This window comes from Beta vulgaris, chromosome 4 (assembly GCF_026745355.1).
Source record: "Beta vulgaris subsp. vulgaris cultivar EL10 chromosome 4, EL10.2, whole genome shotgun sequence".
Taxonomy (NCBI): domain Eukaryota; kingdom Viridiplantae; phylum Streptophyta; class Magnoliopsida; order Caryophyllales; family Amaranthaceae; genus Beta; species Beta vulgaris.
In genome coordinates, this window is record NC_079205.1 from 14609434 (window position 1) to 14675649 (window position 66216).

Consider the following 66216-nt stretch of genomic DNA (forward strand, 5'->3'; position numbering starts at 1 on the left):
AGTGGCATAGTTCATGGGTAAGAAGTATATTATCTTCCATATGTCTTCCAGGACTAAATGCATTTTGGAAATCCGCAATTAGTCAAGGAAGTAGGATCTTCATTCTGTTCACCATACACTTAGCAATGCATTTATATAACACATTACAGAGACTAATAGGACGAAGATGATTTACCTCTTGGGGCGGAGAGACTTTTGGAATAAGCACTATGAGTGTAGTATTCCATTCTTTTAGTAAAAAACCAGTAGAAAAGAAACGTTGTATTGCCGCAGTGACACTAGGACCGACCACTGGCCAATAATTCTGGAAAAATTCAACATTATACCCATCCAGGCCCGGAGACTTGTTATGAGCAAGAGAAAAAAAGGAGTCTCGAATTTCCTGAGGCGAGCAGGGCCTTAGAAGCATGTCACATTCATTTGCTGAGACGGTTGGTAAATGAAGTTCATGGAGAACGAGATCAATACAATCGGGAGTAATAGCCGACGACGGAATATGCGTTAGAAGAGCTTTGAAGTGAAGTTCAATAATATCCTCGACCTCATGCGAATTATTTACCCAGGCACTGTCACCATTTTTCATCATATGGAAGAAGTTATTTCGTTGTTTTTGACGAAGTCGGCTAAATAAAACTTTGGATGGGAGGTCCCCTACCTGAATGAAATTATCTCTCATTCTTTGACGCCAATACGAAAAAGCTAAAGCAACTTAATTAATTATGGAGTACTACGTGCAGATGTAATTCAAGCCATGTTCCATCGTTGAAATCTGAGTGCCTTGAAAGAGCAGCTGTTCAAATTTTTTTTTTCCAATTGACACCCCAGAATAATTATTATCTAAACACCAAAGTTTTGAGGAGCTCACGAAGCATGGATAAACGTCGCGAGTTACATAAGCGGGAGAACCCATTATGCGAATTTGCCAAATGTCTTGTACCAACACCTGAACTTCAGCCTCATGTAAGCACCAATTTTATACCTGATATGGCCGTCTAGGCTTGCGAGTGGGAATGGTGAGTTGTAGTAATATTGGCCCATGATCAGAATGAATGATAGGCATGTCCCGAATATGTGTTTCCGGAAAGCCGATCATCCAATCCGAAGAAGCATAACCACAGTCCAGCCTTTCCATAATAAAATCCTCAGACTCCCTGTTATTTGTCCAAGTAGACCGCGACCCTGAAAAAGGAATATCTTGAAGGTGTAGATTAAATTTCCATGAACGGAAATCGTCCCATCCTCGAATAATATGACTACCCCCTAATTTATCTGCATAGTTGTCCACTTGGTTAATATCTCTGATAATGAGATATCTGCTTAAAGGCTGGAGAAGGTGGTATATTTTTTCCCATAAAGGTAAATAATGACTAAAGTGAGGCGCTCCATACAAGAAAAGGCAGTGCCATTCATTACCATTTATTGCTGATATCTTACAAAACAAGAAGTTACTAGAACTTTCTACAACGTCCACGGAATAAGGATCCCAACAAAAAAGAACCAATTCTCCCCGTGTTTCAACTGCATCTACCCCAAAATAACTTTTAGGACTAGTAGACCGTAACAAACTTTGGACATATTCTACATTGGATTTTGTTTCTTGCAAAAATAAAAAAGAAGGTTTGAACTGGGACAACAACCAAAACAGGTACGGAACTGTCGGACTATTACTGTCATTTAGCCCTCGACAGTTCCAAGAGAGTATACTCATGGCATTGTTGGTGACTGAGTTGGGTCAGTCACTTCCCTATTGTTACCAGATTCCCGCTCTGAATTTGATAGTGAAAGAGTAGGATTTCTTGTATCATGTGCCACTTATCCCATGACCTGACAACCAGCCTACAGCGAAGAACTTGCTGCCTTGTTTCATTTCAAACTCCAAACGCCCGTAGGCTCCATTGGTGAGGTCGCATCATTTCGTTTCTTTGTATCAGCACCCATCTCAAAATCAGGTACAACCCCCATATATAATGTCATAGCCACATCAGAGACTGCCTTTGAATGGACTCTATTCGGCCCAGCTGAAACCCGAACATTGAAACCCCCTTTGGCGTCCCATTCCTCATATTTCTTTTTCCTCCTTTTGCGCTTGACAGTAGCATAATTACCTGCAAAAATAAAAAACTTTCCATGGATTGGCTTCTATCGAGCATGGCTTCATGTCGCCTCTTACCACTAAATTCCCTTGCTTGGCAAGGTAAACTCAGCACAATATCTCTATGATTCTGCATATCTTCTCGTAATTATTGACCTCATCTGATTCTGTTGACGTAAACGTGAGGTTTAGAGGTGTGGTAGGCGAGTAAAGATCTCCTGCATTCTCTGGTTCTGTATCTGGCACATTATGTTCTTGCAAAAACGGATTAAACACATCTGCGAAAATAGGTGGTGAGATACGAAATCTATTGTTCATTAAATTCGAAAACGAACGAAGCACAGGAGGAGAATGGGGTGAGTTTTCCATCCCTTCATTGTTTGTATTAAGCTGCAAATCTCTCATATTTCTTTCCACCCAATTACTAGGATCGACCTCCTCTGACCCCGGTGGTTGCATGGACCATCCTTGTTCAAAAAGGCTTGCTAGAGTCCCTTTTTCAGCCTGAATAACACTCTCAGAAGGAGGGGATGGTTCAGACCGCTCTCTGTTTAAAGGCTCAATTGGAACACAGAAATTATTTGATATGTAGAGAACCTTGAGCCCAGTTACTCAGACGAAGACGCTCAAGCAGTTCAAAGCGGGTTTTCTGGGGATCCGAGGGAGGTGTAGCTTGGGCTGTGGGATTAAGGCCAGGTAAAATATTATTTGGATTAGGCTGGATATGATTAGGGCTAGTGTTTCGTGGTGGAAAATTTAGGTCCAAATCCGTATTAGGTATCCTTTCTAGAGGAGTAAAGAAAGCACAAGTGTCAGAAGAAAGCACAAGTGTCAGAAGAAAGCCCAAAGTGACGACCTAGGGATAGACTTACTAGGTGTCTGTTAGGCCAATAGTTTTGATAATTTGTTGGATAATTCGCTGAGTCATGTGGGTGATTGGAATAATTTTGAACGTGTTCATCAGAGATATAATTGTACGAATTAGGGTTTTGTTGTGATGGTAATTCAGGGGAAGTATCATAGAATTCATCGGATGAAGACTCCGAAATTGTTTGATGTGGTACGTATAGATGAGGGAATAAATACGGGTCCTGGATAGGGGGATCCACATGAGGGAGGATGTGGAATAAGTTTACTCTAAGGTTTCTATGAATAAACTTATCAACTAGACCACGAATCATATTTGTGTACATTGGAATATCTTCGTGATTTTGGATAATTAACATACCATTATCTTCGAATTCTTGAACACGATGAAGGATTATTCGTTGTGCTTCATAAGCAGATGACGGGCATTGTCCAGTATTATGGCCAACACAACCACATTCTTTGCAAAATTTAAAAACACCTTCATATCGAAAGTATATCCAAACCACCTTATCCCCACCATGCATGGGCAAAAGCCAAAAAGCAGCCAGGAATTAAAGGCTTTGTTATATCGAGGACTAACCTGGCTCTTAGGAATGGTTGATGAGGCAAACCTGAATTTTCATTGTTAATAGCTTCGACAAGGCCAACGTGACTCGGGATTCGAATCGTCCATTCTGTATTGAAAAACCCCCAAGGCAGATCCTGAACGCGCACCCATATCCGTGCCATGTTGAAATTAACTGACGTTGGGACTTGGTCCTCTGTGCTTGGACGAAAAGTGATAATCTTCCCATCGATGAAAGTGGTGTTAAGAGTGATAAGAGCATCTCTATCCAGAAGATTTCGACACACAAACACAAAGTACGGCTCCATATGATAAACACGAATTTGTTCGCGAGTTTCCCAGTGATTATTGATTATATTGGAGACAAAACTCGTGTTTGGAGGGGAATGATCAAAAAGTGCAAACTACTGCATGTGATCAGTTAATAGAGGATCTAAGAGATTAAGTGGGAGTTGCTGTATGAGGATGCCCATTCGTTGAGTAAAATCCGTTGAGAGTATCTTAATTCAGTGATTTAGCTTCATTATACGAAGGTGGTTGTTGTAATTCATTGCTTATGAAGAAATAAAGAGGGTTTGATTTTTTTTTTCCCGGAAAAGGCGATAAAGACATAAAGATAAAGGGATGAAGGAAAGGATGATCCTAAAGACTAAGTTTTTGTGAATTTATCATTGAAAAAAGTTACCTAGATCAGTTGCATGAAAGACATCTGTGCAGGCAGAAGGAATTACATGCACATTTGCAGCTGTTTTTGGGGATCAGAAACGATGGAAAAGACTATGGCGGCGAGTCGCAGAAGATGTCGGCTGTGAATGATATCTCTCAGTGAGAGGTTTTTCTCTCCCTAGCTTTTAGGGTTTTATAATAGCCCATGTTTTTAAAGCATGTTTTAGGCAAAGTTAATTATGTTTGCTAGTCTAATTAAGCTTTAATATTAATAAGAGATCATTTGAGAATTATATTATTATATTCTTATTTGTGTTGTGGAAATTTTTGAAATTAGAAATGTTTTGAAAATTTGATATTCTAAGATTAAAAAGAAAAAAAAAATGAAATGAAGGAACCAAAATTTAGTCAAAGTCCTCTTTATCTTCTCCTGCTTCGTGTCACTTAAATGAATTGCCACCACAATAAATTGTTGTAAATTTTCAAAGCAATAGTTAAAAGTTCCTAAAGGCAACCTGCAGTAGAATGATCTAAGCTTCTCAATTCATCAAACAACTTCAAAAGAAATAGAAAGGACCCAGTAAAGATGAAACCCTCACCCCCCTAAAAACCTATTTTCCTTCTCTCTTATTTCATCTTCTATGTTTTCGTCAATTTGTTTCTGCAATTTTCTCCAACATGCAATCCAAATTTGCTCCTTGTTTCCTCATAAAAGTTGTAGATCTCTTCGAGTTATTGAATTTAGGCACAAAAATAGTCCAATTAGGAGTTCGGAGCTATGAGTTATGCTCTTTACAAGCTTGTTGTTGCTGCTGAACTTTTTGACGCGTTGCTGCTGTGTGTTCTTTCGTGCTACGGTGCTGCTGCGTGTGTGTGAGATTCATGCATAGTTGTTGTTGGTGCTTGCAACCATCATCTCCTTCATCTCTTTTATGGGGGTATAAGTATAATCTCTCTTCCTCCTCTTTTCAATTCCAAGAATTCAAATCCCTCTTGAAATGAGTTTTATTTCAATTTTATGATTTCACAAATAAATTGAGTTCTTAATCTTGCTTTTGATATACAAAAAAATCAGTTTGTGGTATAGTTAGTCAAACTTAAAGATTGAATCTTCCCTTTTTATTTAATGGATTGGAGCTTATAGTATGAATTGATCCTTCTTAATTAAGTAAGATTATAAAATCTGATTTATATAAATTATGTTGTTTGATTATATTCTCTATACATTAGAATGGGAAATTAGAGTTATCATGTGAGATAGAAAATGTGAGTTAATTAGTGAAATAGTTTGTATATAAACGTTTGTGATCAATTAGTTCATGAAAGAATTTAGAAAGTATAAGAAGTTAGATTTTCTTATCTGAAATGTAGTGAGAAAGGTTGCTAATTGTTGCTATTGGTGTTTGAGGTGAATTATTGTGGAGTTCAAGTCAGAGTTGGTGATCGAGTATCTATGATCTTGGAGGTTATTAATTGAGAATTAGTTTGCGGTTGAGGTAACATTTATGTTCAGCAAAAATGTATTTATATGCCTGTATGTGTTATATTATATTTTTGATATTATATATCGTTTATAGTCATGGCCATGGTTATAGATATGTTTATATAAGATAGTTGTGAATTGGTATTGGATGATTATAAAATAACACTCTTGTTTTGTTATTGGAATTGTTCGGATGTGGTTATATTTAAGAAATATGATTTGAGTATGATAATGTAGAAAATGATTTCGAAATTGTTTTAGCTGGCTTAGTTTATGAACTGAGATGAATAGTAGGCAAGGTACAGGTGGAGGAAAATGATTCGTATATGAGTTAAGACCAGATCAGGTCAAATATTATGTTATAAGCCTGTACTTGCTAGCGATTTCTGTTACGTGATTAAGCTATGCCAGCGATATATTTTTAATAATGACTTATTTTCTGAACAATTACCAAGTTTGTTTCTTATATGAAATATGTTTACGAACCAAAACCGTTTTGACGGGCTGAAGTAAAGTTACTGAGTTTTTCGCTCATTTTAGTTTTGTTTTTGTTTGTATTTTCTTCTGTAATTTGCAGGTTTGTGTTGGGAGCTCATAGTGGATCAAAAGTAAAGAGTTGGTTATTAAATTGTAGATGCCCTAGTGATTCAAAGGTTGTATTTGCAAGTATTCAAGTTCTTAGTAAAGAATTTAATATTCTATTGTTTTGGGAATCGAGTAAGGTATTATGTAATCTGTTATTGGGTTTTGAAGTTATTATGTTGTGGGCCCTGACCCACAGGTCCAGGATCGCTTCATAGGTTTGTTCCGCTGCAAGATAATGAATGTAATTCGAGGTTATTAAGTGTTAATTGAGTTTTATGAATGTTAAGTGTATTTAGCTAGCAGCTCGGAAGTGCGGGCTATTATAGGTTTTTTACTAGATATCTTTTTTCTAGATACACACTGCTTTTCTGCATTATACTGTACAGAAACTTTATCTTTATACATCTATATGCATATTTTGAGCACTCTCAAATGGTCATGAATAATAATGTTTTGAATTATGTTCGCAAAAGTTATATTATTCAATTTACATAATACAATAATTTAGGTTGTTTATCTAAAACGAAAATCTTATTTTCTCGTTAAGCAAAACTCTTTTTATGCATTTAAATATCTGTAGAACTCTACTTTTTAGAATATCTAAAACAAAAATTAATGACATGACAGTCCTACTTGGCACGCTCTATTTCATAAGTTGTAGAACTATATCGTAAATGGATCTTATTTTGGAGCATATTTCGAGCACTATCCAATGAAAAAAATTATAATATTCTAAATTACGTAGCAAAACTTATTCACAATTTACGTAATATAATAATTTAGGTTGTTCATTTAAAATCAAATTCTAATTTTAGCTTATCTAGGACTCCTTTTTTGTATATGTAAATAAATGTCTATCCTCTTCGTGGAATAGATGTAAACTTTTAAAATTTTCACACACCCTGTTCGAACATATTTTGTCCGACATACAACGACAAAATTTATAATGTAATAACTTGGATTATTCTAATTCTAACATAAATGGGTTTGTAGAAAAAACCTGATTCAAATTTAATTTCTAATTCTACTTGTAGTTTATTACGTTAGTATAGTCGATATTTCTCTTTATACATTATTTAGATATAAAATTTAAATATTATGAATGAATCTTAATCAGTGTGACATTTGACGTCCAATTAAGACACCAAATGTCGACATGTGACATGAAGTACAATGAAGACGCCAAATTTGGCAACCTCGTGAGTTGATATTTCTTTTTATACGTTAGTTTAATATAAAATTAAAATATAATATAAATGAATCTTTTTTTGAAGTATTCTTTAATAATTTCTAACAATACAAAACTTATAATTTTCGGAACTATATATTAAAAGCTATAATTGATTTACTACACTTAAGTATTTTAGTATGAACCCAACTCTATTTCTTCTTATCCTAAACTTTATATATGTATTTTTATCAATTTGGGACTCTGTTTCTTTTTAAAGACAATGACACGACACCAAATAAGTATGACAAATGACTTCTATTGAGGACGCAAAATGTCGAGACCTCGTGAGCTGGCTTTTGTACTATGTTCTATATATATATATATATATATATATATATAATATATATATATTAATATTATATTATAATATATAGATATATAAAATAATATGAGGTGATATGATATAATGTGCTATGATATGATAGTGCATTCACTAAATTATGTTATTAACTCGCGGAAAGACTCATAATCAAGGTATTAGTACTAGAGTCCGTCTTTGGAGAGACGGTCTCACGTTAGTGTTAACGTGAGACCGCTGATGTCATGCTGACATCACACACGTGCATCAAACCAACAGTAAAATTAGTTAAGCGCTTGCACCTATTAGTTATGCTAGCCTTAGATTGCTTCCGGATGAATTAGTTAAGCGCTGAAGTATATTAGTTAAGCGTTGGAGTATATTGGTTAAGCACTGGAGTATATTAGTTATATCATATATTCCAAATTATAATGCATTTTATTGACCCTAACTTCAGTATACATAAACATTATCTCTTTCTTCTCTAATCCATCGAGACGCCCTAAAACCTATATTGTTTTCCTCCTCCATTCTCTGCATACAACATGCATTGGATGTTTAATTTGGATGTAAGTAAAATATTTGAGCACGACTTTGCAATGATAATGTCCACAAACACTTACTTTATTTTTTCACCTGATTATATGTTTATCATGTTGAAGTAGTGAAAGAAGAGTTTGATACATATTCATCAAAAAGGGTAATATATACTGCCCATTGTTATATTATAACTTGCACTTGCAAAAACTTCGAATAAACAGATCAGATCACTTTTGGTACCGAAAACTGAACTTTTGCATTTGAAAGTTTAACTTTTTATTTGAAAAACATAACTAATACCTAAATGTTATTAGTTATTAATTTATTCGTAATAGTTATGCTGCTAGGATTGTTGTATTTTCATGCTTAGAAATCATGCACATGCGTTCAATCACAAAAATCGTCCTACATGGGTATATATGCAAAAGGTGGATTAGATTTGTAAAGAGGAAAGTGTGGAATCGAGAAATGAATAGATAAACCAATGTGACCACATGGCGATATGAAACCGCGAGAAATTTAGTTTTACAATCTCATTCTCAAAAGTCAAGATAATGAAAATGCAAGAAAGGTACTCCAAGAAGCCTATGAAGATACTCTTGCAATCATAAATAAAGTCTTAACAACAAAACCAATCGTAGAAGAACGATGCTCATCAAGTACAACTACATTGGTTATTTTATACCTGTATGGTTCATAAACAAAGAGAGGAAGTGCAAGAAAGAAAAGTCATTTTGAGAAGACTAAAAAAATAAATTTCAAGAACCAAATTGAAATTGGTACCATAATTACTCAAAATTCTAGGTTGTTTTAAGTTATTTTTTCAGGTTGTCTTTTGTATTTGACATTTTAGATCAGTAAAAAAGTTGTTACTTCATTTATATTAGAAACCAAAATAATGCTCAATCAATCTTAACTAATTATAGAACAACGCTAGGTAATTTATTGAATATGTTAACTAAAAAACAATGGAAGTCTGCATAAAGATTACCAGCTGTAAATTATTGTGCTAAAATACTTAACTAATTCGCCAAAAATATTAACTAATTCGCCAAAATATTATCGTGAGAATTTGTGAGATGCGGTCCGTATTTTAAAAATATATCTCTTGGTCTGGTCAGGTCTCACGTTAAGACTAACGTGAGATCGTCTTTCTTAAGACTTTGTGTTAGCACAATTCAACAAGATAAGAGAAAAAGATCAAGGATAGCTCACAAAAAGTTTGAGGTAGACAAGTATACTTCCTTCGTATGAAGATAAAACAACCGAGTTAATCTATTTTGATAAAGTAGGAATGAAAAGTGAATAAATTGGCGGACATATTATTTAATTGTGAAATATTTTATTAATTAGTAAATGTGATACGAGTTTATGGAGTATCATTCTACCAGAGGAGAGAGAAAGTTGAACATTTATATTGAAAGAGATAAAGTAAGAGATCCATGTACTTTTGTTTATATATATAAGTAAAGAAGAAAGTTAATTATATTATTGCTAGGGCTGACCTCAAGAAATTAGTAATTACTCCAACTTAATTACCCTCAACGTAGCAAATTAATCAAGTCATTAAAAAAATATCAAATTCAACCATGCAAGAACCCTGCCTACGAAATCTCGTTCAATATTCTTACCTTTTAACACTTTCAAAATACGTAATTATCATCTGGTTAAGGTTCATTATAGATGAGAAATAGACAATTTTTATTTGAAGAGACAAATTAGGGAAAGAGTGTGGAGAAAGGGCAGTAATTCAAAAATTCGGCAGATGTGTCCTAATTGGTCAAAAAGTTTATCCAAGAGTGAATTAAGCGGGTGATTTTTAACGAGTCAGTTGATTTAAGAAGGTATAATTTAAAAAAATTGTAATAATAATGTGTAAAACATGGTAAAAAAAAAAAGGACATGCAATTATTAAATCCACATTAGAATCATATTTCGCTAACTTTTTAGAAAAAGCATATACTAAATGATCATTAATTAATAAAAAAAAATCCCTTTACAATAAGCATGAGTTCCCGCAAAAATAAATAGAAGTCCTAAGCTTCATTAACTTCCTAACACTAAAGATATCGCCTAATATGAAATATCTATCTCTATCTAATAAAATTCTCTTTAGATAAGGAAACATCTTTTTTTTTTACATATCTTTAACAACCCTAATATAAGGGCTCCTATATCTCCGCTTTCTTTCTTTCTTTATTTCTTCACCTTCATTCATAAAATCTTTCAAGTTTAATTATTTCTTCCAGTAGTGCAATTTTCCCTTCAATTTCTGTGATTCTGCCGCCATGGAAAGATGCAAAGGAAATGATGAATGGACGGAGAAAGAAAAAGAAGCAGCAGAAGCTCTTCTACTGTTGAGCGTCACCACACCTGCTGTTCCTACAGACAACCACAACAATAATCATCTTCTCCCACCGAACAATCTGTCCGAGCATTCGAGTATTGGTGACAATGAGATTAAGCCTGAAAACACATGTTATAATGATCAGTCTTCTAGTAGTGATGATGATGATGATGATGAGATGGTTGATCCTAAACTTGTGATTGTGAAAACACTCAATCTGACCGACATGAGCAGGACTCACAATCGTCTTTCGATGCCGGCAAGTCAGACAAAGAAGTTTTTAACTGATGCAGAGGAACAAGCCCTGAAAAACCAGGCCAAGATACAAGTTAAAATGACATGTGGTATATCTGATAAAGAATATGACATGTTTTTAGGTATATGGTATTACTACCGTAAGAAGGGATTTGGCTATGCATTGAACGGGTTTTGGAGTGAATTCCGAGAAGATAATGGCTTGAAGGAAGGAGACACCATTCGAGTCGTCTCGTGTCGATCAAAGGGTCATCTTTGCATCCACATTGATAAGGTGCCATCTTTTCCTGGTTCTTGGAAGAAGAAGAATATTAGAGGTTCCAATAGTGATGACCTGAAAAAAATCAAGAAACCCAAGACTTGCTAATTAGTTCAATTTGTTCATGGTAGGTCCGTAGGTATATTTTTTTTTTTTTTTTTTTTTTAAGGTATATTTTAATTTGTTGTTAACTGTTAAATTGAAAGTTTAATTTTTGTCCTGAATTTAGGAAAGTTTTGGAAGAAAAAACAAGGAACTTTATGAAGTTGATAGGAGAGGATTATTAGTTGATTTATTGTAATTAGTACAAAAATTATACCTGATGATATCCAAGAATTATTTGTTATAATTATTTCTATGTTGCTTGTCAATGTGTTGGTGTTTCCTACAGGCTAGTAACCTTGTAGGGGTTAGCTCTTGTGCTAACTTAATTTCCTAATAAAAAAAAATAAAAATAAAGCGCGTCACGTATCATTCTCATGGCATCAAATTTTATTATAATTTTTTACAAAATAAAGCGCGCCACAAATTTGGACCTCTAGGCCTCGCACTTTTCCTTCCACCCATGTTTTCTGGCCATGGCAACGGTTTTTGAAAAACCGAGAGAAAACTTAGAGAGAGAAAAAGCAGGAGAAAACTAAAACATATTATGCTAATTCAAAATATTCTGTTATGTTATTATTGAGACTATGATAAGATCATTAGATGTAAATGTACATTCAATATTCTGTTAATGCATGATAATTTCTAATAATTGTATATTCAAAAGATGACAATAAAAAAATTTATTTTATGACGCTTAAATAAGGTTTTAAACTTATATATCCATATATGTCGAAATTGAATGATAGACATCTCCAAGATTCGTTTTTGCGTCAGAAATAAATTTATGAATTGCTATAGAAATGGTGAAGCTATAGAAATGGAAAAATATAAGTTGAATTGCTGCAATATATAAATATATTAAGAGATAATGAACGCTATAGAATTAATTTAAATTTTAATTTGTTGATAATTTTTGTCTAGATTATAAATTGTTTTTTTGTCTAGATTATAATTTTTTTGGCTACACCTACTAATAGATATTTTAGATTATAAATTATTTGTTTGGCTACATCAAATCCTAGTAATAATTTTCGATGATAAGATATTTTTTAGGATTTTTCTATTGGATACCCTTGATATTTTACTTATTATTTTTTGTTCTGCATAGTTTCCTTCAACTTTTTAGATTATACTATACCGCTAGCGCTGAAGTATGAAAAAGATACTCGCTCTGTTTTCTTTTGTTGTTCCTATTTGGAATCGGGGAAGATGCAAATTCAACTGAATAGTGGGCAAGATTCCAATATTTTAAATAAAATTAAAATTAACTAAAAATAAAGTTTTAGCCTTTCGAGTTATTGGATGTTAAGCAACCAATGATACAAAATAGGAGCAACATATTAAAATCTAATGATAAATTTCATTCATAAATTATACTACATATGGAAAGATTTAAAATAGGAACAACATAGTGAAATTTTCCAATGGAAAATTCAGGAACAACAAAAGAAAACAGAGGAATTATGTCGTTTTAGCCTCATAATTATTGTTCAAAATATTGTCTATAAATCAGAGCTACAACTTTAAATTGAAAACGATGGAACTCTACCACTATAAAACATTGAAAATAAAATCTAATAAAGGCCCGAAAAACTATGGCCTTGGGCGTTTAGCTCCATAGCTTACACTTAATATTTTTTTCACAATTAGCAACTAAATATACATACAGAAAACATATCACAACTCCTGTGATTACAATTGTAATTTTAAGTTCGGATAGGTACTCAAGTAAAAGTCTGTTAGAATTTTATGCTTATCCAGGTTGCAGTTTTAATAGTACAAAGCAAAGACTAGATTATTTATCTAGAAAAATGAAATTTATCCTCAATTGAGGAGAGAGAATGTAGTAGTTTATCCTATGTCTTCATCTTCTTTTCATTAAAGTCATCAACAAATCTACTATCAGTGCGCAAAAGGGAAGCCAGAGAGAAATATGGACAACTGGAGACGAGGTAGTTGCATGATTGAGTCCCAGTAGGGTGAATTGTAATTTTAATTTATCTGATTCTCAAAGTAAAGCAATGGGTAGAGTAAAGACTTTCTAAATAACTTTTTTAAAAAATGGTTAGTCAATTTTGCACTATAACTAGGCATAAAAAATCAAAATATGATTTTTGGAATATGATATTATATGACTATACTCAATATTGTTTATTTGCAAAACTTGCAGCTACGAGTTAAGCAAATTTGTCACTACACTTTTTTTAAAAAAAAATTATCGTGAGCAGACGAAAATCATAATTGTACAACGTGCAAGTCATAAGCCCATTCTAATTTTTCTCAAAACAAGGTCATAACATCTAAACCACAAGTTATTAGTTTTGAAATTTAGATAGAATTGTTCTCATGAAGTTCTCAAAGTATAAAAACATTGACTATAGTTAATCATATTGATGGTAATATGTAAAAAGTATTTTCATATTGCCAATTCAAAAGTATTAAATTAAAATTTCATATATCAAGTCCAATTTACGAAAATCATAGTTGTACAACGTATAGGTCATAAGCCAGACCTAATTATTCTTAATATAAGATAATAAAATATAAGTCACAAGCTATAGTTTTCAAATTTAGATATAGTTGTTCTCATAGAGTTGTCAAGTCCAAAAGCATTGACTATAGTTAATGACATTGATGGTAATATGTAAAAACTATTTTACTTCTCTACAATGTCTATTCACTTTTATTTCAAGGTCTAGAATTTGAAACTTTAATATGATTTTATCTTAATACTCCGTATGTGTTAAAAATATCGTATAAGATAAGCCTAAATCAATTAAATTTGTTAATGATATATTACAAAAAATTGATAATCAAATGTGTGCACCCAAGATTCTGAATAAGCAAAGATAAGAACATTAAAGAATAGAGTGCGTCATTTTTTCTTTAAATAAGTAAAGAATCATGAATCCAACCATTGATGATCTGTAACTAACAACTCATGCTTTAGAAAACATGTATATGGTTAATAGCAAATCAAAATTTACTTTAACAAACTTTTATGTATATATTATTTCTTTTATTCTTAACTTTTATATATTATTACTTTTATAGATCAATGGGTTGAATATTTAAATCCCGATTTTAGGAAAAATAACATAAAGTAATCTTAAATTTATAAAATAATAAATTTCCTGTGCAATTTGCACGGGTCTAAAATCAAAAGCATGGCTAGAACAGTGGCCAACCAAATATGGTGCAGGGACGGTGCAAGAAGGGAAGAGAGATGATAAACGGGACTGTCAAAAGCGGGAGCGAAAGTGGATGTATGGCTTAGTGTAATTTAATTTTGACTCTAAGGAAAGCAATATATAGAGCAAGGGCTATTTCAATCAACTCTTTTTGGAAAAGAAAGGTGTGACACGTGATCCGCCATGACATTAACTACATCAACCACTAACCACACGGGTTATAAGTCAATTTTAAAATATTCTAAATACATGATTATAATATTTTAAATCAAAATTAATATTTATCACCATGATTTTAGCAGAAGCTTCTTAAAGTCTTCCATTCATATAACAGAAAACTTGCAGCTCAAACGAAGGAAAACAGAGAGAATCATCATCTTTGACTAAGAGTTTTTTGTAGGGATATACTAGGGTAATAGGGCATTTTATGGAGATATACCTTACTAAAGTTTTTTTGTGGGGATATACCAACCTAAATTTAAGTTTTGTTAAAAGTGCCAAAAACACTATTTCCGGCGAGAAAGTCAAATTTTCGGCCTTTGACTTGGTAGGAACTCGCGAGTGAGCCACAAAGTGATAGTCATGAAGTTGGAAAAAAATGAATATAATAGAAGCAACTGAATATCACAAACTATACAAAGAGTAATTAAGCAAGTCAGAGGCCGAAAATTTGACTTTCTTGCCGAAAATAGTATTTCTGTTACCTTTTAACAAAATTAAATTTAGGTTGGTATACCCCAAAATTTTTTTTTGGTGAGGTATATCCCTACAAAATGTCCTATTACCTTGGTATATCCCCATAAAAAAACTCAGAAAGTAAAGATAAAATTTAGGGGTGATCATGAGAGAGGAGTGTGATAATAGTTTGCAGAGTATGAGATGGAGAGAGTGATTGTGGTTGTTAAAATTCAATTACCAAATAATAATGTTAACACTTAGAATTAGATCAAATCATAGTACTCAAAACTATTGTTCGGGCCTTAGTGTACAAATCGCAATTACGAGTGTACAAACGAAAATTTCAACTTTATATATAGGAGTAATAAAATAATGTGGGTAATGGGTAGTGAGTGTACTCTCAAATCTATTACTCCTATTATTATTTGGGTAATGGGAGTAACGGGTAATCTCAATCGTACTTAAATTGCAATTCGCGAGTGTATAATAAGAGTAATTCGCAAATTTATAATAGAAGTAACTCGCAAGCGTATCATACTCAATTAGAAGTATACATTTTTTTATAGAATGTACAAATGGAGATGTGTATGAAACTGCTAGTGTTGGTACATAAAACTCCATCATCTTACATAACTAAGTAGCTTGCTTTTGGATCCGTGCAAAATGAACGAAAAAGTTTTATTTTATTAATATGAAGTATTATTATGTGTTAAAATTCCAATTTATATGATGGCAAGTGCTAAGTGTAGACCAATTAGTATTACTAATATTAAGTTGTATGGGTTAAAAATACTAAGTCGTGATTTTCCTTATTATAACAATTTTTAACAAAATAAATTAAATTTACGATTTAATATTTGACATACACAACTTAACATGAGTAGCATGTAATCTATGATATAACTATTTCATATAAATACTTTTCGATAAGTTTGATATTTTAAAATATAAAAAAATCATACAAGTACTTTACAAGAAATTTCATATAAATTTAAGATTTTATAATACGTTCCTTGAAATACAAGTACTTTACGAGAAATTTCATATAGATTTAATATTATGTAGATAAAGTAGGAGAGACATAAGATATCGTTTGGGTAATATTATATGTATTATATATAACTCATAATAATTATATTGAAGTCATGATAGAATAATGTATAAACAATCAAGTATAATTAAATTGGTAAATTCTATACGATATTTTAGTATATTTATCATATTTTCAGTAATAAAATGTAATAATATTTAAAAATTAGGAGCAAAATTGACAATAAATTGGCCTTAATTCATGTTAGGCATTAGGAAATAAAATGGCATTTAATTTCTGATTCTACTTGAAGTTTATTAGTTTATTAGTATATATATATATATATATATATATATATATATATATATATATATATAAACCTAGAAAAATTAGCCTATGTGTCACTCATATAATCACTCTCGCCATGTGGCAACAAAATGCTTCTCCCCACACTTAGTCTTGCCATTTGTCAATTTTAAGACAGCCAATGCACACCTGTCATTCAAAAATGTAATCTTTGATTGTGCAATCTAATTAAGCGATTGATGATATCGTAATGACGTAATCAATTGCAATCTCCTATATTAGGTAACAAATTAAGCAATCCATAAATTAGTTTCTAAAATTACGCAGGATTGAGTTTGTATAAAAGGAATAATATCTTCAACTTCCCTTTCAATTTGCCATAATTACGAATTGGATGATTATAGCTAACAGTGACTTGCATAGATTAAAAAAGGCAAAATTATAGGATTTTATGGAGTTATAAGTATCTAAGGCATATATTATGATGCGTTTTGTAAACCACCAATCCACATAAAATGGTTTGCACTCTATTGTTTATAACGTATGTCTGCACTCTCCACTTATATCCATCATCTTCTGTACATCTCCTACTCTCACTACATCATGGTATGAAAATATTCTTCTCTATATATAAATAAAACCCCATATATAGTATATCATACCATATGTTACAATATATGATGTGACAAAAAACTCATGATTGAACCCACTTGAACTACTTGACAATCTTTGTGCCTGAATGATCTGCAATAGTAGTGTTAGGAAATAGGGGGTTGTAGTTTGATTAATGCGGAACAGAAAATCAATGAAATAATAAGGGTGAGAAAATAATAAAGATGAAACAAATAACACAAGAATTTACGTGGTTCAGTCAAATTTGACTTACATCCACAGGAGAGAATAATACAAGGAGTCCTAGATCTAGAGGCTAAAAGTGTGTCATAAGTTGTGTTGATAATAATGAACACTAGGAATCCCTTTTATAACATAAGGAACCCCGTACAAACCCTAAAAGATAACTCAAAAACGAAAAAAATATCGAAAAACGCGTTCAACGAACTAAACCGCGCACCGCCAGACCGGGTTGGGCGAAATCCGCCCTGTCGGGCCCAGGACGAAACAGTTTCGTCAGTTCTTCGTAAAACAGTCATAACTTTCTCGTTTCTCATCAAAATTGGGCATATGACCTATAGTTGGAAAGCTCTTGAAACAAGCTATCACCTCCAATTTGAATCACATCAAAATCATTTATAGATTGAGAGATATGTGCATTCAAAGTTAGCCTTACGCCATTCACAAGATTTCAAGTCATAATTAACAAGTAGTAGATTGCATATGAATGACAATCTAAACAAAACATATTGCATTGGCTTCACGCCGCGTCTCTATGGATTTTACAAATGTGAAAAAATGTAGTGCCTAACAATGGCTCTAACCAAGGAGGGGCAACCATTTTTATGGATTGGAATATTTTTCTAATAATATATAATGTAATATAAATGCAAATGAAGATATAATAAATAGACAATAGGTTGTATCACATTAGAATTTCCAAATTACAACCTTTTCCCCTCAAAAATAAAAAATACAACTCTATTTAAATTATGTAAAAATTTCATTAAATACAAAAAATATAGTTTTTAGGATTAATTTTACAAATTAATTTCAACTGTTGTGCCTTTTTTTTACTTTTGATCATATTTTTCATTATATACCAATAATAGTCCCAAAAATCCATAAATATCGAATTAAAAATTACTACCTCCGTTTTTTAAATTGTAACACTTTTCTTTTTTGGCCTTTTTTATATAATTGTTACACTTTCACTTTTTACTTATATGGTAACGTATCACATCCACATTTTACCCTTTTCTATATACTCCACCAAAACCTTCCCACCTACCTTATTTTTCTCTCTCTCCTACAATTTTTTAATGCTTCTTTTACATTTTTCAAAATTCTTTCTTGCTTTTTGCAAAATTTCCTTGGTTCTCCCAAAGAGTGAAGTGTAACAATAAAAAAGGTGGAGGGAGTATATATATTAATACTATCTCAATATATATAATCAAGATAAAATTATATCAATTAAATCCACATGCAAACATATAATTGTTTAACCATAGCTGATTGAAATGCATTTCTTAAGAAAACAATAAAACTTGCCAAATAGGGTCCTCCATTATTGACCCATATACATACTTTTTTTTTTGTAAAATATATATGAATTGTGTGACTCATATTATCAATCAGTATTAAAAAAAAAATTAGACGGATAAAACCAACATGCAAACAAATTATTAAAAGAAAAAAAAACCAATATGCAAACTTAGAATTGGGCCAAAATAATAAGCATGCCTATTAAATCTTTTTTGACAATATGCTTATTTAATTGGTATTGAAGTTTTATGTTTTAGGAAAAAAACTTAACAATTAAGATATTCCAATATCAACGGCCATATGTTTCAATGGATGTGTGGCAGTGGTGTAAGACAACAAGAGAAAAGGGTTGAGCGAGACTGCCGAAATGGAAGTGGTGTATGATTGAGCCAGTAATGCTGCGAATTGTGATTTTGTATGAGCCTCTGAATGAAGTGATAGGCAGAGCAACAACTTTTTCAGTGATTGTTTTTTTTAAAAAAAATGGTCACATGTTGCACAATAACATTAGGTACATCAGTTTTTAACCTCACGGGTCATAAGTCAGTTTTAAAATATATTCTTAATACATGGAGACAATTACTCCCTCCGTTTCCTAAAGATCTTCCCTCTTTCCGTTTAAGGGTGTTTCCAAAAGATCTTCCCTCTTTTGCTTTATTTCTTATTTGGCAAAACAAATTTCCCTATTTACCCTCTCATGTCACTATCATATGGTCAACCATTACATTATTAATTCAATTTTACTCCCTTTCTCTTTCCTACTTTAACCCCTTTTTATTTGTTTATTTATCTTAACCCCTTTCTCTCTCCTACTTTACTCACACCATGCCCCACACAACTTGATTTTCCTTGGTATCTGTAGGAACAGTAAGTGGGAAGATCTTTAGGAAACGGAGGGAGTATAAAAGTTTTAGACCACGGTCTAATATTCAAACCATGATTTTAGGAGAAACATCCTAAAATCTTAAATAAAAAACTTTTCATGCATTTTGGCGTGTATTTTTTTCCTGTTTCATTTAAGTATTTATAAAAATATATATCAAAATTATAAGATTTAACCTTTAAAATGTTGTAACACATGATTCTTATATATCATAAAATATAATTTTACATTTTATATTTTTTCAACTTTAAATGGATGTGTTGTAATAATTATGGATCTGATAAATTTGGAATAAAAACAACTAATTAATAAAAAAAAATCCTTTTTATTATGCAGGAGTCCAAATTATATCTTCATAAAACCTCCCGTGCATTTTTGCACGAGTAAAAAACTAGTAGTCGATATTTCTTTTTTTCGTCCAATGAAGACACTAAATGTCGACATCTGGTATACAATGAAGACGCCAAATGTAGCAACCTCGTGAGTTGATATTTCTTTTTATACGTTAGTTTTATATAAAATTTAAATATAATATAAACTGGCCTTTTTTAAAGTAATTTTAAAATAATTTCCAACGGTGCAAAAATTATAATTTTTGGAATTATATATTAAAAGTTATAATTGATTTACTACACTTAAGTATTCAGTGTGAACCCAACTCTAATTTTTCTTATTCTAAACTTTATATATGTATTTTTATCAATTTGGGATTTTGTTTCTATGTAAATATAATGACACGTCACCTAATAAGCGCAACAAATGGCTTCCAATGAGGATACCAAATATCGAGACATCGTGAGCTGACTTTTGTACTCAGCTTTATATATATATGTGTGTGTGTGGGGGGGGAGATATGATATGATATGATATGATATTGCAATCACTAAATTATGTTATTAGCTCACACAAAGACTCATGATCAACGTATTAGTACTATTCATCAAGATAAAAGAAATAGACAAGAATACTTCCTTCGTATGATTATGAAGGAGTCTTTGACTTTACTATAGTCTAATCCATATAGGATTAGGAAAAAGATACTACAATAATATGTAGCTCTAAACAGTCATGTGATTAATGTAAACACTATGAATTTTATTTTCAATCTCTTACATCCTCCACGTATTTCTAGCATGATAGAAGAAAGAAGAGTTATTTGTAGCTAGCATGATGAAAGAAAAAAGAGTCATAGAGTTTACTTTAGTGATTTCAAATAAGCTGTTAAGAGCCCCATGTTGGAGCCATATATTGAACTGTGGGCGTAAGATGGTGCCTTACGGCTTACGCCGTAGCCTGGATTGACGATGATGTGAAAATCAATGTAGGCGGTCCACTCTCTTATGTGAACCACAAGTACATATTCATTGCTGTTGATTTGAGCAACATAAAGTGGAACAATAATTCGATAGTACATATAGAAATCTTTGCTGCTGCTACAGGAATTGGGAAGAATATGATCAAAGATCGGCTCATATACACTACAGATATGAAGTTGAAGCGCGTACTTTTGAAGAAAGAGAGTTACTTTACCAGCAATACAAGTATGGGCGGGTGTATTCACATTAGGACTAATGTTGTGGACAAGGAGGAGTTCCTTAAAAACATGGAATGTGATGGATATAAACAGAAGCTGAGCATGGAGAGGCAGAAAAAGAAAAAGAACATATATTACATATATTGTGTTCTTTACTGATTTTATAATTAATAAGTATTACCAGATAGATTATGGTTTTGAATGTACATATATATAGCAAGAATTGTTTTTCCAAGATCATATAGTGCCTGGGAATCTGTCAATTTTCACAACTTTCCAAACTTTGAGATTGTTTAATACTGATTACTCCCATGTTATACTGATATCTTTACAGACTATTTTTCTATATGTTCATATCTATACATGACACCGTTGTATCAATGTACTATCTTTTATACGTACCATACTGATAGAAGTATGTTTTATTTCTGAATTTTTGCTCTTAAAAAGAAGACACTTTGATAGATCTGGAGCAGAAGTTATATGTTATATCTGAGCACTTGGTGAATCTGATATAATCTACGTACTTTCATTGTCTAATACGTGTGCTATTACTGATATATTGTCTAAGTTTGGCTCAATTTCCTTTGTTCCAACATTCTTAGCTTTGTCTTTCTTTTTGCCACCGTTGCACTTACTCTTGATTCATTCCATGCACCTTTTTTCTTTCTAGCTTCTCCTGTAGCTCTGCTTTATTTTCTGCATTATACTGTACATAAACTTTATCTTTAATCACAACTCTACCCTCTGTTTAGATTTTTTCTCTCTCTAAAAAAATTCTCCCTCCAACCCTAAAATTCTCTCGCCGCACATCGAAAACCGTAGCGGGCTCGACTGTCGCGTGGGCCAACGCGGGCTCCTCACGCCGGCAGTCGAGCCCCGCCTCTCTCTCTATTTTAGGTTATTGTCGTAGCAGTCTGGGCTAGCTGGTGCCCCCATCCCCGTCGTCGCTGGAACGCGGTGCTCCCCCTCCCGTCGTCGTTAGATTTCCCCCTCCCCCGTCGTCGTTGGTTTTCCCCCTCCCTCGTCGTTGCATCTGCTTGCGTCCCCCTCCCGCCGTCGTCGTCGCTAGGTCCTTTTTCCTCTTTGGCTTGTCGTGCTGGTTCCCCATCCCTTTGTTTCTTGGTTTTCAGTCGAGTCCGGGAATCCCCCTCCCTTTCCCCCTGTCTGGTTTCACGGTTTCCGGTTGGGCCTCCCAGTCTCCTTTCCCCCTTTGTTATGTCGAACCTCCTTATCCCCTTCCCCCCTAGTTCGCATCGGGCCTCCCTTTCCCCTTCCCCTTGGTTGTTAGTCACCCTAAGTGGGTTCCTCGTATGGTTGTTTATCAGTAGTTTCAAGAAGTTTATCAGTATGTTTCTTAAAAATTTAAGAGTCATTTGGTTGGAAAAGGCATGGGGTTTTAATGCAGTCAAATTTGTGGTCTTTTTGGAATTTGTGTTGTGGATACAGGTGAATCAAGTGGCTTGTGCGAGTGGTCGGGGTGATGCACGTTTTTCATGGTTTGGATCTTTGTTTTCCGATTTCGCAAACCGGCGAAGCTAAGTGTTCGAGAGCTCACTTTATTTAGCTCTCTCCCTAGCTTGGCATTGATCTTTTTGATCTTTGCCTTGACAAAATCAAATCTGCAGGCGACACACCAGTTGTATCTGGTGGTTTTCAGCACGCCCACACGACAGCGTTTCTACCTTCTATTGGAGAAACCTGCAATACTCTCGAGCGAGAGTATCGAGTCACATAAGACTGTGACTCTTCTCAAGATCATGAGCCCGAATCCCAAGCAATAACAGTTTGCTGGGATTGTTCATGCGGCGAGGTACGACGCTCGCCATTGGTTGTTTGTTGTCCGAATCGTGAACGACAATCGTTCCTCTCACCACATTCATCAGTGATCCACGTTTTACCTCCACTATCACTAACTTTGACCAGCGATGCCCTCCGTCATATACGACTCTTTCTCGTTTTCTGTTGGTTTTGTTTCCTATGTATTGTAAGAACTCTTAAAGCTTCTTTAAGTTTTTTTGCTTGTAGTAGATGTAGATGTTAGTATTAGGCTGTAATTCCTCTTTTAATTAATGTACGATTTCTTGATGTAAAAAAAAACTTTATCTTTATACATCTATATGCATATTTTGAGCACTCTCAAATGGTCAAAAATAATAATGTTTTGAATTAGGTTCGCAAAAGTTATATTATTCAATTTACATAATACAATAATTTAGGTTGTTTATTTAAAAACGAAAATCTTATTTGCTCGTTATGCAAAACTCTTTTTATGCATTTAAATATGTGTAGAACTAATTTTTGTTTACCAGATTATGTTCTTTACTGAGTTCCTTAAAAACATTGAATGTGACGGATATAAACAGAAGCTGAGCATGGAGAGGCAGAAAAAGAAAAAGAACATATATTACATATATTATGTTCTTTACTGATTTTATAATTAATAAGTATTACCAAATTATGTTCAAATAAGCTTATTAATGACATGACAGTCCTACTTGGCACACTCTATTTCATAAGTTGTAGAACTATATTGTAAATACATCTTATTTTGGAGCATATTTCGAGACTATCCAATGGAAAAAAATTATAATATTCTAAATTACGTAGCAAAACTTATTCACAATTTACGTAATATAATAATTTAGGTTGTTCATTTAAAATCAAATTCTAATTTTAGCTTATCTAGAACTCCTTTTGTATATGTAAATAAATGTCTATCCTCTTCATGGAGTAGATGTAAACTTTTGAAATTTTCCCACACCCTGTTCGAACATATTTTGTCCGACATACAACGACAAAATTTATAATGTAATAACTTTGATTATTCTAATTCTAACATAAATGGGTTTTGTAGAAAAAACCTGATTCTAATTTAATTTCTAATTCTACTTGTAGTTTATTACGTTAGAATAGTCGATATTTCTTTTATACATTATTTCGATATAAATTTAAATATTATGAATGAATCTTAATCAGTGTGACATATGACGTCCAATGAAGAAACCAAATGTCGGCATGTTACATGAAGTACAATGAAGACGCCAAATTGGGCAACCTCGTGAGTTGATATTTCTTTTTATACGTTAGTTTAATATAAAATTAAAATATAATATAAATGAATCTTTTTTTGAAGTATTCTTTAAATAATTTCTAACAGTACAAAACTTATAATTTTCGGAACTATATATTAAAAGTTATAATTGATTTACTACACTAAAGTATTTTAGTATGAACCCAACTCTATTTCTTCTTATCTGATCTTAAACTTATATATGTATTTTTATCAATTTGGGACTCTGTTTCTTTTTAAAGACAATGACACGACACCTAATAAGCGTGACAAATGACTTATAACGTGGACGCAAAATGTCGAGACCTCGTGAGCTGGCTTTTGTACTATGTTCTATATATATATATATAATAATAATAATAATAATATGAGGTGATATGATATAATGTGCTATGATATGATTGCATTCACTAAATTATGTTAGTAACTCGCGAAAAGACTCATAATCAAGGTATTAGTACTAGAGTCCGTCTTTGGAGAGACGGTCTCACGTTAGTGTTAACGCGAGATCGCTGATGTCATGCTGACATCACACACGTGCATCAAACCGGCAGTAGAATTAGTTAAGCGCTTGCACCTATTAGTTATGCTAGCCTTAGATTGCTTCTGGATGAATTAGTTAAGCGCTGAAGTATATTAGTTAAGCGTTGGAGTATATTGGTTAAGCACCGGAGTATATTAGTTATATCATATATTCCAAATTATAATGCATTTTATTGGCCCTAACTTCAGTAACATAAACATTTATCTTTCTTCTCTAATCCATCGAGACGCCCTAAAACCTATATTGTTTTCCTCCACCATTCTCTGCATACAATATGCATTGGATGTTTAATTTGGATGTAAGTAAAATATTTGAGCACGACTTTGCAATGATAATGTCCACAAACACTTACTTTATTTTTTCACCTGATCAGATGTTTATCATGTTGAAGTGAAAGAAGAGTTTGATACATATTGATCAAAAAGGGTAATATATACCGCCCATTGTTAGATGATAACCTGCACTTGCAAAAACTTTGAAGAAACAGATCAGATCACTTTTGGTACCGAAAACTTAACTTTTGCATTTGAAAGTTTAACTTTTTATTTGAAAAACATAACTAATACCTAAATGTTATTAGTTATTAATTTATTCGTAATAGTTATGCTGTTAGAATTGTTGTATTTTCATGCTTAGAAATCATGCACATGCGTTCAATCACAAAATACTACATGGATATATGTGCAAAAGGTGGATTAGATATGTAAAGAGGAAAGTGTGGAATCGAGAAATGAATAGATAAACCAATGTGACCACATGGCGATATGAAACCGCGAGAAAATTAGTTTTACAATCTCATTCTCAAAAGTCAAGATAATGAAAATGCAAGAAAGGCACTCCAAGAAGTCTACGAAGATACTCTTGCAATCATAAATAAAGTCTTAACAACAAAACCAATCGTAGAAGAACGATGCTCATCAAGTACAACTACATTGGTTATTTTATACATGTATGGTTCATAAACAAAGAGAGGAAGTGCAAGAAAGAAAAGTCATTTTGAGAAGACTAACAAAATAAATTCCAAGAACCAAACTGAAATGGGTACAATAATAACTCAAAATGCTAGGTTGTTTTAAGTTATTTTTTCAGGTTGTCTTTTGTATTTGACATTTTAGATCAGTAAAAAAGTTGTTACTTCATTTATATTAGAAACCAAAATAATGCTCAATTAATCTTAACTAATTATAAAACAACACTAACTAATTTATTGAATATGGTAGCTAAAAAACAATGAAAGTCTGCATAAAGATTACCAGCTGTAAACTATTGTGCTAAAATACTTAACTAATTCGCCAAAAATATTAACTAATTCGCCAAAATATTATCGTGAGAATTGTGAGACGCGATCCGTATTTTAAAAATATATATCTCTTGGTCTGGTCAGGTCTCACGTTAAGACTAACGTAAGACCGTCTTTTTAAGACTTTGTGTTAGCACTATTCAACAAGATAAGAGAAAAAGATCAAGGATAGTTCACAAAGAGTTTGAGGTAGACAAGTATACTTCCTTCGTATGAAGGAGTCTTTTGACTTTGTGATAAAACAACCGAGTTAATCTATTTTGGTAAAGTAGGAATGAAAAGTGATTAAAATTGGCGTACATATTATTTAATTATGAAATATTTTATTAATTAGTAAATGTGATACGAGTTTATGGAGTATTATTTTACAGGAGGAGACAAGAAAGTTGAACATTTTTATTGAAAGAGATAAAGTAAGAGATCCATGCACCTTTGCTTATATATATAAGTGAAGAAGAAAGTTAATTATTGCTAGGGTTGACCTCAAGAAATTAGTAATTACTCCAAATAAATTAGCCTCAACGTAGCAAATTAATCAAGTCATTAAAAAATATCAAATTCAACCATGCAAGAACCCTGCTTACGAAATCTCGTTCAATATTCTTACCTTTTAACACTTTCAAAATACGTAATTATCATCTGGTTAAGGTCCATTAATTATAGATGAGAAATAGACAATTTTTATTTGAAGAGACAAATTAGGGAAATAGTGTGGAGAAAGGGCAGTAAGTAAAAAATTTCGGCAGATGTGTCTTAGTTGGTCAAAAAGTTTATCCAAGAGTGAATTAAGCGGGTGATTTTTAACGAGTCAGTTGATTTAAGAAGGTATAATTTAAAAAAATTGTAATAATAATGTGTAAAACATGGTAAAAAAAAAAAAGAACATGCAATTATTAAATCCACATTAGAATCATATTTCGCTAACTTTTTAGAAAAAGCATATACTAAATGATCATTAATTAATAAAAAAAAATCCCTTTACAATAAGCATGAGTTCCCGCAAAAATAAATAGAAGTCCTAAGCTTCATTAACTTCCTAACACTAAAGATATCGCCTAATATGAAATATCTATCTCTATCTAATAAAATTCTCTTTAGATAAGGAAACATCTTTTTTTTTTACATATCTTTAACAACCCTAATATAAGGGCTCCTATATCTCCGCTTTCTTTCTTTCTTTATTTCTTCACCTTCATTCATAAAATCTTTCAAGTTTAATTATTTCTTCCAGTAGTGCAATTTTCCCTTCAATTTCTGTGATTCTGCCGCCATGGAAAGATGCAAAGGAAATGATGAATGGACGGAGAAAGAAAAAGAAGCAGCAGAAGCTCTTCTACTGTTGAGCGTCACCACACCTGCTGTTCCTACAGACAACCACAACAATAATCATCTTCTCCCACCGAACAATCTGTCCGAGCATTCGAGTATTGGTGACAATGAGATTAAGCCTGAAAACACATGTTATAATGATCAGTCTTCTAGTAGTGATGATGATGATGATGATGATGATGATGATGATGAGATGGTTGATCCTAAACTTGTGATTGTGAAAACACTCAATCTGACCGACATGAGCAGGACTCACAATCGTCTTTCGATGCCGGCAAGTCAGACAAAGAAGTTTTTAACTGATGCAGAGGAACAAGCCCTGAAAAACCAGGCCAAGATACAAGTTAAAATGACATGTGGTATATCTGATAAAGAATATGACATGTTTTTAGGTATATGGTATTACTACCGTAAGAAGGGATTTGGCTATGCATTGAACGGGTTTTGGAGTGAATTCCGAGAAGATAATGGCTTGAAGGAAGGAGACACCATTCGAGTCGTCTCGTGTCGATCAAAGGGTCATCTTTGCATCCACATTGATAAGGTGCCATCTTTTCCTGGTTCTTGGAAGAAGAAGAATATTAGAGGTTCCAATAGTGATGACCTGAAAAAAATCAAGAAACCCAAGACTTGCTAATTAGTTCAATTGTTTCATGGTAGGTCCGTAGGTATATTTTTTTTTTTTTTTTTTTTTTTAAGGTATATTTTAATTTGTTGTTAACTGTTAAATTGAAAGTTTAATTTTTGTCCTGAATTTAGGAAAGTTTTGGAAGAAAAAACAAGGAACTTTATGAAGTTGATAGGAGAGGATTATTAGTTGATTTATTGTAATTAGTACAAATATTATACCTGATGATATCTAAGAATTATTTGTTATAATTATTTCTATGTTTAGTTGTCAATTAAAAGTTTTGTCTCGAATCTGAAAGAAGAGAAAAAGGGAATTAAGATGATAGATTCACCAATATATATATATATATATATAATATATATATTATATATATATATATATATATATATAATATATATATACAGAGTTAAGGATATAGTTAGGGACTAACCTTTTAACCTTTTCACCTTTTAGGTACTCCTAATTTTTTTTCACCTTTTGGGCACTCAACATTATTGTCGTTGAACTCAATTAAAATTTTTACCACACATTTAACCACACCTTGACTTTAATGTATAATACTTCAAAAGGAAGAGTTTTAGTTGCAGTTTCCTTCTAAAAAGGATTAATACAAAACAAATTATGGTGTACAACCATTAGAAACAAGTGGCTTCTTATACTCTACTGCATCAAAACGTCAACTTCCACCATGCAATACTCCAACTTGCAAAATTCTCCAACCTGCAAAAAATCTTCAACCTGCAAAATTCGCCGAAATTATTACATTATAATTTAACATGTTATACTCTATTCATACTCACTAAAGTCTTTAAAGGCAATACATCAACTCACTAAACAACAGCTAATCCCACAAAAAGAACTAATTTGAGTACATGACATTCTTATACATACTCAAAAAGTTACCACAAACTACATTGAAGATAAAATAATAAACAATAAAGCAATAAAGCCCATTAAAATTAATCCCACAAAAGACCTATTATGGTAGTATTTACCTGATTAGTGGCAATAATTTAACTTCAACATCCAACGTTTGCATCTTGACGACTTGATAAAGTTGATCTATTGCTTCTTTGTTTATCACTTGCATACTATTATTTAAAAAACAAAATTAAGTGTATGTTGATTGAACATAATTAATTGCAAAAATTATCATTAACTTACTATAGCTTGCTTCTGGAAATCATTAGGATAGGTATAAATACCAACTCCCTTGTTGTGCATTGGAGTAACTTGTGATTGTTGACTAGAGGGAGCCACTGTCTTCTGTTTCTTTTGCTTTTGTTGAGGATTAGGAGGACCTGATGTCGGGGTAGGTTGAGTAGGAACAGTTTTGGAGGAATTGGACATTTTCTTCTTTTGTGACCCTCGTGATTACAGTTGCTGCATTTGTGAACGAGACCCTTCTTTGACATTTTAACTTTGCCGACCTCCCCAAGGGAAGGCTTTCTGTTCACAGTAGGTCTATTTTGAACTTTCTTTACATATGGTGCTTCTATGGGGGATAAGTGGAAGATGGCCACTGATGAGGACCGTTTAAGGGCTCTAACGACCATTGATAAGCCTTTAGATATGATGCCTTTTTGAAACATTCAGACACATAATGCTCGGGATGTTCAACAGCCTTCCATATTGCTGCCACAACATGATGGCAAGGAACTCCACTTAATTGCCATGAATTGCAACTACATTTTCTTTCCAGCAAACTCACCACAAATCTTGTTTGGGTTGCACCTTCCCTAACCCCATATGAAAAGTGGCCTTCCCAAAAGGCAGACCACCCCCTAGCGTCGACCTTTGCTTTCTCTAGCTTTTGTTGGATTCTTGGACATATGAGAATGTCCTTGCTAGCTATTAAATCTATTTTTTTTTATGTAACCTTTCCATCAAACTTTCTCTAATATCCTCAAGTATAGTTATGATTGGCTTATGCTTTGATGATAATATGTAAGCATTGAAAACCTCATTCATATTATTGTCTATGCTATCACATTGTGACTGCGGAGTGAAAAATGCCCTAACCCATTTTTTATAGTTCCTCTTCAATAAATCTTGTCCTGCTTCTATAGATACAGATGAGAACAATTCCATATTGGCTTTGAAGTCATTTTCATTTGTGCTCTTTGCTACTTTCCAAAATCTTCTTCTGTAAAGTAGTCCCCCACCAAATACTTGCCTAAAGTTACAATATACATGTCTAGCACAACATCTAGTCTCTGCTTTAGGCCATACAATGGAGATAGCTTTGAGTAGACCTTTTTGCTAATCTGACATGATAGTGTAACCACTCCCATCTATAGTCCCTAAATCATTAGCAAGAAGCTCAAGAAACCAACTCCAACTCTCCGTGTCTTCAACTTCTACACACGCCCATGCAATGGGGAACATTTGGTTATTCACATCCCTTCCCACAGCCACAAGTAGTTGTCCACCATAATAAGGACCCTTTAGGAAGCACCCATCAATTACAAAGAAAGGTCTACACCCGGCTAAGAAGCCCTTTTAATGGCAGCAAAACATATGTAAAGTCTTTCAAATACATTGTTATTAAGCTTGAACTTAATTGTGTTTTCAGGATTCGACCTTTTTATCTCTTGTGCATATCTATACAACAAAGAATATTGCTCCTTGTACTCTCCAAGTATCAAATTTTGAGCTTTCCTTCTTGCTTTTAACGCCAACCATAATGATGTTTTCACACCATATTCAGACCATATAGTGTCAACTATTTCTTGACACTTCATGTACGGATTTACCTTAAACTTAGAATGGTATGTCCTTGCAATCCAAGAAGCCCTAATTTTTTTAACAATTGGAATCCTTCCACAATTATGTGTTGGCACAAGAGTCTTCACTGTAAATGTTGTTTTGCCTTTGTCCACCGAAGCCCATATTCTCCAAGGACATCCTTCGGCCTTACATTTCCCGTGTACTCTCTTCTCATCATTTCTAGAAGATTTTGCATCTCTGCCATTAGTCACACAATATGTAGTGATTGCATTTCTGAACTCAATTACATCCTCAAATTCTTGGCCTAAATGGAAGAAAAAATCATGTTCAGATTTTCCTGCCAACAGTGAACTGGATGTTTGCTTTTTACCCTTTTTCTTGGCACGTATGGGAGGAGGGAGGAGGAAACCACACTCATTATCCTCATTGTCTGAATTACATGGACTATTGAGATCAGAATCATCCTCGTAATCACTGTCCTCATTTATAGAATTCATAGCACTCCGAGCCATTAACCTATCCAATGACTCCACCTCTCTATAATACTGGAGCTCTTTCTTTTTATCAGCTTTGATCTTGCTCCTAGCATCTTGCACTTCTTCATCCTCATTATCAGTACCTTCTTCGTCAAAATCTATGTCATCATTCAAATTAACAACTTGTTCATCTAATATGACATGTTCATCTTCAATGTTGTTGTACGTCACTTTCTTCACTACGATCAATCTGACTTTCCCAAGTATTCCCATAAACCTGAGAGTCACCAAAGTTGAAGTGACAATCACCCCTAATTTGACCATTACCTTCAGTGTCATCATCAGAATCATGTTTATCACCATCAAAATGTTCTGTCCAAACATCAACTATTTTATAATTTAACAAAAAACTCTGAAACGTAGTGAATGTGGTATTATCATAATCTAAAATTCTGATACCAATCTCAATATCCTTTAAGGGATCACAATAGTGAAGCTTGATCACATTACTATAACCCAAAGAGTTTACTATGCTCTTAAGATAATTCACATCAATATCCACTGGCAAGTCATTGAACAACTTCATTTCACCACCCATATATGTCCAGTTTGGATTATTTATCCACTTTCCACCATGGTGAAGTACAATACAAGGTGAGATATCCATACCTAACAAAGAAAAGAAAAACATAATAAACAAGCAGGAGTCCTAATTCACATTGATTGTAGCTTTGATTGACTGGAGTTTGATTGTCACTGGAGTCCTAATATGCATGTGATGAACAATATTAGAATATGTTAGAAAAACTAGTTTGATTGAGTGGAGTCCTAAGTAACCTGAGACTGCAGGACCATTTTTACGAAATTCCAGTCAATTAAACTAATGCTTAAACTTGAAAAAATCAATTGTTTTTCTAACATATTCTAATGTTTCCCATCACATGCATATTATTAATCATTAATTCAACAATAGAATTTCATGATCAACAGACAAAAGCTTTTGCCTAATTCACTCAAAAATACACTGTATAAACTTCTAATTAATCAGTTGGGAAAACAATTAGAAAGATACGACATCGCAACAAGCAACCAACATAGGATCAATTTGGAAAGAAAAACATGAAATTTAACGTAATTCGTTTTGAGCTTTCAATACCTCAACCCATAAAATTCTCTAATTTGCAGAAAATTGTGAAAACAAATTAAAGAAAAGAGTGATATAATATATTACCTTGAATTATTGGGTAGATAATTAACCTTTAAATTCCTTCTAAATAGCAAGTGTGATAATTTGCCCAGAAGAGTGTTTTGAAGAACAGAGAGAAATATGAAAAGTTGAACTTGTGGAAGGGTTTTGCCAAGTCAATATTTTTGGGGTTAAAATTACTCATATGTGTTTGGCTTTTGGCGTAAAAAAAATATTATGGCAATTTTTTTCAATTCATAAGCTAAGGCCTACTACTATGGTTAAACTATGGTTAAATTATTAGGAATATGGATTGAGTGCCTAAAAGGTGAAAAAAAAAATAGGGAGTACCTAAATGGTGAAAAAGTTAAAAGGTTAGTCCCTAATTATATCCTTAACTCTATATATACATATAAAAGTTAAGGAGGAACTTTTCGGGAGCATAAAACACGCCACGTATAATTGCCATGTCATCAAATTTTATTTTAAGTTTTTACAAAAATAGAGTTCTACATATATTTAAATACACTTACGGAGTTATAGATATGCTAAAATTAGAGTTTGATTTTGCATGAACAACAATAATTATATAATGTAAATTTTGTACAACTTTTGCTATGTAATTCGAAATATTATAACTTTTGTTCCATTGGGATAGTGCGCGCTCAAAATATGCTCTGAAATAAGATCCATTTACAATATAGTTCTACAACTTATGAAATAGACAGCGCACGTAGGATTACAATATTTTAAGAAATAGAGTCCTACATATATTTAAATACATAAAAGGAGTTTTGATAAAGAGAACTCTTTTACAAAAATAGAGTTCTACATAGATTTAAATACATATAAGGAGTTCTAGATAAGCTAAAATTAGAGTTTGATTTTGCATGAACAACCTACATTATTATATTATGTAAATTGTGTACAACTTTTGCTACGTAATTCAAAATATTATAATTTTTCTTTCATTGGATAGTGCTCGAAATATGCTCTGAAATAAGATCCATTTCCAACATAGTTCTACAACTTATGAAATAGAGGGCGTCACATAAGATTGTCATATCATTAATTCTTGTTTTAAATATGTTTAAAAATAGAGTTCTAAATAAATTTAAATACACATAAAGCTAAAATTATAGTTTGATTTTGCATCAATAACCTAGATTATTATATTATGTAAATTGTGTATAATTTTTGCTACGTAATTTGAAATATTATAATTTTTGTCCCATTGAATAATGCTCGAAATATGCTCCGAAATAAGATCCATTTACAATATAGTTCTACAACTTATGAAATAGACAGCGCACGTAGGATTGCATCTCATTAATTTTTATTTTAAATATTTTAAAAATAGAGTCCTACATATATTTAAATACATAAAATGAGTTTTGATAAAGAGAATTTTTTTACAAAAAATAGAGTTCTACATAGATTTAAATACATATAAAGAGTTATAGATAAGGTAAAATTAGAGTTTGATTTTGCATGAACAACCTACATTATTATATTATGTAAATTGTGTACAACTTTTGCTATATAATTCAAAATATGATAATTTTTCGTACATTGAATTTTGCTCGAAATATGCTCTGAAATAATAAGATCCATTTACAATATAGATTTACAACTTATGAAATAGTGAGCGTCACATAGGATTGTCCTATCATTAATTCTTGTTTTTTTAAAAAATAGAGTTCTAAATAAATTTAAATACACATAAAGCAAAAATTATAGTTTGATTTTGCATGAATAACCTAGATTATTATATTATGTAAATTGTGTATAACTTTTGTGACGTAATTTGAAATATTATATTTTGTCCCATTGAATAATGCTCGAAATATGCTCCGAAATAAGATCCATTTACAATATAGTTCTACAACTTATGAAATAGAGAGCGCATGTAGGATTGTCATCTCATTAATTTTTATTTTAAATATTTTAAAAAAATAGAGCCCTACATATTTTTAAATACATAAAAGGAATTTTGGATAAAGAGAACTCTTTTACAAAAATATAGTTTTACATAGATTTAAATACATATAAGAAGTTCTAGATAAGCTAAAATTAGAGTTTGATTTTGCATGAACAACCTACATTATTATATGATGTAAATTGTGTACAACTTTTGCTACGTAATTCAAAATATTATAATTTTTTTTCCATTCGATAGTGCTCGAAATATGCTCTGAAATAAGATTCATTTACAATATAGTTCTACAACTTATGAAATAGAGAGCGTCACTCTGATTGTCATATCATTAATTCTTGTTTCAAATATTTTTAAAAATAGAGTTCTAAATAGATTTAAATACAAATAAAGCTAAAATTATAGTTCGATTTTGCATATATAACCTAGATTATTATATTATGTAAATTGTGTATAACTTTTGCTATGTAATTTGAAATATTATAATTTTTGTCCCATTGGATAATGCTCGAAATAAGATCCATTTACAATATAGTTCTACAACTTATGAAATAGAGAGCACACATGGGATTGTCATCTCATTAATTTTTATTATAAATATTTTAAAAAATAGAGTCCTACATATATTTAAATACATAAAAGGAGTTTTGGATATAGAGAACTCTTTTACAAAAATAGAGTCCTACATAGATTTAAATACATATAAGAAGTTCTAGATAAGCTAAAATTAGAGTTTGATTTTGCACGAACAACCTACATTATTATATTATGTAAACTGTGTATAACTTTTGCTACGTAATTCTGAATATTATAATTTTTGTTACATTGAATTTTGCTCGAAATATGCTCTGAAATAATAAGATCCATTTACAATATAGTTCTACAACTTATGACATAGAGAGCGTCATGTAGGATTGTCATGTCATTAATCTTTATTTTAAATATTTTAAAAATTGTGTTCTACATAGTTTAAATACATATAAGAAGTTCTAGATAATTAAAATTAGTTTTATTTTGCATGAACAACCTAAATCATTATATTATGTAAATTGTGTATAACTTTTGCTACGTAATTTGGAATACTATAATTTATTTCATTATTTGATAGTGCTTCAAATATACTTCAAAATAAGACCCATTTATAATATAGTTTTACAATTCATAAAAATATATTTAATTAGATGAATGGTAAGGCATTATTTAGTCTTTCTTTTAGATAAATATAATAATAGTTATAACTATAGTGTACTATATGTGACAAAACATTTTATCATAGGTTCAATACATTATTACACATAATATCTTTCAAAACCCCAGTCTTATTATTTCGATCATCTAGAATTTTAATAAATTTCAACAAGGTAGAGTTGTATATGAACCATACATTTTAAAAATTAAGAGTGTGTTTTAGTGATAAGGGGCTAGATTTTGATAAGAAAAAATAGAGTGGGTTTTGGAAAGATAATATATGAGCTATTGATTTTTTATTCAATGTTGATATTGCTCAAACTCTACATTGTAGAGTTCTTTTAGAACTCTATAGTATCCAAACACCAGCCTTGCTCAACTGAGCCAAAATAATTTAATATTCCGACAAAATTATTAAGGAAATTTTGTTGTTACAACAAAAATTAAAATCTCTAGCAATATAATGAAAAACATTAGAGCATGATTTTACAAAAATAACCTTAGAATATTATAGAGAGCTCCACCCAAGCATGACATGTCATTCCTTTTAATTTTTTTTATAAAAAAATAGTATTTAACATAGATATAATTTTATATTAGGTGTTTTTAATAATGGAATTACACTCTAATTTTGAATAAACAACCTAAATTATTCAATTATGTAAATTGAATATACCTTTTGCTATATAATTCGCAATATTATATTTTTTTACCATCGAGAGTGTTTGAAATATGTTTCCAAATAACTTTCATATACAATATAATTTTACATCTTATGAAAATATATTTATTTAGATGAACATTAACATATTATTTGTTATTTACATATGAAATTAACTATAAAATAGTGTTATATGTAACAATAGCAATTTTGCTTTTCAAAATCATACTTTTAAAAATTGATTTATATAAAGATAAAAAATACAAACATATAGTTTTGACCCTATAGCATACAACAATGACATTAAATGAAGAATCAAATGAAAGTTTGTCAACGATATTGCAGAGGTATTATGCAATTGACTAATTATTTTATTCCCATAATATTTGTTAACATTGTATAAATGATTATCTATTTTTTATTTTTCATATATTTATATGTCATATCTTATTCTTTTCGCAATGAACTTAATTCTACTAAAAATAATTGGAAATTAAGGTTCGAGTTTCTAGACTATTTGAGATCGCAGATCATAAAGAGGGGGAAGTTTGATAACTCTTGATATGCTCATGACTGATGCATATATTTTTTCTCTTAAATGTATATTCGATTATTAATAGAGCGAGGTTAGTTTTATATTTAATTTAATTTAATTTATTCATGATACCATCATTATGATCTTGTTTTTTGCTTCCTAATCTTCTATTCTATATTTATGTGCTAATAATTAAAGGTTGAAGTTGTGGCTGACCCTCATATTTTTTCTTTATTCTTTATGTCCTGCATCTATTAAATTTTTACGCTCTACTTTCTTAAAGTATCATTTGGGTATTTTTCATGTTAAAAATATTTTAGCTATTGCTAGTCATACCAATGATTGGGATACTATTTAATAATAGAATTAACTACGATATTCAACTAAACATTAAAAATAGAAAATATATATTCGCAATAACAAATCTAGAAATTAAAGTATAACGACAAATACTTTTTGGCTTTTTCTACTGCAACAGTGAATTTGGGCATGGTTTGTAAGAAAATAAAAAAGGATAGTTTAACATAGAGGGTTAAACTAGATTAGGGGATAAGTAAATCCTTAATAAAGTAAACTTAACTTTATGAGGCAATTTGAGTAATTAGTGGTGGTTTTATTAACATAAAGTAAATGCGATGATGTCAACTATAGTTGTTTTTTTTTTTTTTACCAAAAGTGAAGTGATTCAAATAGATGAAACTACTGAAAGTGGTAATTGTTGCAATAAAAAAAGAATGGAGAAATTATATGGCAATTGTGTTAAAAATCTCATTTCACATCAACAAAAAATCAACAATATAACAAAAAGTTTCCAAAAATAAAATAAACGACAACCCGTGCAACGCACGGGCTTCAAAACTAGTATTTAATCACAAAAAAATTAACAAGGGTAAACCCAACTATGGCCCCTCTTTTATAATAAATTCCAACTTTTGAATCCACAACAGTCCTAACTTTCATACCATTTGACATGCGTGTTCATTCAGGTAATTAACTTGTCGATGTAGTGAATTAGAGTCATGTGAGCTAATTAGTTGAATCACATGACTAGCCTTTCCCCCTCCATTCCCCTTATTACGTGTGTGCAGTTAGCTAGGGTTTTAAACATTTTCCCTCCCCTATACAAAGCAAAGTTCTTTCCCCTCAAATCATCTCCCATGTCAGCGCAAAACACAATCGGTTTTGCGCAAGAAATTTCTCACTAAAGTGCAAACATGACATCCCAAAGAAAATTAGGACTTGCAAAATTCGATTGAATTTCAAACAGATTTAACGGGTACTCAATGTGGCCTGTAATTTGTTAAAGGTTATGTCTTTGGTAACATGTTGTGGTTTTTATTGGACAATTGCACATTTTTGCTTCATTATTTTCCTTTTTGATGGTACATCTTTTTTATGGTTTTTTAGGGAAATAAATTAGGGTTTGAATTGAATGCAGGTCCTATCTTATTGTGGTTTCTTCCAGTGGGAGTTTAATGGTGAAATTGGACCTTTCAATGGGTTTGAGGAGTTACAAGCAAAATTGCTGGAGCAATACACATATGTTTCAGACCTAGAATTGCATTTTAAGGTGGTGGAGGAAAATTTCCAAAAACTCAAATTGGAATAAGAACAAATGGAGGAAGCAATGGAAGAGATGAGGGAAGGAATGAATGCAAGAGATGAGGAAGAAATGATGAAAATGTGGGTTAAACCTATAATGAATGCTAAGGGACAAAATTATGCTATGATAAGCTTAGGATTATCTTAGTTTTTATTCGCAATTGTTGCTGTTTTTGTTATCTAATTTTTATATAAGCTAAGGAAGAAGCTAGTGTATATATTGTGTTGGCAAACAAATGGATTTGTAATGTAGTTCAATGGACTGGCAAGTTTATCTTTTGGTTATGAAATGAAACGCTCTTTTGAACATCATTTTGGCATGAATTTAGGTTGTTCTGAAAGGTTTCTATTAAGTGTAATTCATTTTGGCATGCTTAATAAAACATCACATATAAAGATGACAAAACAAGCCTTCAACATAAACCAGACTAGCTTATATTGGTAAAGGGTCACTGTATTAAAAAATAACATAAACCATACCAAAACAGAACATAAGCCTATAAGATCACAATATGAATTGCAGCTAATAGGATTGGTTTCATCAAAATATCAAAAAACAGACTTCAACATTAGATAGTTATGGATGAGTTAAGAAGATAGGATGGATCAGTGGGCATTGCTAATGGATGCTTGTCTTCCTATATCTGTATGCAGTTTTCTATTGACACAAGTTGATCCATCAGTTGACACAAAGACACCCACTCCTGAAGGTACTTGCATACAAAAGTGAGATTGTTAAGTAGGCATGGATATAAGCATAATTTACATCGTCAAGAAAAAAACACTTACACTTGCCTTGCCTTCATTCCTTCCACCCCTGCATGTGGCCCAACCTCTTAGTCTCTCTAAACCCCTATCTCCTCTTATTGTTCAGCTATTTCTTCTAGTTCTTGATGGTTGGGCTATGACATTAAGTTCTTGAGTTGAAGGAGTAGGTTGAGCTGATGTCTGGGTAGGCTAGGATATTGCAGTTGAACAAGTTTAAGATGTAGAAGCCTGATTAAATGATTGCACAATTTGTTGCCTTTTTTTTGCCGAGGGCCTTCCTTGTGTGGACATTTAATTTCCTCTTGTTGATTCCGACATATGGCTCAGTAAATATTGCAATGCATCTCAACCCCATGTTTCTTTGGGTTTTCATGAGGATCCTTAATCCTATTTGTCTTTCGTCTTCCTGATCCCACCTTAATAGGATGTGGTTATAGAGGAGAATCTATTTTAGGCCAGTGCCTATCACCTACACAGTGGAATGAAATTGGTGTAGGCTTTTAGGTATGTATCTCTCTTGTACCAATCAACTACATAATCTTCTACTTTATAGTGGTGCATGAAGAGACAAGCCACTACATGGGCACAAGCGCTTGTTATATCCCATCTCCTACACGTACATGAGATGGCTTTGGCGGGCTTTTGTCGTGAAAGTCACCAAATATCAATTTCTCGTACTTTCTTTCACAAATAAATTTTAGGGTTCATATACATTGGAAAACTGGGGAAGTGTTTGTATATAATGCAATGGATCACCTAGATTTCTCTATGTGATAAACAATCAACGCAATGGGAGATTTTAATAGAATAAAAAACTAAGCCAAGCAAACAAGATTGAAATTAGTTAGGGAATTTCAATGATAAAAAACTAGGGTCCGCCTATTGATGTCCAGTTCAACATATTTATTTACCGATTTACTACAAGCCTACTCATTTCAAAACTCCTTCGTTCTCCTTAATTTTAGTTAAGTAAACAAGATATGTATTACAAAACTCTAATTATCAATTGACGTACGGCCTCGTTGTAAACACGCCAAAAATAGCTAAACTACCCAATATGAGGTAAATATCAGGGGCAGATCCAGAATTTATAGTAAGGGTAGCATAATATCACGATTATATCTAACGCTAAAAAAAATCCACATTTTCATAAGGGGCCTTTTAGAATAAAAATGTCATGAGATATTACTATCTAATCTTCTCTTTATAACTTTCAAATATCTTTAAACACAACACCAATTTTATTTACTCCCTCAAAATTTATTTTCGTGCACTCCACAAAATTATATTATGTGCTTTCTCGGATAACTTTCCATAGCTTCTGCCGTTTCTTTTTGGTTGCATCTAATAATTTTGATTGATTCTTAATCACACTCCACTTTCTATTACGCCAATGTTTGTCTCAATTTAATTATTGTGATATGCTTTTTCCCTTGTAAGCGAGACAATAAAAAATTCAAATATTTAATTCCACCCATAATAGTCGTCAGTGTCAACGTTGGTTTAGTACTCACACACTCCTATCCCATCTGATCAGAAGAAGGCAACAAAAAATCTCCACTTTTCTGGTGATGTTGAAGTTGTTAGAGCTACATGGAAAGATAGAGTTGTAAAAGTTGGTAATGTTGAAGTTGACAGAATTACAGCGAAAAGATAGAGGTGTAAGAGTTGGTCAGGTTGAAGTTGGCAGAGCTACAAGAAAAGACAGACATAAGTGTAAAAGGTAGTGAGGGAGTGGCACACAAACACTAGAAGAAATGATCGACCATCTTTAACATCTTAAGTTTTTCAGTTGCCACATCTATTGCAGTTTTCTTCAACAAGATTGAGGAACCAGTTTGCGACTGATAGACCGGTCGCTAAGACCATTTGTGACCGCTCGAAGCGGTAGCTAAATTTTTTCTACCAATCAAGCGGTAGCTTAACTAATTAATTTTTTTTCAAAAAATTTTAGGGATAGCATGTCCTACCCCTTGTTACTAAGTAGCTGCGCCCCTGCTAAGTATAGTTTCGAATCCACAAGAAAGTAAGGTTAATCAAGGGTTAATTTGCTAACAACAATGGGCTAAATCTATTTTTGGGTTTTTTTTTGAAAGATTAGATACGATTCTAAGGTCTAAGAAAACTAGTAAACTGGTAAAGCAAATTAACAAAGCAAGTAAAGATGATAAATAAAGGGTAAGGGAACTAGAGGATTAGGATCACCAACATTCAATCAATGGATCCAATCATCAAAGTCATGGGAAACAAATGGGGGATAACAAGGGGAAATCATGCACATAAGAACTTTGATTACTCTCTCGAGCTAATTAGAGGAGCTTGATTAGTCACTCATAACCTATTCTCCAGACATGAGCAACCAATGTAGCCAAATCAAGAATAACATGATTCATCAAGCTTCCCTAAACTAGAAAATTAAATACATATTTTGATGGAGATCATAGTCTAACAACCAAACTTAATCTATCCCTAGCTTCATCTCTGGATCCTTCACTAGGGATTCCGAATATGCAATTCAAGTGGTGATCAATCATCCAACAAACCAAATCAAGCAAGTTTAATCAACAAGTTTAACCCTGAATAATGCTAACCCCTAACTTAGATTTAGGATCAATTTAGGCTATATCCCTTCCCCTAGTAAGAAATTACTCACAAATCATGGAAATAAGGCAAACTAAAACTTGAAATAACATCATGACCATAACCATGGAGGAAAGAGAAAAAGCAAAAAATAAGAACCTAATAAAATTAAATTTACGCAAACAAAGGATGAACTAAACAAGGTTGGAGAAAGAGAAAGTGAAATAAACACGAAATTACCAACTGTTAAGCTTGCATGAATCCGAAATGGAGTTCAAAAGTTTCAAACCTCAACTTTCTCTCTCCAAGGGTTCTAAGACTTGAATGCTAAACATAAAATAAATCTCTCTCTAATTAGAATGTAAATTAGCTTAACCTAAAATGAGAGGAGTTTCTCTTTATAGTCCTAAAACTAGTTTTTGGATCCGTGCAAAATGCACGGGAAGTTTTTATTCAATAAATATACTTATATTTTAATGATAATGATTGCCTATTTTTTAAAAGTGATTGCATTCAAATATGATATATTAATATGATGTACAAATTCACAAACAATTAATAAAATAGTAAACAAATTTAATTGTAAACTAAGCAATTAACTATATTAACTATGTTACAAAATAAAATCATCACACTGAGTAAATAATTTAAAGTACGCGTTACCCATCTAAGTAAAGTTTGCAACGAATTACTTCTTACAATTACGAATGTTAGCTCAACTATATGTGCACGAATACCCAAATATTTACACTCCCATGAAACTTATTTGAGGATTAAAAGATAAATTTATAATTATGTATTACAAATTTTTAAGAACTTCAATAGTAATTTAATTAATAAATATATTTTATCCATTCTAAAATACACAAAACACTTGCTGTTTTAGGATGTTTCATAGTAAATGACACGTTACTTTAATTGAAAAGTACTCCCTCTGGTTTTATTAGTTTGCCCACTTTCCTTTTTAAGCTGTCCCTTATTAGCTTATACATTTTTTTTTTCTGTTTTTTTGGAATGGTCTCACTATTTGTTTATTATTATCTTTACTTTCTCACTCAACTTTTGTTGGCCCACAACATAATACGATATGCCAATAAATTAATAATTTATCTTTCCTTCTATGACCCACATATCTATTTTTTTAAAACTCTATGCGATCCTTTCATTAAAAAAAAAAAAAAACTCTATGCCAAAAGTAGTGGGCAAACTAATAAAACCTGGAGGGAGCACTTCTCTCTATCTCAATCTTTAACTCTATCTTCATCACACGATTTCCTCTTTTTATTTTTCTCTATTTCTATCCTCTCCTTAATCCTTGCCCCCAGTCCCCATGTTCCATTTATTTTATAATAAATGACATATTCATTAATAATTTTAATCTCTATGGTGCAGTTAACTTAGCAAATAATTTTGCTAATATTTTAATTTTTAGTAAAGATTTTTCTTATAGATAATTTGTCTTACTCCTAGACGTATTTTCTCGTTATACTGGTCCCACTTGTTATTTCCTAAATCATATACCATATCCAAACACACAAATAGGTAATATTGATCATATTCTCTTCAAACGTTATGTTTACGGCTCACACCATCCTCTATTCTACTGAATTTCTTATCCATTAAAAAAAAAGCATCCAACAAAATTCTTGATCCTAATCCTTTTTCCTTAAATCTAAATTAAAGACATCAATTTTGGACAATTCAGGCAAAGCAAACAACGCTCTCTATCTTTTATTAGATTTTGTTAAACTTTGAAGTGCAATCCCCCAACTTTGCATGTCATTTTAATTTTCTTTAATTTATTTTGATATCCGAGCTGATGAATTCTATGGATTTGAAGGTGATTTTAGAGAAGGACATAAAGAATTGAGTCCAAGTTTGAGACGATTTCTTGCCGTTATCAATTATTAATTTATGTTTCCAAGGATTTACTATTTTATTCATGTTGCCCTCTATCTTGTGTCGTCACGCAAGTTATCACTTATCCCTTCAATAATAAATTTCATTATACTTCGTCTTAATTGTTTTTATTCTGTTTTACTATATTATTTTGGAATTTGTTCATCGCTTCTTCTATATACTTTAATCAAATATGCTAATACATATTCATAAATTGATTTACCTGTAATATTCGGATTAGCTTTGTTATTTGAAATTATTTAGCATTTATGCATCCATAATTATACATCGTTTAGTTGTTAATTAGTTGTGTTCATTGCAAGCTTTTTCCTTTATCTGGAAGTTATGCCGTTTTTATGAAGAAAAAAAGCAATAAAAAAAAGGCTGTTGTTTTTTCTTTTTGAAAAAAGTGAGGTTTTACGAAACTTTAAGTTTTCAAGTTGATTTTTTTAATTGATAAAATAAATATGTAAATTCGTGACTTTCTCATTTTTTTTCTTCATGTAATGGGTGCAAAGCATCTTTAAAATTATTAGAATGGGACTTTTACATGTACTCCCTCCGTTTCCTAAAGATCTTCCCTCTTTCCGTTTAAGAGTGTTTCCAAAAGATCTTCCCTCTTTTGCTTTATTCCTTATTTGGCAAAACAAATTTCCCTATTTACCCTCTCATGTCACTATCATATGGTCCACCATTACATTATTAATTCAATTTTACTCCCTTTCTCTCTCCTACTTTAACCCCTTTTTATTTGTTTATTTATCTTAACCCCTTTCTCTCTTCTACTTTACTCCCACCATGCCCCACACAACTTGATTTTCCTTGGTATCTGTAGGAACAGTAAGTGGGAAGATCTTTAGGAAACGGAGGGAGTATTTGTATATATCGCCAACTGGTAAACTATCTGAATTGTAAGTTATATTATGAAAATTTTTGTTTCATAAATTTAACATGTGATAATACAATCTTGGATATCATGGTGTAAATACTAATAAATATTAAATAAAATATTTTAAGACATAAAAAAGAGCGACAAAATAATTTATCCTATGTACTAATATAATTTATCTAGTAGGGAAATGCAATTAAATTTGTATTTTTAATAACAAATTTATCTAATGCGTTATCCTAAATAGTTTTTTAATGTGTCTTTGTTAATTTATGGTAAATTTCATTTTTTTTTTGTCAAACATAATTTATGATTTGCATTGATTGTGTTATAAATTTTATGTTATTAGGCCTTGATAGGCAGTGTATTTGTTTCCTTATTTTGAATTATATGTATTTGAATATGACATGTTCACAGTTGTATAAGATTGATTTTTTTTTTTTAAATTTGCAAAAGTTTCCTTATTATGGTATATGCTTTATTTGAATTTGTAAAATATATTTATTTGCTAAGGTAATGTGAAGGATATTTTGGAATTTTCTAAGGGCCTGTTCTCCCCAGCTCATTTTCAGTTCAGTTTAGCTCCAATAAGTTCAGTTCAATTCAGTTCAGCTCAGCTCGATTCTTTTATAATCATTTTGTTAAATATTATTATTATGTTGGTATAATTTATTTTACTAATTACTCTTATTATTATTATTAATATTATTATTATTATTTAAATATATATCATTACTATTAAGTATTATTATTATTATTATTATTATTATTGTTGTTGTTGTTGTTGTTTCTATATATTATTTTGTTTATTATACCTTTACTCATTATTATTACTATTATTATTAGGAGGAACATGGTTTAGGTCAAAGCAAAAATAAACCCACTTTTTTTTTTAGCCCATAAACCAATCAAATCGCGTCAAGACGTTTTATGATGTAATTTTCGCGGTCCAACCCAATCATTATTTTTATATTATTAATTTAAATCTAATTATTAAAATAGTTATATTAATTTACTTCTTAGATATTATTGTTATTATATATCATCATCAAGTATTAATATATTAATACAAATAATATAAAATAATTATTATTAATTATCATTATTATCATTAATTATTATATTATTAATTTATGATTATTAATATTATTTATTTATAACTATCATTTAAAAATATCCAAAATACTATTATTATTATTATTATTATTCATTATTATTACTTATCATTATAGTTATTATTTAATATTCATATTATTATTGTTTAAAATATTATTTATATATTTATTACATTCAATCTAATTCAATTTAATTTAATTTAATTCAATTCAATTCAATTCAACTCAATTCAATTCAATTCAATTCAATTCAATTCAATTCAATTCAATTCAATTCAATTCAATTCAATTCAATTCAATTCAATTCAATTCAATTCAATTCAATTCAATTCAATTCAATTCAATTCAATTCAATTCAATTCAATTCAATTCAATTCAATTCAATTCAATTTTTCAATTCAATTCAATTCAAATTTATTCAATTCAGTTCAGTTCAGTTCAGTTCAATTCAGTTCAGTTCAGTTTAGTTTAGTTCAGTTCAGTTCAGTTCAACTCCAATAAGTTCAGTTCAGTTCAGTTCAGCTCCAATAAGTTCAGTTCAGTTAAGATGTTTTATGCCGAAAAGAACATGTCCTAAGTGGGACACCATATCTTCCCCTTGGCTTATATAATAGAGATTATTTCGATATTAAACAAAAGCTTTATCATTGAATGTAATAATTTATTTTATAACGAATCAAAATACCTTCAAGATTTATATTTGAAAAGGTAAAATGCAAATATAGAGTAACATAAAATTCAATTAGATATTGTCATAAGTTGTAGTCATAAATCTAAAATATTCATCTAAGGAAAACAATTTTCTATGTTTTACAAATATACTAGTTCTTGGACCCGTGCAAACTGCACGGGAACTTTTTAGTCATTTTTTTTTGGGCTAAAATCATTGAACAAATTAATATACAACATAGACGTGATAATATTAGGATACATATAAAGGTATCATCAATTTCGTAACAGATTTAATAGCTATTTTATTGGAAAGAAAGTTAATAAGGTGAACCTTATATACTTAAGTGCTGAATTTAAAATTAATAAATAACAATTTCCATAAATATCCTTCAAATAATTTATATTAACAAATTAGGCAACTATCTTCATTAGTCAGTCAGTACTTAAACATTTTGAAACACTTCTTTGTACACCACGTTAGTGGTAATATTCGACTTTGCTCGATCTTTATCATAGATTAGAATCTTCAATCCTTTTTTGCTCGTAACTCTTGAAATTGTCACATTAAATTGTCCATGGCTGAAAACCGGCGGCCTAGGAAAACCAACATGAGATAGAGATTGCCCTTGTCTTTTTAATTGTCATTGCAAAGCAAACAACCAAAGAAAATTGTCTCCTTTGAAATTTAATAGGAAATTTTGTTCCATCAGATGGGGTTAGTGTCATTCGAGGAATAAACACCTTGTCGCCTACGTTACTTTGATATGACTACAGCTTCAACGATGCGATTACCAAGGTGTTTGACAACCAAACGCGTACCATTACATAACCCATAAGTTTAGTCAATATTCCTGAGAAGCATTATCGGTGCCCCAACCTTTAGTCTCACACTATGATTTGCTAAACCCAGGGCATTTGATTGTATTAAGAAATTCGTTTGAATATACTTCATGTACTCCAAAGTTTGTCTCTTCTTTTGAAATTGTATCAAAACTAAGGTAAGTTCTTTCTTCACCAGGCAATTGGGACAACACATGATCGTTAACCGTCTCAACTATGTCATGTGTTGGCGCAAGTATAGCTCTCTCTTGGAAATAAGTTGCTTCCCATAAATGAACTTCTAGGTCAGGATATGTGTTATCGACTACGGCCGCGATAGGGTCATCTCCTCCATCAATCAGTATATCGTCAGAAATTTCTACACAACCCTCCCCATCATTAGGCTCTCCCGCCTCCCCATCATTAGGCTCTCCCGCCTCCCCATCCCCAATATTTAATATCCACTCTGAGAAATCTCGAATTTCAACTACAAATAAGGATCACACATGTCAATAATATACTATTCTTTGAGAAATTCATTTGTCTCTGTTGAGACATTTGACAACTTTTTAGAAAGTGATGGTTCTCCTAAAGCAATCCTCTTGTTTCTTAAATAAAAAATTAATCATTATCGAAGCGCAATCTAATATACAACATAGACGTGTAAATTTTGCACTTATAATATCATGTTTGCATATGCATAAACAAAACAATGCACTTGCAGTTTGTCATACTTACCTACTGAAATTGTTGGCTATTTTTTTTATTTTTTAATAATCTAAATAATATTGAAAAGATCCCTCTTTTTTTCAAATTTGATTTTCAGTGAAAATCTAGGTATCAAATATGTGATTGGCATTTTTCCTTTTATTAAATATGTGATAGTTAAATAATGCGTTTGATCATACTTTAAACTATTATATATGATTATATTACAAATGAATGATGGTAAATTTAAAAACTTCCATTTCGCAATATTCATATATAAATGTTCATTTTCAAATTTTTTAAAAATTAGCAACATATACATGTGACTATTAATCAGTTAAATTGAGAATATGGGAATTTAATTTTGTATATCACCAACATAAAATGTGCTAAGTTTTGTATATTTATTAGTTAGAATTGAGAACATGTGCTAAGTCATCAATTTAATTTCTTAGAATAGTGCTTGTACGACAGTAACATTTTAAGTTATTGATTTTTGTTTTCTTCTTTTTGGTTAGGCAGCTGAATCATGATGTATATACAAATCATATTATAAATCGTCATCTTTTAGTATTCATAAGATTGCAATAATATCATGATAAGATTGATCATAAGTGGTTAGGAATATTTTTTATTGCAAAAAATTATGTTTAAATGTATATGGTTGACTATAAATATATATTGTTTAAAAGAAACCCAAAATCTACTATACATCACATTATACTATACTGTACCATATGAGATAAATTGTTTTTATGGTAAAATCTTAACATTATCCTATACAATTCATCGTTTTCTTTACTAATAGCTTAGTGATTCCTTTATTTTTTGAAAAAAAAACATACTAACACGGTTTATATGGAAGCACCTTTGCTTGAAGTACTTTATCTCTGGAATATCCTCATTAATGAATAGTCTTGTTGCATATTGAGAGTTAGAAACTCGAACCTCCCCTACACCACATCATATAATTTAACAGTGTGTATTGATATGTAATATATATGTATATATGCATATATGTATATTTAGATTAATAAACTTATCTAATTTTTTTGTTTTTAATGTAAATCGAATATAATTTAAAAAAGGAAAGTTCTACGGGATATTTGTTAATCATTCTAGAAAAAAAGGGTTTACTTAGAGTAGAGGAATCATATTAACATACCTTGATAACTAATTCTTTGTCCTAACTGAACCCCAATTATAATTGGACCCTTTTCTCCATTGATAGATGCATAAGCTGTAAATTGATCTGCATACATGCCCCATATTACATACGTTGTAGTTCTATGCCTGTCAAAATTTGAAAAAAAAACGCAGGTTGAAGTCCTCCTTCTTGCATGGTTAAACAAATGTTGAACAAAACAAATTTGTTAGTGCTTACTCTAAATCAATCAATTCCAAAGTCATAAATCTCAAATTATCATTTATAGTAATAGGACTGTAAGTTGTTACTTCTCCCATAAAATCTGCAAAAAAAGGATTTTTGAAATAGTTAATTGACACACATATTTAGGAGAACCGTTTAGTAGTTGAAGAAAAGTTAAGTGTAAAATACCAATGTAGTGGACAATTGGAATCTTTTTTGATAAAATATCATCAAAGGAAACCAAATTTAGTCCATGCTCAGGTATAGCAGACTCATCGGAGTCACTAATTTGAGAACAATAGTTAAGTGTAATTCTGAAGTCATTTCGAAGTCTCACCGATCCTGAATTCTCATTCACGCCAAAAGTTCGGAACTCTTTAAACGCGCCTTGCTTTATGAGATTTTTGAATGTATCAATTAGATTCTTTCGGCAAGATATTTCAATCTTGTCTCCCTTATTTAACCATACAAAAAGTGAAGAAAACAATTATTATAATGAACATTTGTAATATAGGATAGATTAAGACAATATTAAAGATGAAAAAAATGACTTTAGTTACAAACCTGTTCGCCCATCAAAATCAGTTCTATGCTACTAATTTTTTCCTCTTTGTTATTTTCATTTTTTTTCTTTCCACGGGTACATGATTCTTATTCCTTATGCCACGTGTATCTTATTAAGTAATGAGATGATTTATGTATTGTATTGTAGTCATTGTTAAAGAATTGATATCAGTATTATATAGGACCCATAATCGATTGTGTTTTTTAGAATAATATTCAAAAAGCTTTGCTTTTGCTTTCGAAATTTATATAGTTTTTTGGAATGAATTTTATGAAATAAAATTGCAATATTTCGTAACATTATATTGGTTCTTTTTCTTTGATTGTGAACGAATTTCTATCATATTGCTTGATACTTGCACCAAATTTGTTCTATAATCTAAAATAAAATGTTAGTATTATTACCATATGTCCATATTTCATAAATTACGCCAATTCATATCCCATATATTTTGAGCATATGTGGCTATTTTCATTGGATATAATTCCCCAATAATATGTAAGATGGTGTTACCTTTTCAAAAAAGGTAACGATTTTTTCAATAGAAGAAATGGTCGTAAAATTAACAGTTATACAAATAAGGAGTACATTAAGGCTTAAGCCATGTATTTTCAGAATATGTGGGTTTGCTCTTTAGGTACAATTTCTCAAATTAACTTTTACCAATAAGCAAATAATAAGGCAAAATCATATTCAGATTTTAAAATAGGTACATACATTCTTTGTGTATGATTGATGAAATTAACATTTATAAAAAATGTTGCTAAAGATCATGTTTACTTTAAAAATAATTAACATTTTTCTATGATAATAATATTATAATTTCCCTTAGTTACATTCTTTTGATAAAAAGAATTATAGTTTCCAACTGATTGAGCTCCATAAAAAATGGTCATGAAAAATTGGTAGTTTTACAAATTAGGAATACATTGATTTGTATCAATTAAGAATCCTAAAGATAGTGTTCGGAATATATTGTATCAAATTAGGAATATATTGATTTGGGAGAATGCCACATGTTCAAATACTGCAATGTTTCAATTTTTTGGCGTGAATTGTGAGGCCTCGTTTCACTGCTGACTGCCACATTGGATGATTTTTTCTTGCTTTAATATTATATATGATTGCAATACTTTAAGAAAAAAAATGAATTTTCGCAAAGATGAAGAATTTGGCAGCTATTATAGAAAATAAATGTCTTTGCTACTATATTATGGTTGTGTTGAAGAAGAATGCGAGATTTGGAAAGAATCACCAAACCATGTTGAAGAATCAATCATAATATAATTGTAGCAAATATGAGAATTTGGAAGGAATTGATTTGTTCCCATACATGCCTCATTGCCTCAATCAAAGAGGATTTGCAAAATATTACTTCAATCAATGACATGTGGCAAGTGAATGAGAGGGGTCGAAAAATCAAAGGAGCAATGAGAGGCGAGAAAGAATATGGAGCTGCCACGTAGGCTAAATTTTTCTTGCTTTAATATTATATATGATAAACTAAGTTTAATCACAATAAAACCCCCATACAAAAATTGAAAGGAGAAGAAAATGTTCTGGAAATACCAAGCGACCCGGGCGGGTGACCCAACCTAAGCGTGCGGTGGGCCCGAGCAGGGTGGTTCAGTTGAACAACCGGCGGGTCACTTCGTCAAAAAGAATTTGACGGCTCCAAAGATCTAACTCGGGGTGGTCAAGTCAACTCGAGCCCTCGGGTCATCTAACACGGGCGAGTTATTTAACCGACTCGGGGGCGTTGTTTCGTCAGTTGAGAAACTGGCTTACTCACTTGACTGACCCGGGTGGGTCAGGTGACCGCGACCCTCAGGTTAGTCCTTGATCCTCTTCTTCTCCTCCTTTGAGCTTCCTTGATGCTTCTCTCTTCGATCCCTTGGCCCCTGGTGTGTGCAAATTCTCTCCAATCATGCTCCTATGCTCTGAAACAAACCAAATTCCAAAGAAAGTGCACAAAGGATGACTATTGCACAATTTAAAGGAAGAGGAAGCAAATTAGCCTAAATTAACCTAAAAGCTGCCATAAAATCTATTAAAAACTGACAAAATAAGTACATAAACCAATCATCATCAATCAACCTCTCCGATCAGCGTCGAGATTCCAACCAGCAATCACATTAAGAATAAAGAACCGATAATATTTTTGATGTTTTAACAAGAGCTAAGCATTCAACAACTTGCCTAGCTTTACTAGATTCAATCAACAATGATAAGATCACGTTAAAACAACCTAGCTTGCTACAACATGTTAGGCATTCAACATCATATTATATCCAAAACCTACCAATAAGGTAATAACTAACATCAACTTGTAGTACTCCTAGTTACTCTAAGTCATGACAATAATAATTTATATCAAAAGCTACACAATAATCAAGATAGAGAGAAAAAGAGTAAATCTTACAATAAACCATCAAAATCTTAATCAACCGTTCCCAAGAGATTTAAATACAAGTTCTATGGTTCTTTGCCAAAATACCAATGAGAAGTATATAGAAAACTAAGTGAAAGATGAAGCTAGAGAAACTATAGATAAAGATGAACTAAAGGAGCTTTCCAAAAGTGGCTAAGACCCCTTTAGAGCTTTGAAAATAACCATTGTATACTCCCCTAAGAAAATATAAAGAGAAAAAAAATGAAAGAACTATGAGTTGCTTAAGTCGGCAACTAAATCGACCCTGCCCAACGTCAGGGGTCGTAAGGTGCGATCTCAACCGTCACTAGGTGCGCGCTGAGTCGTAGGTGCATTTTTTTTCTGCCTCGAAGACGGCACAAAACTCCTAGGTCGCGAGGTGTGATACAGATCGCAAAGTGCGACAGGGGCTTCCTTCCTTGATGCTTGGATGGCAAGGACGGTGATGTTGTCAATGCTTGCCAATGATGCCGAGGTGCCTAAGAGGATGCTGATGATGCTCTTAGCAACGCTACATACGCAAGGCTCCCAACAACTCCAAACACTCATACCCTAGAACAACACAACGACTCCATATAGACTTAAAAATGTTGCATCTTAAATATATTATACTTTAAATCCTAAGCTCAGGTAAAGCCTAAAAGTGCGCTAATGCCAACGACTATGACTAAACTTTTCATCAAAAATGTCCAAAACACCGTAAAAACTCTGAAAAATCTGAACACATCAGGCCTTTAAGTTAACAGAAAGAGTGTCCATTTAGTAGCCCACTTGAAAGACAGTAGCTGAAGATGGTATTGGGTGACAAGAGGTAGCTAATTCTTAAGCTTAACTTGGATTCTAGGGCAGACCAGAGCTTCGCTATTTTTAGTTTGTTGTCTTTTAAGAACCATCTTTCGCATAAGTGTAATTTTGATTTCTTGTTTAGGTTTTATGACCTTTCTATATGGGGTTAAATTTTTGGGTAGAACGGTTCTTTTTTCAACTTCACTTACTAAAACTTCACTTATTTCAATACTTTCCCCTTTCTGAACAAGATGGCTCCTTTCACTTATGCTAGACTAAGCATCTTCATTGGGCACATTAGGTTACTTCCCTAACTCTAAGGTGGTCTACTTCCACTTAAGAATGTTATGGCTTCAACATTCCTATTGTTAAAAAAAAATCAACGCACTTATGTTTTATCACTATGACACCCATTTCTAACACTTCCAGGTCCTTATAGACTCTGAATACGTAACACCCCTTGGTGTGCAGGAGCCCACGAGTAGATATTATCCTCTTTGGGCCATAACCCGCAAGGATTTGCTTTGGTGCAGGACCAAAGTCCTACCCAAAAGGCCTCTGCTAGGTTGAGGTGTCTACCTCTATGTAAAGAAGGCTTCATTCTCATCAACTTATAATGTGGGATAGCTAAGATCTTAGGCACCTTCTCCCCTCCTTTTAAATAGTGTGGATTCCCGTAGGCACTACAAGACACCGGAATGGGCCCTGGCTCCGATACCATTTGTAACACCCCCTGAGTGTGTAGGAGCCCACTAGTAGATATTAACCTCTTTGGACCCTAGCCCGCAAGGATTTGCTTTGGTGCATAATCGAAATCCTTGAGGGCTAGGGCTCAAAGAGGACAATATCTACTAGTGGGCTCTTGCACACCTAGGGGTGTTACAAATGGTATCAGAGCCAGAGCCCATTCCGGTGTCCTATAGTGCCTACGGGGATGCATGCTCTTTAAATGAGGGGAGAAGGTGCCTAAGATCTTGGCTAACCCACATTGGAAGTTGAGGAGAAGAAAACCTTCTTTATATAGAGGTGGACACCTTAACCTAGTAGAGGCCTTTTGGGTAGGACTTTGATCCTGCACCAAAGTGAATCCTTGCGAGGTAAGGCCCAAAGAGGACTATATATATCTAATAGTGGGATCCTACACACCTAGGGGTGTTACATATGGTATCAAAGCCAGGGCCCATTCCGGTGTCCTATAGTGCCCACGGGGATGCAAGCTTTTTAAAGGAGGGGAAAAGATGCCTAAGATCTTGGCTAACCTACATTGGAAGTTGAGGAGAACGAAACCTTCTTTATATATAGGTAAACACTTCAACCTAGAAGAGGCCTTTTAGGTAGGACTTTGAGCCTTCACCAAAGCAAATCCTTGCGGTCTAGAGTCGAAAGAGGACAATATCTACTATTGGGCTCCTGCACACCTATGGGTGTTAAGTAATAACCCATATTCTAACTTCATGTTTAATATCAAGTAGAATATTTGATCTACAACATTATAACCCCCACATTTTTTAACCAACTCAACCAAATTTTACCAACACAACTCATTAGGTTCAACTAAAAAGATACTAATTTCCCCACCAAAATACTCTAAAATACTTAACTTATTCTTCTAAAATATCCGTTCATGGTGAAATGCAAAGTCACATTTTCCTCCATTACAAACTACCTCCTGAAAGAAGACAGTAATTCCATCACATACATTACACCATAGGCAAATGAATATCAGAGATTCATGCAAAAACAATAACAATTTTCTTATACAGATTCATAAACCAAAATAATGGAACTCAAATTTATAAAATCAAGAAAAAGATGCGAATTCTCCCATAGTAAAAAAATAATATATTTAAGCAAATACAAGCAAAATTACAGTATACAACACTTAAATTATAGCAAATATTAAAGTACTGAAATTAAAAACTTACCCAAAATGTGAATTGTGTTGTTCAAGATTATTGTGATGTCAAACTTCCCAAATAAGGCCAGACCAATTTATGCGATTAAACCCTAAACTGAACATCTATGTAACTAAAGTGATGATTGCTAGTTTGGAGAGGATGGGTGCGGTAATGCACTGTAAACGACAAAAAGAAGAAGTAAAATTGAAGAGGGGAAGCAAAGAATTCTGATAGTTACTTGGGGGGGGGGATGATTGCAATGGTGAGTAATTGTTTTGAGTATTCGACTTTTAGAGGGAGTTTTAAGATGTAAACAATGGATTAAAACAAAGGAAGTTAAATGATCATTAGCTGTTTCATCAAGTCCCTAGTCACTGTGGACCACTCGTGTCAAATGGGTATAAAAGTTGGGATTGCTACGGAGTACTTAAAAGTCGGGTTCTATTATAGAAAAGGGAGCATAGTTAGGTCTGCCCTTGTCAATTTTCCTTAATCATATTTGTTTTTTTATCATATCCTACATATTACTTTTATTTCCCTAGGAACACTACAAGAGGGGGGGGGGTGAATTGTAGGTGTAGAAATAAACGTAACTTTTTGCGGAAATTTAAACTTAAAGGAATAAACAAGCTAGAGGAACACAAAGGATTTTTACGAGGAAAAACTTCTTGGGCCCAACAAGAAGAAACAACCTTGACCACTAGGGATTTTAAACTCAACTCTTTCACTAATTAGGCCAAACAACTTTACAACCTAATTCTAACTCGAGCCACAACTTGAGTTCCTAAACTCAAGTTCCTGAGCCACTGTTCCCTTAACAGTAGTTCCTCTCAATTCACTCGAAGTTTTCTCACTCATACAAGCTTTACTCAAAGCCTCTCTCTTACAGAACATCACTCAAATTCCCTTACCCAAAAACCAAAATATTGATCGAAAAAGCTTAGTGGAATTAGAGTAAGAAAGCAAAGAACAAATGGCTATTATGAGAGAATGAAGGCACTGACACTTAATTAGTTAAACTCACTTAATTACTTAGTCAGACACATTTTGGAACTCATTTAGACTTCAATATTTATAGTGACAATCACAAAGAACGTGGGAGTAAAAGATTTCATGTTAAGTCCATTAACCCATGATGTTCCTTCCCCTAAGGAACACGTTTCTCATCATGTCCCATGATCCCATGATCTCATTTTGAACGTGGATATATTTTAGCCACAACTCCTAAAGTTTAGGAGTTTCTTGAGCTTTATCCGAAAATCAGTTTAAATACCAAAACAGTTTTATTATTAAAAACGAATTTTAATCTTTAAGAAAATATTATCTTTTAAATAAACTCTTTATAAAACCGGATAATATTTTCCTATCTATTTCGAAAAACAAAATATTTTCTTTTAAAAAAAGATTATCTATTTAAAAATTGATTTTCACTTAAGTTAAACTGATTTACTAATTTTTAGGCATGACTTACTCAATTCATTATTGTACCGTTTAACTTACAGCACGCCTAAGTCTAGTTCCTTTATAACCAAGTTCCTTTAACAGATTTGTTTGTGCCTTATTCTCAATTGCCATGTTCCTTACCATCCTTACTTTTGTTCCTTTACAATGGAACTAGAAAATAAAACGCCAGCTTATTATTCTTCTTGATCTAATGCTTGCTCCAGTATCAACTTAGAAACTGCTTTACTTAGCCTTTGAAATCCTCTCTTGACTTCTTCTTGACTTCGTTTCTTGTTCCTTTTATTGACCTTTACACTACACTTAAATAACTTTAGTTCACTACTTAGTTTGCATCTTTGTTTCTTTGTCATCATCAAAACTAGGTTCAATTTCCCCCTTTTTGATGATGACAACAAAGGTACAAACTAAGGAATAACAATAATATAAGTGAATGAAAAATAATAAGTGGAAAATGAAAAATAAAACACAATTAAGTAAGTACTGAATGTTTGATTTTGATTTTTCATTTACCTTAACCTATTTTTGATTTTTCATTTACCTTATCCTAATTTTTAATTTTTAATTTTTTTCTGATTTTTCAGTTATGTACAGTTTGTTCCTTAAATCCTTTTCCCCCTTTGTCATCCTCAAAAAGAATAGACTCTGCATGTATTAATGAATTGATTAACACCTTAAGACCATATGCAAGCATTGTGGTTAAGTTAGAATTCAAAGAGTAAACTTGCTCAAATCACATAATACTAGCCATTCCAAGGAAGAAATTATGCAAACTCATTAAAACAGACAATATAGCAAAAGTCATTGTTATATATAACTTGTTCCATAACAAAAACAAAGAAAGAAAAGAAAAAAGATTAAACAAAAGTGTGTTCCTTGAAAAGAAAAGGAACAACAACAAAAAAACTAAGAAAGGGAAGGGGAATGGTGTTCCTCTACAACTCTTCTTCAACCACATCCTCTCACTTCTTCATACCATCCCATGATTTCACAACTGTTCCTTCAACTCCTCCAAACAGGGCCATAGATCTCATCTTCTTTTGTTGCGCAACACCTATCACTAGATCTTCATAAGACTATCATTTTGTCAGTTTTAGCATCCAAAGTCCAGTGAAGTGATTATAAAATTTTATCATGTGTTGGCAGGAAGACAAACATCATTAACCCAGCTACAGTCATCCGGAGATTCTTGTTCCTTACCCTTGGAACTGAGGCAGAAGGTGATTTGTGGAGGAACTGGGGAGGTTGATGGAAGGCTCATTCGTTCCGGATGGAAACAGAGGAGAAGGGTTGTAAATGGGAGGAAGAAATGGTGGTGTTGGTGGAAGAGTTGTGGAGGTGGAAGCAAAAGGTTAGGTCCTTTTATTTCATCCTTCAACTGCTCAAAACTGGAAGGAACAGAAAGGATAGGGAGAAATGGAGGTCATTTTGTGAAAGGAACAGAGAGTTTGGGATGTGGTGGAGTGGTTCCTTGAGAGTGGAGGGTTCCTGTTCCTCTACATCCGAAAGGACTAAAGGGAGTCCTTGTTGGAAGGAACAGAAACATGAGCAATTTTTAAGATTGCTCTTCCTCACTCTCTAGGAACAGAGGGTAGGCTTTTGGCAATGTGTTTGCGCCTCTTTGGTTTCGGTTCCTCCGGCTTAGGAACAGGTTCCTCCAAGATAATCATCATCTTGTTCCTCTATGTCTCTTAGGCATTTTCTTTTCTTGAGGAACTGGAGCTATTCTCCTTGAATGAGTACTCCTTCTTGGACAGAAAGATCCAAGTCCATTAGAGTCTTCTCATTCAAGATGTTCCCTTGTTTGACTCCTAATGTGGCCAACCAGTGAGTCTTACTTCAAAGTGATGAAGTAGAGAAGTTATCAAGGCCCATACCAATAACAATGATTTTCAATACATGGGTAGATGTTGATAAAAGAGAAGGGAATTGATTTGTATGTGGTGGTCTAGAACAAAACATGTAACACATATCAAGAGACCCACTTCATTCCTCTTTTCAGGCATGAATGAGTGCTCTCCATACCAAGTTAATAGTACTTTTGAAGGGGAGAGAGTAGGTTATGGTTAATTTTTTTGACCAGCAGTTCCTCCAAAATATTCAAATTTTGTTCGAGGAAAATTCGGAAAAGAACAGTTCCTTTCCGTTTAAAATAAAATCGTTCCTTTGCAAGGAACTTCCCAAACTTTGCCAATGTGGCTTGATTAAACTTAATTTTCTTTCCCTAACCTCAGTTGTGCAAATCCATCAAATTTGAAAAATTGCACAAAATTCGTCCATGCTAAGGAACAAGGCATTGTTAAAGGCGAATTCAAACAAGAATTCCATGCCTGTTCCTTTAGAATGGTAGTTAATTCATGAAATTCTACTTTATTTGCCCATTCTAAATCTACGACAAAAACCCAAACATACCTAGATTCCTTCTTTCACCCGTTTCTTGGAAGAGAAGAAACAGTTCCTTTGGAAGGAACAGGCGTAATTCTTCTTCTTCCCCCTGAGTTGTTCCGGGGTTTCTTCTTCATCTCTTCCCCAATTAATTTTCTTCTTCGCATGCTCTTTTGGAGATTCTAATTGTTGTTCTTATGGGGTTTCTTGAATTTGGTCGTTTCAAGGGTTTTGTGGTAGGAGAAGAGAATTTTCCATTTTTGAAGGTGTTGGATTTTTGGATGTTGGAAAAGGAGAGTTTCTGAGTTTTTGCCATGATTTGAGAAGAGTTTGAGGTTTTTATGGAGTATAAGAGGTGTGATGATTTTCGGCTATGGTGAAGATGAAAGTTGGAGGAACACGGTTTCTATAATGGTGAATTAAGAAGGAGTTTTGCATGTAATATGTTTTGACACGCGGGAAAAAAATAAGACAAAAAAATAAAAGAAAAAGAAAACGAAAGATGATAAAAAGAACAAGATTTAATTAAATCTGATTCCCTTTTATTTTGGGATTTTTGGATTTTTCGGATTTTTATGATTTTAATTTTTGAAAGAAAATAAATGCTAAGGAACTTGTGCTATAGGAACAACTAATGCTACATATCAATGTCCTTCATATCATGCATGTTTCTTACCTTAGGAACAGTAAGGGGAGTATTATGTGACATTTGTGAGTTGTTTAATTTCTTTGAATTCATGTTTATGTTTTGAACATTCCAATTTGCAATGGTCTTAGGCAATTAAACACAATTATTTTTAGCACACAAAGTCACTCAAATTGATTCAAACATGGGGGAATGACATAGGAACAATCACTTAATTTTTATTAACCCTAACTCAAGCCTTAATTTTTCATATCTATCTCTTTGCAAAGGCTTAGTTAGATATCAGCAATCTGATATCTAGTTTGACAAAACTCAAGTTTAATCAAACCTTTTTCAACATTTTCTCTTAAAAAGTGATGTCTGATATGTATATGCTTTACTCTAGAATGATGCACTGGATCTTTAGAATACTATAGCACTTGTATTTCACAATAAATAGGAACACATTCAAAGTTTATTCCATAGTCACTAAGTTGTTGTTTTATCCAAAGCATTTGAGAGCAACATGCAGCAGCTGCTACATATTCTGCTTCAGCAGTGGATAAAGCAACTGTGTTTTGTTTCTTGGTACTCCAAGAAACTAAACTATGACAAAGGAATTGTGCCATACCTGAGGTGCTTTTCCTATTTACAAGATCTCCAGCATAATCTGCATCTGCATATCCTTTTAGTTCGAATGTATCACTTCTTGGATAGTAGAGTCCAAGATCATCTGTTCCTTTAAGATATCTAAGAATTCTCTTCACAGCAGTAGGTGAGACTCCTTTGGATTTGCTTGAAATCTAGCACACAAACCAACACTGAAAGCTATGTCTGGACGACTAGCAGTTAGATACAAAAGTGAACCAATCATTCCTCTATATTTTGTTTGATCAACACTTGTTCCTATGGAGTCTTCATCTAATCTAGTTGAAGTTCCCATAGGAGTGTGATTTATCTTTGAATTTTCGAGGCCATATTTCTTTAATAGTTCCTTTATGTATTTTTGTTGGTGAACAATTATCCTTTTCAGTTTGTTTGATTTGTAGTCCAAGAAAGAAATTTAACTCACCCATCATACTCATTTCAAATTCATTGCTCATGAGACTTGAGAATTCTTTGCACAATGTTTCATTAGTAGCTCCGAATATGATGTCATCAACATATATTTGAACAAGCAAAATATCAGTTCCTTTAGATTTTAGGAACAAGGTTTTATCAACCTTTCCTCTTTTAAAATTGTTTTTAAAAGGAACTTAGATAATCTTTCATACCATGACCTAGGTGCTTGTTTTAACCCATAAAGAGCTTTATCAAGCTGGTAGACATGATTTGGGAGATTATTATTTTCAAAGCAGGGGGTTGTTCAACATATACATCTTCTTTAGATAGCCATTTAAAAATGCACACTTAACATCCATTTGATATAATTTAAATCCCATGTAAGCAGCAAATGCAATTAAATTCTAATGGCTTCTAATCTAGCTACAGGAGCAAAGGTTTCTTCATAATCTTTCCTTCTTGTTGATTATAACCTTTTACTACAAGTCTAGCTTTGTTTCTACAATGGTTCCATATTCATCTAGTTTGTTTCTAAACACCCATTTTAAGCCAATTACTTTTTGTTGTTTAGATGAGGAACTAGATGCCATACCTTGTTTCTTTCAAACTCATTTAATTCAGCTTGCATGCAGTAATCCAATCAGAGTCAGTTAAGGCTTCTTCATGATTTCTTGGTTCCATCATTGATAGGAACGCATGAAATGCACAAAAGTTCCTTAACTGAGATCTAGTTTGCGTACCTTTGGATATGTCGCTGATTATGAGTTCCATGGATGTGACTTTTGATTCTCCAAGGTTTTGGTTGAAACTCTCTTATAGGAACATGTTGTTCCTCATGAGTTCCTTGAGTAGATGAGGAACTCTGCTCAGTTGTTCCTCTGTTAGCCTCGGTGGACTCAGTTCCTTCATTTGAGGAACAGGAACATCTTTCCTCCTTGAGGAACAGGAACTCATTGATGTCATTATTTTCAATTCCTCGTTCCTTTCCTCTTTCACTTCTTCTTCTTCTTGTGAATCTGCCTTTTCACTTGGTTGTACAACCCATCTCATAGTCATCAACCTGTATGCTTGGATTGTATTTGTCAGATTCATCAAAGATTACATGAATGCTTTCTTCAACACACATAGTCTCTTGTTATATACTCTATAAGCTTTACTATGTGAGGATTATTCTAAAATATTGCTTCATCACTCCTTGCATCAAATTTTCCAAGATTATCTTTTCCATTATTATGCACATAACATTTGCACCCAAATGTTCTAAAATAAGTGATATTTGGTTTCTTTCCAAAATAAAGTTCATAAGGAGTTTTATTAATGATAGGTCTCATCATGGCACGATTAATTATGTGACAAGCAGTATTAACAGCTTCAGCCCAAAAGTTCCTTGGAAGTTCACTAGCAATTAACATGGTTCTAGACATTTCCTCCAAAGTTCTATTTTTCCTTTCTACAACACCATTTTGTTGTGGTGTTCTAGGGGCAGAAAAATTATGATCTAGGCCATTATCTCTGCTTAAGTCATCAAATTTATAATTTTCGAATTCTTTGCCATGATCTGATCTAATGTGCATTATTTTATGATCCACTTAGTTTTGAACTCTTTTAGCAAAGACAAGGAACTCATCATAAGTTTCATCTTTACTAGTGAGAAAAATAACCCAAGTATACCTAGAGTAGTCATCTACAATCACAAGTACATACCTCTTTCCACTTCTGCTTTGAATTCTCATGGGTCCACATAAGTCCATATGAATTAATTAATGGTTTAGTGGTACTTACAATCGTTTTAGATTTGAAAGAGGATCTTACTTGCTTACCTCGTGCACATGCATCACAAACTTGATCAATATGAAATTTTATGGATGGTAATCCTAAAACAAGATCTTTTGATCTAAGTTTCTCAAGTAATGAAAAGCTAGCATGTCCTAGACGCTTGTGCCAAGAAGTGAATCATCTTCAATAACACTAAGACAAGTTAAATTGATTTGAGGAACAAGGTCTAGATCCACAATGTATGTGTTCCCTTTCCTTGTTCCTTCCAAGATAACCTTCTTAGTTTTAATGTTGATGATCAAGCATTTTTCTTTATCAAATTTTACAGTATTTCCTTGTCACAGAATTGAGAAATGCTTAATAGATTATGTTTTAGACCTTCAACTAAAAATACATTTTCAATGGAGTGTAATGGTGACTTACCACCTTACCCATGCAACTATGTTACCTTTCTTATTATCACCAAATGTTACACTTCCACCTTCATAGGTTGTGAGTGAGAGAAACTTGTTTTGTCTCCTGTCATGTGCTTGGAACAACCACTATCGAGATACCATGTGTTGTTCCCCCTCACTCCAACCTGCAAAAATCAACTAGTTGTTAGTTGTAGGAACCCCATCTTTCGTGGGTTCCTGTTCTTGACTAGGATTTGTTTTGACAACCCATTTTTTCTTACTTATTGTCACATTTTTCCCAATCATCTCAGATTTTAGTTGACATTGATTTATGTAATGACCTACCTTGCACAATACATACAAATTATCACTAGGTAGATCAACATATTTCTTTGTCTTGTTCCTTTTCTTGTAGTTTTCAAAACCAAGACCTTCCTTCCTTTGGTCTGTGGTTTCTCAATCCACTTAGGAACTTTCATGATTTTGCCTCTGTTCCTTGCGACAACCAGTTCCTTTTTAAGATTACAGATCTGTTCCTTTAAAAATTTTTCTCTTTATTCATTTTTCAATCTCAGATCTGTATCCTTTCAAAGGGTTGATCTTATATCAAAGGAACTCAGAACAGGGACAAATTCCTTCAAGTGTGAAATCTCTAAATTAATTAGATAATTTTCATTTTTAAACTTTCATAACATTCTTTGATTTTTAAGTTTTTATCAATAAACAAAAGAATCTTGTTTCAACATCTGTTCTCATTTTCTTAAGCCATTCTATGTGTTCCTTGAAAACCTTTAAGGCTTGTTCCGTTTGTTTACGTTTTTCACGTTCATCTCTACATTCAAGAATTGCATCATAAAGAAGATCATATATTTCAGCCTAGTTTTACCATCTAGTCTGACTCAAGCCATGTTGACTTACCTCAATTTTTCTTCATCTTCTTTTTCGTCAGTGTTTGCCATGAGGCAAAGGTTTGCTGTTTCTTCAGTTGTTGTTCCTCTTCTTCTTCCGTCTCTGAATCTCCCCAAGCAGCTATCATAGCTTTGCGCACATTTGCCTTAGAGAAAGGTGCTTTTGATTCTTTGTTCCTTTCAGCAAAGCGTTCCTTGTTCCTTTCTTTGGTTTTGTCATTTTCCCAAAAGGACATTCCTTGATGAAGTGATCTGTACTACCACATTTATGACAAGCAGCTTTGTTAGAAAATTTCTTAGTTTTACCTTTGAAGTTTCCATTCTTCATGTTCCTGTACATCTTTCGAAATTTTCGAACCATGAGGGCTGCTTCTTCTTCTTCTGATCCGAATCATCTTCATCATCTCTTTGAGAGCAATTGATTTTGATTTGGAGCTTTCACCATATTCAGTATCAAGGTGAAGCTCATGAGTCATAAGTGACCCTGCCAGCTGTTCTAAGTTGAACTTAGTGAAGTCTTTTGTTTCTTGTAGAGCAGTGACTTTAGCCATCCATCTGTCCTTAGGAAGACTCCTAAGAACCTTTCGAACCTGTTCCTCAGATGAAATAAACTTTCCAAGAGAAGCCAACTCATTAATAATGTTAGTAAAACGAGTAAACATGTCTCGGATGCTTTCTTTGGATTTCATGCAGAACAGTTCATATTGATTCATAAGTAAATCAATTTTGATCTTTTAACTTCATTAGTTCCTTCATGGGTTACTTCTAGTAAATCCCATATTTGCTTTGCGGATTTGCATCCCATGATCCTATTATGTTCATGGGGTCCAAGTCCACAATGCAAAAGTTTAATAGCCATGGCATTTACTTCCATTTTTTCAAAATCAGATTTGTCATAATCAGAGAGGGGTTTTAGAGTTACCTCATTTTTGTCATTTGTAGTTGTGACTTCGAAATCACCAACTTCAATGACTCTCCATACCTGATAGTTTTCAGCTTTGATGAATATCTCCATGCGGTTCTTCCAATAGTTGTAGTACTTCCCATTGAACATAGGAGGCCTTTGAGTGGAATAACCTTCTTCAAGTTTCTCGGTGGTATTCATTGTTCCTTGGATCTTTTCTCAATAGGGTTTCCTATCTTACGTGAGTTCTAGCTCTGATACCAATTGTTATTTCCCTAGGAACACTACAAGAGGGGGGTGAATTGTAGGTGTAGAAATAAACGTAACTTTTTGCGGAAATTAAAACTTAAACGAATAAACAAGCTAAAGGAACACAAGGGATTTTTACGAGGAAAAACTTCTTGGGCCCAACAAGAAGAAACAACCTCGACCACTAGGGATTTTAAACTCAAACTCTTTCACTAATTAGGCCAAACAACTTTGTTACAACCTAATTCTAACTCGAGCCACACCTTGAGTTCCTAAACTCAAGTTCCTGAGCCACTGTTCCCTTAACAGCAGTTCCTCTCAACTTCACTCGAAGTTTTCTCACCATACAAGCTTACTCAAAGCCTCTCTTACAGAACTTCACTCAAAGTTCCCTTACCCCAAAAACCAAAATACAATTGATCGAAATAAGCTTAGTGGAATTAGAGTAAGAAGCAAAGAACAAATGGCTATTATGAGAGAATGAAGGCACTGACACTTAATTAGTTAAACTCACTTAATTACTTAGTCAGACACATTTGGAACATCATTTAGACTTCATATTTATAGTGACAATCAAAGAACGTGGGAGTTAAACTGATTTCATGTTAAGTCCATTAACCCATGATGTTCCTTCCCCTAAGGAACACGTTTCTCATCATGTCCCATGATCCCATGACTATTGAACGTGGATATATTTAGCCACATTACTCCTAAAGTATAGGAGTTCCTTGAGCTTTATCCGAAAATCAGTTTTAAATACAAACTTTTATTATTAAAATGAATTTTAATCTTTAAGAAAATATATCTTTAAATAAATCTTTATAAAACCGGTAATATTTATCTTATTTTCCGAAAAATAAAATCTTTTCTTAAAAAGATTTTTTTTTAAAACTGATTTTACATTTAATTAAAACTAATTTCCTATAATTTAGGCATGACTTACTCAATTCATTTTTAACCGTTTAACTTAAGCACGCCTAAGTCTAGTTCCTTTATAACAAGTTCCTTTAACAATTTGTTTAGTGCCACTTAGTTTGTTCCTTACAGAAGGAACAAACTCTCATTCTCAAATAACTGCCACTGTTCCTTACCATCTTACTTTGTTCCTTTACATTGGAACTAGAAAATAAAAGCCTATTTTATTCTTCTTGATCCAATGCTTGCTCCAGTATCAACTTATAGAAACTCTTTACTTAGCCTTTGAAATCCTCTCTTGACTTCTTCTTGACTTCGTATTCTCCTAGTTCCTTTCATTGATACCTTAAAATCATACACTTAAATAACTCATTAGTTCACTACTTAGTTTGCATCTTTGTTTCTTTGTCATCATCAAAACTAAGGTTCAACATTACTTTTCTCATCTTCTTAATTAATATTAACAACAGACTATTACTTGTTTATAATTGGGTTGAAGAAAGGTTGGGGTTTGTTAATATCCATCAGTAGCTCCATTATAAATCATAATGAACTCCAATTCTAATGGGACGTGTATGTTATGGCTTGGAGAATTTATACTAGAATATCAATGGTATATGCCACGAGATTGACGAAATAATGACCCATGCCAGGTGAGTATTCTCCATGTTATACTTTTTCTAAAAGGGGTACAAGAAGCTAAGGGAGCATTTAAACATTATCATTCACTTGCAAATCAACACCCGACAAAGAAACAATAGAAGGTGGAAA

The 66216-nt window shown here is 32.4% G+C and overlaps 1 protein-coding gene across 1 annotated transcript; it reads right to left on the reverse strand.

Annotated features, from left to right (window-relative positions):
* Positions 1–47079: 47079 nt before the first annotated feature.
* LOC130591062 (uncharacterized) lies at positions 47080–49661 on the reverse strand. Its single transcript, XM_057393963.1, has 5 exons — positions 49650–49661; positions 49275–49539; positions 49101–49185; positions 48882–49009; positions 47080–47495 (listed from the first exon to the last, which is right to left on the reverse strand). The coding sequence occupies exons 1-5, from the start codon at positions 49659–49661 to the stop codon at positions 47080–47082; spliced, it is 906 nt and encodes a 301-aa protein (XP_057249946.1).
* Between the last annotated feature and the right edge of the window lie 16555 nt (positions 49662–66216).

Coding starts and splice junctions, on each gene's coding strand:
- LOC130591062 (XM_057393963.1), bottom strand. Junction 49,186..49,274: donor TCCAATTGTCCACTACATTG/GTATTTTACACT, acceptor CTTTTTTTGCAG/ATTTTATGGGAGAAGTAACA. Junction 49,010..49,100: donor TTGGAATTGATTGATTTAGA/GTAAGCACTAAC, acceptor AAATTTTGACAG/GCATAGAACTACAACGTATG.